Source organism: Aethalodelphis obliquidens, unplaced genomic scaffold, assembly GCF_003676395.1.
Source record: "Aethalodelphis obliquidens isolate GAN/ISIS:26980383/991018 unplaced genomic scaffold, ASM367639v1 scaffold36, whole genome shotgun sequence".
Taxonomy (NCBI): domain Eukaryota; kingdom Metazoa; phylum Chordata; class Mammalia; order Artiodactyla; family Delphinidae; genus Aethalodelphis; species Aethalodelphis obliquidens.
The window spans coordinates 2,030,099-2,102,187 of NW_020837980.1; the positions used below are offsets into that span (position 1 = coordinate 2,030,099).

At 39.6% G+C, this 72,089-nt stretch overlaps 1 protein-coding gene across 2 annotated transcripts; it reads right to left on the reverse strand.

Moving 5' to 3' along the window:
* Positions 1 to 19,322: 19,322 nt before the first annotated feature.
* On the reverse strand, positions 19,323 to 57,895 carry RESF1 (retroelement silencing factor 1). Of its 2 annotated transcripts, XM_027129286.1 has the most exons (5): positions 57,804 to 57,894; positions 56,363 to 56,455; positions 24,195 to 29,175; positions 22,845 to 22,928; positions 19,323 to 20,063 (listed from the first exon to the last, which is right to left on the reverse strand). In XM_027129286.1, the coding sequence occupies exons 3-5, from the start codon at positions 29,116 to 29,118 to the stop codon at positions 19,897 to 19,899; spliced, it is 5,175 nt and encodes a 1,724-aa protein (XP_026985087.1). In that variant the 5' UTR covers positions 29,119 to 29,175; positions 56,363 to 56,455; positions 57,804 to 57,894; the 3' UTR covers positions 19,323 to 19,896. The 2 variants fall into 2 exon arrangements, with proteins under 2 accessions (XP_026985087.1, XP_026985088.1); XM_027129287.1 differs by lacking the exon at positions 22,845 to 22,928 and having other exon boundaries at positions 57,804 to 57,895.
* Between the last annotated feature and the right edge of the window lie 14,194 nt (positions 57,896 to 72,089).

Consider the following 72,089-nt stretch of genomic DNA (forward strand, 5'->3'; position numbering starts at 1 on the left):
GTATCACCTCACACCAGTCAGAATGGCCATCATCAAAAAGTCTACAAACAATAAATGCTGGAGAGGGTGTGAAGAAAAGGGAACATTCCTACACTGCTGGTGGGAACGTAAACTGGTACAACCACTATGGAGAACAGTAAGGCGAGTCCTTGAAAAACTAAAAATAGAAATACCATATGACTCAGCAATCCCACTCCTGGGCATACATCCAGAGAAAACCATAATTCAAGAAGATACACACACCCCTGGGACTTCCCTGGTGGTCCAGTGAACAAGACTCCATGCTCCCAGGGCAGGGGCACAGGTTTGATCTGTGGTTGGGGAACTAGATTCCACATGCACGCCGCAACTAAAAAAAGATCCCATGTGCCACAACTAAAGATCCTGCATGCCACAACTAAGACCCAGTTCAGCCAAAATAAATAAATAAATAAATAAACATTACACAAAAAGATAAATGCACCCCAATGTTCACTGCAGCATTATTTACAATAGCCAAGAAATGGAAGCAACCTAAATGTCCAGTGACAGAGGAACAGAAAAAGAAAATGTGGTACATATACACAATAGAATATTACTCAGCCATAAAAAAGAACTCTTCCCAAAAACTGCAGAGGAAGGAACACTCCCAAACTCGTTCTATGAGGCCACCATCACCCTGGTACCAAAACCAAATAAAGATACTACAAAAATAGAAAATTACAGACCAATATCACTGATGAACATAGATGCAAAAATCCTCAACAAAATACTACCAAACAGAATCCAGCAACACATTAAAAGGATCATACACCATGATCAAGTAGGATTTATCCCAAGGATACAAGGATTCTTCAATATATGCAAATCAATCAATGTGATACACCATATTAACAAACTGAAGAATAAAAACCATATGAACATCTAAACAGAAGCAGAAAAAGCTTTTGACAAAATTCAACACCTATTTACGATAAAAACTCTCCAAAAAGTGGGCATAGAGGGAATATACCTCAGCATAATAAAGGCCATATATGACAAACCCACAACAAACATTATTCTCAATGGTGAAAACTGAAAGCATTTCCTCTAAGATCAGGAACAAAACAAGGATGTCCACTCTTGCCACCATTATTCAACATAGTTTTCAAGGTCTTAGCCACAGCAATCAGAGAAGAAAAAGAAATAAAAGGAATCCAAATAGGAAAAGAAGTAAAACTGTCACTGTTTGCAGATGACATGATACTATACATAGAAAATCCTAAAGATGCTACCAGAAAACTACTAGAACTAATCAATGAATTTGGTAAGGTTGCAGGATACAAAATTAATGCACAGAAATCTCTTGCATTCCTATACACTAACAGCAAAAGATCAGAAAGAGAAATTAAGGAAACAATCCCATTCACCACTGCAACAAAAAGAATAAAATACCTTGGAATAAATCTACCTAAGGAGGTAAAAGACCTGTACTCAGAAAACTATAAGACACTGATGAAAGGTATCAAAGATGACACCAACAGATGGAAAGATATATCATGTTGCTGGATTGGAAGAATCAATGATGTGAAAATGACTATACTACACAAGGCAATCTACAGATTCAATGCAATCCCTATCAAATTACCAATGGCATTTTTCACTGAACTAGAACAAAAAATCTTAAAATTTGTATAAAGACACAAAAGACCCTGAATAGCCAAAGCAATCTTGAGAAAAAAAACAAAACAAAACTGGAGCTGGAGGAATCAGACTCCTTGACTTCAGACTATACTACAAAGCTACAGTAATCAAGATAATATGGTACTGGCACAAAAACAGAAATATAGATCAATGGAACAGGATAGAAAGCCCAGAGATAAACCTATGCACCTATGGTCAACTAATCTATGACAAAGGAGTCAAGAATATACAGTGGAGTAAAGACAGTCTCACCAATAAGTGGTGCTGAGAAAACTGGACAGCTACACAAAAGAGTGAAATCAGAACACTTCCTAACACCATACACAAAACTCCAAATGGATTAAAGACCTAAATGTAAGACCGGACACTATAAAACTCTTAGAGGAAAACAGGAAGAACACTCTTTGACATAAATCACAGCAAGATATTTATTGACCCACCTCCTAGAGTAAATAAAATAAAAACAAAAATAAACAAATGGGACCTAATGAAACTTAAAAGCTTTTGCACAGCAAAGGAAAGCATAAACAAGACAAAAAGACAACCCTCAGAAAGGGAGAAAATATTTGCAAAAGAATCAACAGACAAAGGATTAATCTCCAGAATATACAAACAGCACATGCAGCTCAATATCAAAAAAACAAACAACCCAATCCAAAAATGGGCAGAAGACCTAGACATTTCGCCAAAGAAGACATACAGATGGCCAAGAGGCACATGAAAAGATGCTCAACCACTAATTATTAGAGAAATGCAAATCAAACCCACAATGAGGTATCACCCCACACCAGTTAGAATAGGCATCATCATAAAATCTACAAACAATAAACGCTTGACAGGGTGTGGAGAAAAGGGAACACTCTTGCACTGTTGGTGGGAATGTAAATTCCCCCAAGCCACTATGGAAAACAGTATGGAGGTTCCTTAAAAAACTAAAAATAGAATTACCATATGACCCAGCAATCCCACTACTGGGCATATAGCCAGAGAAAACCATAATTCGAAAGACACATGCACCCCAATGTTCACTGCAGCACTATTTACAATAGCTAGGTCATAGAACCAATCTAAATGACCACTGACAGATGAATGGATAAAGAAGATGTGGTACATATACACAAAGGAATATTACTCAGCTATAAAAAGGAACAAAACTTGGTCATTTACAGAGACATGGGTGGACCTAGAGACTGTCGTACAGAGTGAAGTAAGTCAAAAGAAAAACAAATATCATATATTAACGCATATATATGGAATCTAGAAAAATGGTACAGATGAGCTGGTTTGCAAGGCAGAAATAGAGACAAAGATGTAGAGAACAAACGTATGGACACCAAGGGGGAAAGGGGTGGGGTGGGATGAATTGGGAGATTGGGATTGACATATATACACTAATATGTATAAAATAGATGACTAATGAGAACCTGCTGTATAGCACAGGGAACTCCACTTCGTTGTACAGTAGAAATGAACACAACATTGTAAAACAACTATACCCTAATTAAAAAAAAAAAATGAAATAATGCCACTTGCAGCCACATGGCTGGAACTAGAGATTATCACACTGAATGAAGTAAGTCAGACAAAGAATGACAAATATCATATGATATCACTCATACGTGGAATCTAATTTTAAAAAAATGATAACAATGAACTTATTTATAAAACAGTAACACACTCAGATTTTGAAAACAAACTTATGGTTACTAAAGGGGAAACGTTGGGGGGGGAGGGGATAAAGTAGGAGTTTGGGATTAACATATATACACTACTATATATAAAATGGGTAATCAAAAAGGACCTACTGTATAGCACAGGGAACTCTACTCAACATTCTGAAATAATCTGTATGGGAAAAGAAACTGAAAAAGAATGGATATATGTATATGTATAACTGAATCTCTTTGCTGTACACCTGAAACTAACACAACGTTGTAAATCAACTATACTCCAATAAAATTATTTTTTGAGAAAGTTAAAGTAAAAAAAGGTGTATCGGGCTTCCCTGGTGGCACAGTGGTTGAGAATCTGCCTGCTAATGCAGGGACACGGGTTTGAGCCCTGGTCTGGGAGGATCCCACATGCTGCGGAGCAACTAGGCCCATGAGCCACAAGTACTGAGCCTGCGCGTCTGGAGCCTGTGCTCCGCAACAAGAGAGGCCGCGATAGTGAGAGGCCCGCACACCGTAATGAAGAGTGGCCCCCGCTTGCCACGACTAGAGAAAGCCCTCGCACAGAAACGAAGACCCAACACAGCAAAAATTAATTAATTAATTAATAAACTCCTACCCCCAACATCTAAAAAAACATTAAGTGAATCATTATTCAGACATGCTGATTTCTTAAAAAAAAAAAAAAAAAAAGGTGTATCAAAGCAGATAGGCAATCCCTACAGTTTCTGCTGGTAACTTAGTCTTGGTTTTGGCTGTCCAGATTATGCCTGTTTGTAGCTGCTACACAGGTGAATGAACCAGTCCTCTCTCTCTCTGCTTCATATTTAATTACACTCAAGAATTCATTTTGCTCATAAAAGTGCTGTGGGGTTTTGCACTATTAGTAACTCAAAGGCTATTTAAAAGAGTTATTCTCTTTCTAGTGGTAGGATATAATGAGGTTGGTTGCAATAAGAATTCAGTTTTTACTAGTCACATGCCATACAAGTACCTCTGAATATTTATTTTTGAATAACCTCACTTTTAAACATGTTCTGACGCTTAAACATTTTCTGATTCAACAAGCGCTTCACATAAGTGCTACATGATGGATTCTTATATTTGTGGCTGTATTTCATGTCCTTGTTAATGTGCTAGTTTTTAATTAACATATCAGTTCTTTCATCTGTCTGTAGAGGAAGCAGAGAGGAGAGTGAAGAGCTCTGGAGTCAAGTCAGAGCTGGGCTTGAATCCTGGTTCTATTACTCACTTAACACAAGTTATCTAACCTTTTTAAGCCCAAATGTTCACTCCTCAATAGTCATTTACTTAGTCATAAAATAAATAATTATTAAGAAAATAGGGATTTCCCTGGTGAAGCAGTGGTTAAGAATCTGCCTGCCAATGCAGGGGACACAGGTTCAAGCCCTTGTCCAGGAAGATCCCACATGCCACAGAGCAAGTAAGCCTGTGTGTTACAACTACTGAGCCTGTGCTCTAGAATCCGCGAGCCACAAGTACTGAACCTGCGTGCCACAACTACTGAAGCCTGCGCACCTAGAGCCCGTGCTCTGCAACAAGAGAAGCCACCTCAACGAGAAGGCCGTGTACTGCAACAAAGAGTAGCTTCCACTTGCTGCAACTAGAGAAAGCCCGTGTGCAGCAACGAAGACCCAAGGCATCCAAAAATAAAAATAAATTAAAAAAGAAAATAAGCTAGGAATTGGGTACACAATGATGAAGAAAACAAGTGTTTTCCTGTTTCACACTGGGGATAATGATATCTGCATCTCTAGGTGGTGTGTGTATTAAATAAGATAATATGAGCGATAGATCGGCAGAGCACTTGACAAATCCTCAAAAAGTGAGGACCTCCTATGTACCTACAGACACTTGAGCAACTTTTATGTGCTGGCCTGTGCTGTCCAATTAGTGGCCGCAATTGGCTATTAAGAATCTGAAATGCGGCTTCTTTGGTGGTGCAGTGGTTAAGAATCCGCCTGCCAATGCAGGGGACATGGGTTCTAGTCCTGGCCCAGGAAGACCCTACATGCCGCGGAGCAACTAAGTCTGTGTGCCACAACTACTGAGCCTGTACTCTAGAGCTCGCGTGCCACAACTACTGAAGCCAGCATGCCTAGAGCCTGCGCTCCGCAACAAGAGAAGCCACTGCAATGAGAAGCCCATGCACCACAACGAAGAGTAGCCCCTGCTCTCCACAACCAGAGAAAGCCCATGCACAGCAACAAAGACCCAACACAGCCAAAAAAAAAAAAAGAACCTGAAATGCTAATCTAAAATAGGATGCACTGTACATGTAAAATACACACCAGAATTCAAAATCTCAGTACCAAGAAAAAAAAAAGATGTAAAATATCTCATTAATAATTTTTATATCAATACATGATGACAATATCTCTTTTTTTTTGGCTACGCCATGCAGCATGTGGGATCTTCGTTACCTGACCAGGGATCAAACCCATGCCCTCTGCATTGGAAGTATGGAGTCTTAACCACTGGACCACCAGGGAAGTCCCCTGACAATACATTTTAAATATATTGACTTAGACAAAATATATTATTAAAATTAATTTCACGTTTCTTTTTAATGTGACAACTAGAAAAAAATTTAAAATTTTTAAAATTTATTTATTTATTATTATTATTTTTTTTTTTTGCAGTATGCGGGCCTCTCACTGTTGTGGCCTCTCCCATTGCGGAGCACAGGCTCCAGACGCGCAGGCTCAGCAGCCATGGCTCACTGGCCCAGCCGCTCTGCGGCATGTGGGATCTTCCCGGACCGGGGCATGAACCCGTGTCCCCTGCATCGGCAGGCGGACTCTCAACCACTGCACCACCAGGGAAGCCCTATTTTTATTTTTGGCTGCGTTGGGTCTTCGTTGCTGTGTGCAGGCTTTCTCTAGTTGTGGAGAGCAGGGGCTACTCTTCATTGCGGTGTGTGGGCTTCTCATTGCAGTGGCTTGTCTTGTTGCGGAGCACGGGCTCTCAGGGAAGGGGCTCCAGTCGTTGTGGCATGCAGGCTCAGCAGTGGTGGCTCGTGGGCTCTAGAGTGCAGGCTGAGTAGTTGTGGCGCATGGGCTTTGTTGCTCCATGGCATGTGGGATATTCCCAGACCATGGATTGAACCCGTGTCCCCAGCACTGACAGGCAGATTCTTAACCACTGCACCACCAGGGAAGTCCCAACAACTAGAAAATTTAACATTACATATGTGGCTCACATTTCATTTCTACTGAACAGCACTGTGCTAGACAATAGGCACTATAAGACAAATATAATTCAGGGTCCCTGCACTCAAGGAGCTCCTAATTTCTCCAGGAATTGAGAGTAATTGTAATATAATACAATAAGCACTCCTACAGCAGTAGAAAACTCAGCAAGCTGGTACTGTACAAAGAAAGAAGCAATGGGAGAGAATGGCATGGAAAGCAGTGCAGAAAGAGGTCTAACCCTAAAAGAAAACTGACTTTAGGGAATGGCATTTAATGAGGTTCTTTGCAGCCCCATGGATGATTTGACTGATGCTAGCAGAGTTTCCAAAGCCCCTTCAATACCAGTGGAATTTAGACACAGTGGCTATATGTGAAGTGCACACAGTGTGGTAATAGTACTGCCCAACTGCAGCAATTCCATGCGACTGGATCATTGAAAGGGTTCCTGTGACTTCGCAGGATATACTTAAGTAATTTTAAAATAAAAGTATGTAGTATAGCATAAGAAAAAAAGCATAGACAGCCATAGAGAAATCTGAGGCTTCTGGACACAGCTCCCAGGGCCCTTTCTTAGTCTTTGGACTATGAACCACCAAGACAGGAGTGAGATACTGCAATATCAGGGATGCCGAGGCACAAGTCTACCCAGGGGTCTTTTATACTCTGCACCAGGTAGCTAAAACCCGTCTAGTCAACTGGTTAACCAGGTGTATCACTGTCTATCCTTATCTTGGCCAAGGAGCCTGACTTCCAGGCTTCCCTAGAATAAGCATAGAGCTACTTGAATCAAACAGAAAGTTCACATGTCCATTCAGGCCTTCCATTCCCATATGAAGAAGGAACAATTTAGGATTTAATTTAGGAAAAGACTGTTAGGCAGCTTCCAGGATGGTCCCTAGTGATCCCTACCCCTTCATATTTATACCCTTGGATTACCCCCTCACCTTGAGTGTAGGCTGGACCTTCGTGACTCACTGCTAACAAACAGAATATAGCACAAATGATAGGATGTCACTTCTGAGATCGTCACAAAAAGATTGTGACTTTCATCCTGCCTCTTTCTCACACTCATGTTCTATCACTTTGAGGAAAGTCAGCTGCCTTATGAAGAGACCTGCACCGCAAAGAATTGTAAGAGGCTCCAGGCCAATGCCTGTAAGGAACTGAAGCCCTCAGTCTAACAGTTTGAGAAGCCTGAATCCTGCCAAGAATCACGAGTGAACTTGGAATTGGATCCTTCCAAGTCAAGCCTTCAGATGAGAACACGATCTCAGCCAACACCTTGACTGCAGCCTTATGACAGACCTTGAAGAGGAGCACCCAGTCAAGCCACATCAGACTTCTGACCCACAGGAACTGTGACATAGTAAGTGCTTGTTGTTTCAAGCCCTAAACTATGACAATAACGGATACAGGGATCTAACAATGAGCTTCATTCTGCAACAGGAGAAGCACATGATGATAGTATATTCCAAATATACGAAGTTGGTAGGTGGTACTAAGTCAGAAATGAAGAAAAGGGAGGCAGTAAGCAAAGTTAAGGTCACACTGACACAGGAAGAAGTTACGACAGAAAAAGCACAAGGCCACTAGAAATTTTAAGTGCAAAGCCAAATACAAGTGGAAGCTGAAGGGCAGTCTGTGTGAGTCCTGTGCTGGGATTACTTAGAACACATATGCTGGAAAATTATTCCAGTACTTCTATTCATGGAGAAAGGGCAGGTGTTGATATGCATCATGTAATGGAAATGCTCCTTGGTAACTGTACTGTAATTGTTGATTTTAGTATTTGGGGTCAAATTATAAGTTGTTTGATGATTATATTAATTCTTAGGTAAACTTAAAAGCTGTTTGACCTTAAGTTAATTTTCTGTAGCTCAATGTTCTCATATATATAAAACAAGGACAATGTAACTTCCTGGTTTACTGTGAATATTAACTTATCATTAATGAGAGGAAATGAGTAAGGGTTAATTAATAAAGGGTGTACTTGAATCTGAAGAGAAAAATTAACTATCCACACATTTTGTTTCCTACAAGATCCTTTGAAGCATCTAAAAGGAACTGAACTGAGTTAAGATAATTCTCACCAAGCCTAACTTGATATTTTGCTCAGGCCACGCAACCATGAGTAAGTATAGGATTTACATTTGATATTTTGATGTCCTAAAAATAGAGTTTGGACCCCAAGAAATTATAGTATTACAAGGTAGGAGCCACATTTTGGATATGTAGTTCAAAGCAAGCAGAGCATGCAAATTCCCAGTGACCAATGGAATGTAACATACCTAAAATGCAGCTGTGATGGCAGCAGTTCACTGATCACTGGGTCCCCACAATTCCAACAGCCTGGAATCTCAAGCAAACCATCAACTTGGAGTTGATCAACAGAGAGATCAGAGAATAAAAGACAGCAGGAAAGCAACTAAAAGGGCTTAGAAGAAAAGGAAAGGCTAAATTTCCTTTCCTTCCCTTCTAACTCTTTCCATTCAGGTCAATAGTCCAGGTTTCTGGCTATTTTTTAAAAAAATTCTATTATCTCATAGACAAATCTATTCTAATTAGGCAAAGCAAAAGTTAGGATAAATTATAAAAATCTCATATTAAACCACAGACATTCCTTCCATTAAAATTTATCCTGAAATACCATCTATGGTATTTCACCTGGGAAGATGGTGCCCTGGCTACAAGTTCATGACTCCATTCCTTTCTAGAATCTATACTGGGTGACTCAACCACAAAGAGGTTAGGGTTAACTCATTTAAGATTGTTGCCTTCCATCATGGCCTGCAAGAAAAGGAGATGGCCATTGCAAAAGCTCCATTGAAACTGGCCACATGCTTAACACAATCAATCCTCAGTCCCAAGACACCTGTTCCCACAGGCAAGGCAGACCTCTCCACCCACTCAGTGGCACCCACACCATGGCACAATCCAGAAACAAGATTTCTGCCTCTTCTTCTCCCTTATCCAATCCACCATCAAGTCCTATTGGCTCTCCCTCCAGAACAATGTCACCATTCAGATGGATATTTTCACTCTATATTTCTCCTCTAAAATTAGTCTTATTATCACTTTCTTTCTGTGGTCAGTTCTTTACGTGGATGTCTACTGATTTGTTTGATCTTTCACTCTTGCATCTCACTTTCTATTTTTTATTCCCTTCTTCCTGAAGGACCTCTTCTTTGATCCTTTCTTTCATTGAGGGTTTATTTGTCTTTTTCATATTATGCATAAAGGAATATTCTACACACAATTGCCCAGAGCCTCAAACACTTGAAAGACCGAATTTCTTTTTACTAATTTTAAGTCAAAGCAGTCTTCTTTCATTCTCTGCTGAAATTAACCACTGAAATTAGATGTTATAAAATCTTCATTGGTACCTGTAAGGTGCAAGCCTCAACAAGTAAACACCATGCCTAAAGTGAAAACATTAACTATTAAAAAATTAAACAATAATGATAGCAGCCAATTCAACATTGTTAAATATACATGTGCAACTCTAAATGACTTATCTGATTTAAGTATTTGAAATTTAATGTCGACTTTTTGGTAATGAGGCAAGACTGAACATATCCACCTAATTGTGCTTGTGCCTCAGTGGTTAAGGTGCTTGAATCACCACTTTAACACTGAGATTTTTTTTTTACAATCTTAAAAACTGAGGAAACTCAAAAGATACTTATCAAAATTTATTCCATGAGAAATTGAAACACATTTTTAAAGCATTTTTCATTTAAAATTAAACCCATTATGGGACTTCCCTGGCGGTCCAGTGGTTAAGACTCAATGCTTTTAGTGCAGGGGGAGGGGGTTCCATCCCTGGTCAGAGAATTAAGATCCCACATGCCATGTGGTGTGGCCAAAAAAAAAAAATTTTTTTTAATGAAAAATAATTATCAAAACATTTGATAAAAGTCTACCATTGGTTCTACATTTTTGCAAATTTCTAATATCTAAGTTTATGGTGGACTCCTGAATTCTTTCTGTTACATCTTTATTGGAGTATAATTGCTTTACAATGCTGTGTTAGTTTATGCTGTACAACAATGTGAATCAGCTATATGTATACATATATCCCCATATCCCCTCCCTCTTGAGCCTACCCTCCCTATCCTACCCCTCTAGGTCATCACAAAGCACTGAGCTGAATTCTTACTTGTGCCTTCTGTTGTTGAGCTATGTTGTCTTGAAGTATGTCAAAAAAAAAATCCGATCTCACATACAGATATACTTTTTATGTGAACAAAGACTGTGTTCATAGCCTTTTCAGATAATCATGCATTATTCTTCTTTGATACTGTGCCAAAAGTTGACAAGCAATTGTTTCCTGAAGATTTAGTTGCAATGTAGAAGCTGTCACCACAAAGAAATTTTCAGTTTCATTAAAATCCATTGGTCTTCGTGGCATTTTGAAAGGATCTCTTATCTCTTCGCACTGGTCATCAGAAATATTGGTTCACTAAGGTATACAGATCTTCCAAATATTGACACTTCTTACCACACAACATCAAAAATAATTGTGTTCATTAATATTCTCATTGAGTTGACTAGAGATCCAGGTAATGGGATGCTATCAAGCTCAGCGTCTTGGATACAAAATTTCCAAAATCCTAATTTCTCTTCAAAAGCTCAAATTATCATTGATAACAAGTATTTTTATTCCCCTTGAAATATCAGGATGACATAGTTCAAGACAAACGTGTCCATGATTCCTTCAAGTAAATATGATGTTCCATGGGACTACTTCTCAATGACCATCACACAACCATTGCTTCTGTATCTCTCTTGGTTCAAATCATTTGGGAATGCATACATTTCTTTATGTGTACCTGCTAGTTCATCAGTTAGGATATTTAAAAGATGTATATTCAGGGGTTGAGATTTAACAACATAAACAACTTTCACCACTTTGTCAAAGACATTCTTAAGGGAGACTTTTTTTTTAATTGAAAGATTCCAGCACTAAAGAACACAATGACCATTTTTCTAAAATGGTGGAGTAGAAGGATGTGTCCTTACCCCTTCTTACAAGAATCACAACTGCTGAACAACCATCAATAAAAAAACGCTGGAACCTACCAAAAAAAGATACCCTACATCCAATGACAACGGAGAAGCCACAACGAGAGGGCAGGAGGGGTGCAATCACAATAAAATCAAATCCCATACGCACCAGGTGGGCGACCCACAAACTGGAAAACAATTATACCACAGAAGATCTCCCACTAGAGTGAAAGTTTTGAGCCCCAAGTCAGGCTTCCCAGCCTCAGGGTCCTGCAACAGGAGGAGGGGTACCCAGATAATCTGGCTTTGAAGGCCACTGGGATTTGACTGCAGGACTTCCACAGGATTAGGGGAAACAGAAACTCCACTCTTAAAGGGCACACACAAAGTCTTGCACACATAGGATCCAGGGGAGAAAAAGCAGTGCCAGACTTACCTGCTAGTATTGGAAGGTCTCCTGCAGAGGTGGGGGGTGGCTGTGGTTCACTGAGGGGACAAAGACATTGGCAGCACCAGTTCTGGGAAGTACTAACTGTGTGAGCCCTCCCAGAGGCCACCATTAGTCCCACCAGCCTGTAGGCTTCAATACTGGGTTGCTCAGACCTAATAACCAAATGGGAGGGAACACAGCCCCACCCATCAGCAGACAAGCAGATTAAAGTTCTACTGAGCACTGCCCAGTCCAGAGGGACAAGACCCAGCTCTATCCAACACCAGTCCCTCCCATCAGGAATCTTGCACAAGTCTCTTAGATAGCCTCATTCACCAGAGGGCAGACAGCAGAAGCAAGAACTTCAGTCCTACAGCCTGTGGAACAAAAACCACAATCACAGAAAGTTTGACAAAATGAAATGGTAGAGGTTTACATCCCAAATGAAGGAACGAGATAAAATCCCAGAACTAAGTGAACTGGAGATAGGCAATCTTCTGGAAAAAGAATTCAGAATAATGAGAGTGAAGATGATCCAGGACCACGGAAAAGAATGGAGGTAAAGATCGAGAAGATGCAAGAAATGTTTAACAAAGACCTAGAAGAACTAAAGAACAAACAAACAGAGAGGAACAATACAATAACTAAAATGAAAAATACACTAGAAGGAATCAAAAGCAGAATACCTGAGACAGAAGAATGGATAAGTGACCTGGAAGACAGAATGCGGGAAATCACTGCCATGGAACAGAATAAAAAGAAATGAAAACAGTCTAAGAGCACTATGGGACAACATTAAATGCACCAACAGGGACTTCCCTGGTGGTCCAGTGGGTAAGACTCTGCGCTCACAATGCAGGGCCCCTGGGTTTGATCCATGGTCAGGGAACTAGATCCTGCATGCACGCCATGCAACTAAGATTTTACATGCCGCAACTAAGAAGTCTGCACGCCATAAATATGAAGTCTACATGCCACAACTAAAGATCCCACGTGCTGCAACTAAGACCTGGTGCAACCAAAATAAATGAATAAATATTTTTAAAAAAATGCACCAACATTCTCATTATAGGGGTCCCAGAAGGAGAAGAGAAAAAGAACATGAGAAAATATCTGAAGAGATAATAGCTGAAAATTCCCCTAACATGGGAAAGGAAACAGTCACCCAAGTCCAGAAAGTGCAGAGTCCCAGGCAGGATAAACCCAAGGAGGAACACGCTGAGACACATACTAATCAAATTTACAAAAACTAAAGAAAATGAAAAAGTATTAAAAGCAACAGAAAAATGACAAATAACATACAAGGGAACTCCCATAAGGTTATCAGCTAATTTCTCAGCACAGACTCTGCAGGCCAGAAAGAAGGGATTGGCACAATATATTTTAAGTGATGAAAGGGAAGAACCTACAACCAAGAATACTCTACCCAGCAAGGCTCTCATTCAGATATGATGGAGAAATAAAAAACGTTACAGACAAGCAAAAGCTAAAGAGAATTCAGCACCACAAGAGCAGCTTTGCAACAAATGCTAAAGGAACTCCTCTAGGTGAGAAAGAGAGACCAGCAACTTAAAACAACCTGAACATATAGACTGCTATATCAAAACCACATGGGAGGGGCTTCCCTGGTGGCGCAGTGGTTGAGAGTCCGCCTGCCAATGCAGGGGACATGGGTTCGTGCCCCGGTCCGGGAAGATTCCCACATGCCGTGGAGAGGCTGGGCCCGTGAGCCATGGCCACTGAGCCTGCACGTCCGGAGCCTGTGCTCCGCAACGGGAGAGGCCACAACAGTGAGAGGCCTGCGTACCGCAAAAAAAAAAAAAAAAAAACTACATGGGAATAGCAAACCCAAGAACTACAATACACACACACACACACACACACACACACACACACACACACAAGCAACCCAAAGACAACAATAAAGATGGTCACCAAACCACAGAAGAGAACAAAAGATGAAGGGAAGAAAAAAGACCTACAAAAACAAACCCAAAACAATTAAGAAAATGACTATAGGAACATACATATCAATAATTACCTTAAATGTAAATGGATTAAATGCACCAACCAAAAGACAGACTGGCTGAATGGATACAAAAACAATACCCATATATATATGCTGTCTACAAGAGGCCCACTTCAGACTTACTGACACATACAAACTGAAAGAGAGGGGATGAGAAGGTATTCCATGCAAATGGAAATCAAAAGAAAGTGGGAGTAGCAATACTCATATCAGACAAAATAGATGTTAAAATAAAGACTGTTATAAGAGACAAACAAGGACACTACAAAATGATAAAGGGGTAATCCAAGAAGATGATATGATTGTAAATATGTATGTACCCAATAGGAGCACTTCAATACATAAGGCAAATACTAACAGCCATAAAGGGAGAAATCAACAGTAACACAATAATATTAGTGGACTTTAACATCCCACTTACACCAATGGACGGACAATCCAGACAGAAAATCAATAAGGAAACGCAGGCCTGAAATGACACATTAGATCAGATGGACTTAATTGATATTTATAGAGCATTCCATCCAAAAGCAGCAGAATACACATTCTTCTCAAGTGCACATGGAACATTCTCCAGGATTGACCACATGCTGGGCCACAAAGCAAGCCTTGGTAAATTTAAGAAAATTAAAATCATATCAAGCATCTTTTCTGACCACAACGCTATGAGATTAGAAATAAACTACAGGAAAAAAAACTATAAAAAACACAAACACGTGGAGGCTAAACAATAGGCTACTAAACAACCCATGGATTACTGAAAACAATCAAAAGGAAAATCAAAAAATAGCTACAGACAAATGAAAATGAAAGTACAATGATCCAAAATCTATTGGATGCAGCAAAAGCAGTTCTAAGAGGAAAGTTTATAGCAGTACAACCTTACCTCAGGAAACAAGAAAAATCTCAAATAAACAACCTAACCTTACATCTAAAGCAACAAGAGAAAGAAAAACAAACAAAATCTAGTTACTAGAAGGAAAGAAATCATAAAGATCAGAGAAATAAGTGAAATAGAGACAAAGAAAACAACAGCAAATTTCAATGAAACTCAAAAGCTGGTTCTGGGACAAGACTCCATGCTCACAATGCAGGGGGCCTGGGCCCGATCCCTGGTCAGGGAACTAGATTCCACATGCTGCAACTAAGAGTTCGCATGCCACAACTAATGAGCCTGCACGCAGCAACAAAAATCCTGCACGCGCCAAGATCCTGCATGCCACAAGTATGACCCGATGCAGTCAAATAAATTTTTTTAACTAACTAAATAAAAGCTGGTTCTTTGAAAAGATAAACAAATTGATAAACCTTTAGCCAGACTCAAGAAAAAAAAGGGAGAGGACTCAAATCAAGAAAAAGGAAAAATTACAACTGACACCATAGAAATACAAAGAATCATAAGAGACTAATACAAGCAACTGTATGCCAATAAAATGGACAACCTGGAAGAAATGGCCCAATTCTTTGAAAGGTACAATCTCCCAAGACTGAACCAGGAAGAAATAGAAAATATGAACAGACCAATAACAAGCACTGAAATTGAGACTGTGATTAAAAAGCGCCCAATAAACAAGTCAAGGACCTGATGGTTTCACAGGTGAATTCTATCAAACATTTAGAGAAGAGCTAACACCTATCCTTCCGAAACTGTTCCAAAAAATTGCAGAGGAAGGAACACTCCCAAACTCATTCTATGAGGTCACCATCACCCTGATACCAAAACCAGAAAAAGATAACACAAGAAAAGAAAATTACAGGCCAATTATCACTGATGAACATAGATGCAAAAATCCTCAACAAAATACCAGCAATCCAAATCCAACAGTACATTAAAAATATCATATACCATGATCAAGTGGGATTTATCGCAGGGATGCAAGGATTTTTCAATATCCACAAATCAGTGTGATACACCACATCAACAAATTGAAGAATAAAATCCATACGATCATCTTGATAGATGCAGAAAAAGCTTTTGACAAAATTCAACACCCATTTATGATAAAAACTCTCCAGAAAGTGAGGGAACCTACCTCAACATAGTAAAGTCCATATAAGACAAACCTACAGCTAACACCATACTCAACAGTAAAAAGCTGAAAGCATTTCCTCTAAGATCAGGAACAAGACAAGGATGTCCACTCTTGCCACTTTTATTCAACATAGTTTTGGAAGTCCTAGTGACGGCAATCAGAGAAGAAAAAGAAATAAAAGGAATTCAAATTGTAAAAGAAGTAAAACTGTCACTGTTTGCACGTGACATGACACTATACATAGAGAATCCTAAAGATACTACCAGAAAACTACTGGGCTCATCAATGAATTTGGTAAAGTTGCTGGTTTCAAAATTAATACACAGAAATCTGTTGCATTTCTATACACTAACAACACCCCATTTACCACTGCATCAAACAGAATAAAATACTGATACCTAGGAATAACCCTACCTAAGGAGACAAAAGACTTGTACTCTGAAAACTATAAGACACTGATGAAAGAAATCAAAGATGACACAGATGGAAAGATATATCATGTTGGATTGGAAGAATCAATAATGTGAAAATGACTATACTATACAAGTCAATCTACAGATTCAAGGCAATCCCTATCAAATTACCAATGGCATTTTTCACCAAACTAGAACAAAAAATCTTTTTTAAAAAATATATTTATTAATTTAATATTAATGGCTGAGTTGGGTCTTCCTTGTTGCGCGTGGGCTTTCTCTAGTTGCGGTGAGCAGGGGCTACTCTTCTTTGCAGTGGGCGGGCTTCTCTTGTTGGGGAGTATGGGCTCTAGGCACGCGAGCTTCAGTAGTTGTGGCTCACGGGCTCTAGAGTGCAGGCTCAGTAGTTGTGGTGCATGGGCTTAGTTGCTCCACGGCATCTTCTCGGACCAAGGATCAAACCTATGTCTCCTGCATTGGCAGGCAGATTCTCAAGCACTGCACCACCAGGGAAGCCCAGAACAAAAAATCTTAAAATTTGTATGGAGACACAAAAGACCCCAAATAGGCAAAGCGATCTTGAGATAGAAAAATGGAGCTGGAGGAATCAGGTTCCCTGACTTCACGCTATACTACAAAGCTATAGTCATCAAAACAGTATGGTACTGGCACAAAAACAGAAATATAGATTAATGGGTCCATTGATAGAAAGAGATTAGAAAGTCCAGAAATAAGGCCAGGCACCTACGGTCAATCTATGACAAAGGAAGCAAGATTATGCAATGGTGGAAAGGCAGCCTCTTCAACAAATGGTGCTGGGAAAACAGGGCAACTACATGTAAAAAAATGAAATTAGAACATTCTTTAACACGATACACAAAAATAAACTCAAAATGGATCAAAGACCTAAATGTAAGACCAGACACTATAAAACTCTTAGAGGAAAACATACGCAGAACAATCTGACATAAATCACAGCAATATCTTCTTTGATCCACCTCCTAGAGTAATGAAAATAAAAATAAACAAATGGAACCTAATTAAACTTAAAAGCTTCTGCAGAGCAAAGCAAACCATAAACAGAACGAAAAGACAACCTGCAGAATGGACAAAAATATTTGCAAATGAAGTGACCAACAAGGGAATAGTCTCCAAAATTTACAAGCAGCTCATGCGGCTTAATATCATCAAAACAAACAACCCAATCAAAAAATGGGCAGAAGACCTAAATAGACATTTCTCCAAAGAAGACATACAGATGGCCAAGAGGCACATGAAAAGATGTTCAACATTGCTAATTATTAGAGAAATGCAAATCAAAACTACAATGAGACATCACCTCACACCAGTCAAAATGGCTATCATCAAAAAATCTACAAACAATAAATGCTGGAGAGGGTGTGGAGAGAAGGGAACCCTCTTGCACCGTTGGTGGGAATGTGAATTGGTGAAGCCATTATGGAGAACAGTATGGAGGTTCCTTAAAAATCTAAAAATAGAGCTACCGTATGATCCTGCAGTCCCACTCCAGGGCATGTATCTGGAGAAACACATGGTCAGAATGGGTACATGCACGCCAATGTTCATTGCAGCATTGTTTACAATAGCCAAGATATGGAAGCAACCTGAATGTCCATCGACAGAGGAATGGATAAAGGAAAATGTGGTACACATATACAATGGAATATTACTCAGTAATTAAAAACAATGAAATAATGTCATTTGCAGCAACATGGATGGACCTAGAGATTGTTATGCTGAGTGAAATTAAGTCAGACTGAGTGAAGTAAGAGAAATATCGTATGTTACTGCTCATATGTGGAATTTAAAAAGAACTGATACAAATGAACTTATTTAAAAAACAGAAACAGACTAACAGACTTAGGGAATGAACTTATGGTTACCGGGGGGAAGGGATAGTTAGGGAGTTTGGGATTGGCATGTACACACTGCTATATTTAAAATGGATAACCAAACACAACATTGTAAAGCCACTATACCCCAATAAAAATATGGATAACCAAGGACCTACTGTATAGCACAGGGAACTCTGCTCAATGTTATTTAAAAACCTAAATGGGAAAAAAATTTGAAGTATACATACATGTATAACTGAATCAGTTCGTTGTACAACTGAAACTATCACAACACTGTTAATCAACTATAGTCCAATGTAAAATAAAGTTAAAAAAAAAAAGAACACAATGACCAATATAATGACCACTAATATTCATAGCTTGGAACCATTGCATTGACTCGACCGGTGCTATGGTGCCAGTTCTACCAACCATTGCTTTTCTAACTGATCCTTCTACTGACATTGCTCAGGAAGAGCACAATGGCTTTTCCTATGGAAGCATGCTATTTAATATTTTGAGAGGCCCAGTCTTCTCAAGTCTTCAGAATGTATTTTTAAAACTTGTGATAAAATATACATAAGAGTTTACTATAGTTTTAATATGTGTGAACTATGTAGCATTAAGATTTTATGAAGCATGCTATTTAATATTTTGAGAAGCCCAGTCTTCTCAAGTCTTCAGAATGTATTTTTAAAACTTGTGATAAAATATACATAAGAGTTTACTATAGTTTTAATATGTGTGAACTATGTAGCATTAAGATTTTATGAAAACAACACATTTCTACTTCTAGTAGTCATAAAAGCCCAGAAACATCTGAAGAGTTATATTTTGCCTTCCTTGCAATTTCCTGAACCTAGTAAATTTTTGCTCTTCTAATGAATGAACCTGAAAATATTTACTTGTGACAGCTTAATTAACATTTCTCCTTTTAAAAACACCTTTCTAAAATGTGCTCTGTTGTGAGGGCAGGAAATCAAACACAAATCAAACTGTTTCAGATATACTTTTTAAAAAATAAATGTTTATTTCAAGTATGAAAAGTAATGTTTAGATGTTATCCAAAAATTATGTTCAGTTTAACAAGTATAAAACAAGACTCCGACAAAAAGTTTACAATTCAGTATAAAATACTTAAGAATATACTTTGACATTCACAGTGAGGATTTCTGAAAAATAAATTTTGCTAATAAGTTTTAGAAACAAAAATACAGTCCCAGAGGAAATAAGTCCTTAAGTAATGCACAGGTCTCCCTTAGGATGGATAGTTAGCATTTCAAAACAAGATTTGTATAATAATTCATTTTAAAATAATGGTAAACTTGGTTCAATAATGTCAGAATTCATGGTTTCCCTGACAAATACCATCTATTTCTTATGCCTGCTACCCACAGATAAGGTTCTCAAGCCAATTTAATTAAGTAACTTCAATGATATACATAACCTAAAATGGTAACCAAACTCTGAGAAATTTTATCACGGCAATCTGAGTATTTCCAGAAAAACAATTTGAACAGAAAGTGACAGAAATTTTCTTGTGGCAATTAGAGAACCATCAGAAGAATTAAAGTCTGAAAATTATTCTAAAGGACTGCTACCAAGACTTCTGCTTCTCTTCTCCATGTACATCTTTTTGTAGGTTTGAAACATTGCTTTTGAATCTTTTACTGGGTTTTGTAGTGTCTCAAATCCATCTGCACTGAAACTTCTCTTGGAGAGTCTTGAATTAGCCAAAACATTATCATCTAAGGAAACAAAAATTTTATTTACTTTATTACTCTTAATGTTAGTGACTAGTATACAATCAATATAAATTGAGACGGAAAACATGCGTTGTTCTCTGGGATAAAAAATTAGGGAAAGAGCTAAGTGTGACAATCTATGGCTCTTTACCTACAGAATTATAAAGTTTTAAATACACAGGACATCTTGCCTCTCCTTTGGGGGCTGTTTTCTAACATCACCCCCATCTTTACTGCCCAGGGCTATTCTGCTCTACCTGTACGCTTGCCCAATAAAAACTCATTATTTGCATACTATTATGAACGTGACTTTCTTAACAGCCATCTAAACTAGCAATATAAAAAGCACAAACGCAAGCCAGTTACAAAGAGTAAATGGAAGGTACAGCTTGCATATTCTGGCCTTGTTATGCACTAGGTGTTCTAAGAAATATCTGTATTTTTCTGTTTCTTTAGACTATTTCAGTGCTGTTATTAGCCTCGCTATCCCTTTTTTTGATGGGCCCAGCCAGCTTTTCCTTTTTCTGTGTATTTCTAGATGTGCCTCTATATCTCAGAAGCTGTTCCAATTCTGAATTCCCGTACTTCACATTCCTGCTGTAGCCACTCCTTTCTGAATAAGTTTTCTTGTACCTTTTTCTGCCTGGGTGGGTCAAGCACTCTGTCCTCTTCTTTCTTTATTTTTTTTGCTAACAGAGGCCGGCTACTCTTAACTCTTTATCTGTTTCAAATTCCTCTCCGTGCACATCAGCTTTCTGTTATGAATGCTGATACCTGAGGTGCAGCTCTAAGCTGCTTTCCGCTGGATTCTGTCACCTCCTCTTCTTCTACCTCACCCTGACAGCTTCACGACTTGCTCCATCTACACTCCAACCTTTGCCACCAAATTTAGGTGTTGCTTATCTAAAGTGTGTTTTTTATAGCTCTCTGGGAGTTCCAGTTCTTCAGCCTCTTCCTCTTGGTATGTTCTGTCTTTCATGATTTCCCTGAGTCTCATAAGACTTTTTTTTTTAATTATAATTTTATTTTTATTTATTTTTGGCTGCGTTGGGTCTTTGTCTGCACGCAGGCTCTCTCCAGTTGCAGTGAGCGGGCTCTAGGCACGTGGGCTTCAGTAGTTATGGCTCACAGGCTCTAGAGTGCAGGCTCAGCAGTTGTGGCACACGGGCTTAGTTGCTCCACAGCATGTGGGGTCTTCCCGGATCGGGGCACGAACCCATGTCCCCTGCGTTGGCAGGCAGATTCTGAACCTCTGCGCTACCAGGGAAGCCCTTGTAAGACTCTTGACAGAGCTCTGGACTTGTTTCTTAGCTTTTCTCTCACCCTGCTGCATCTCTCATTGCACCTGGGCCCTGCTTTGTGCCATTTTCATAGTGATCCTGAGTACTGATGTCCCACCTTCAGTGTTTATTGCTCATCCTGTCCGCAGGTTATCTTCACGTCTGTCGTTTAGCTCATGCTGCTCCCTGAGCCTCTGGTCAACCTGTGCATATATCCGTCTTCTGAGTATTTTCAGATTCAGATTCCAGTTATGCCTCCCAACTCTCTCTGAAGCAAAACTTATGGCCCTCCCTTTTTCCAAGGAACTTTCTTGCTGCAATCTCCACACCCATTTCCATCTTTCTCATATTTCACTTCCTGTGTTCCAACTTTAGGGGTGTGTTTTCTACTCTCTCACTAATTAATTTTCCCCTCTTTCCGTTGTCTTCCTGTTCTAATTAAGAGTGCACATTTCTTCTTCCTTTGATTCTTTCATTCAGGTTTCTTTTTCCCTTTATGTATCTTCAATGTATAAGACTCCATTTCTACATGCCTGCTTACATATATTCTTTATAAGCTCTTCTCAACCTTTGTCACACTTCTTCTCTTGCTTCTCTTTATTGCTGCTCATGGCAAAATTCTGCTTCTCCCGATTTTCAAAAGACTCTTATGAACTCTTCGTATTTAATTAACCCAAACTAAATTTCCTGAACCCTAGGTTCCAGTTCTCAATGCAAAACCCTAAAACACAAAATACATTCATTCCACTAATTAAAAATCAGATACTAAAAACTCTGGTTTTCTTGTTGGCCCTCAGCCCAAAACCCTTCCCAGTAAACAAACAAACAAACAAAACCCCAAAAAACCCAAAACCAAACCGAAACAAAAAACTATGAGCATCAGTCTTTCGTCATCAAAATAACTCAAATTCCACACTTAATAAACTTGGAAGACAGGGATGTGGTTCAAGTCCCTATTGAGTTACTGGCTATGTAACTTTAGCCAAATGATCTAACCTCTCATTGATAAATGGGAACATCTTTGTCTCCCTGGTTTTGAGAATTTAATTAACTAACTTGCAAATAATCTAATCTAGGGGTTGGTTAACAGGGTATGCCTGTGGGCCAAGCCCGGCCTCTAGCAAGTTTTGGTAAAGTTTAATTGGAACATAGCCTATGCTCATTCATTATTCTACAGCCATTTCTCACTGCAATGTTAGAGTATTTAGGAGAGACATTATGATTTGCAAAACCTATCTACACAGAAGAAGCATGCCAACCCCTTGTCTTAAGTCACTGTGATGAGAATTCTCTTGTTAAAAGGAAATAGATCACTACTTCTCTGTCCACAGCATGACAGAAAAAATAGGAGAATGTCTTCCTACCACTCATACAGACACTGAACTATCTTCTAAAAGAATATGGATAAAAACCAAACTTCACAATAGTTTCCATAACTGTAATCCAGCTTATATATGATAGAGTGCCAGGTAAGTAAAATAAAAACTTAAATAGACAGTTTTACCTATTTCTTGGTTGGCTTCCGGCATCCTTTTCTCCTCAGTCAAACATTTTAACCAGTCTTCTTTTGTACTTTTTATTCCTGAAACTATTTAAATATTCATTTTCAGATCTCTAGATATTGCTATTCATCTCTTTTAGTACTATAATGAAGGAAAACCATGTAAGCCTAAATTAGATTTTAGAAGGCATCAGATATATTCACACATAACTAAAAAGGGCATGGAAAAATGCTTTCTCCCCTATGACGTGCCTGAATCTCACAATTTAAAAGTTTACCTTCATTATGTAATTATGTTTCTCCCACTTGGGCTAAACACCAACACATCTCAAGATACTTAAGGGCACATGAGACAGAATGTACCTCACACTGCTGCTGCACCCACTTCCAACCAGGCCCTCAGATTCTAAGGATCTAGTTTTAAGAACCAAGTGTAATCACCAGTACTTTACAAAATGAATTTTATACTCTATATACTCATATATCCCTACCAACTTCCAAGAAAAAGTACCTTATTTACATTGTAATTTTATGCACCCAAACAGATACTGTCTGAACACAGTACAGGAGAAACTACGATTTCCATTCAAATCCTTTAGTTTTCCAATCTGGGTTTCTCAACACACCGTTTTACATATACTATCCACAACCCATAAATGTTTCCTTCTACCACAAATAATGAGTCCTCTATTTTCTCCTTCCATCTTGCACTACATTGAGAATTCTATCCTTTGGCTAACCAACAGTCATGATTTCCATTCGGGTTTGTTAACTCAACAATGGACAACACTGCTTCCAAGATCCTCCCATTGCATACTTCATGAGTAGACTAGAAGGTACCACTTTACTGATAACACAATCACCAACTGCTTCAAAGATGACTATAAGGCAAACCACTTCCGTATGTACAAAAAGATTTCATTAACATTACATATCTCCTAACATTTAGACCAAAATTTCAAATTCACAGGGCTTTGAAACTGCAAGTCCCAAAAGAGAATGAACAAAGGCAAGACCTGAAATAATGTACACTTGATGCTTTTCTGACTTAGCACAAAGAGTGCTAAGTCACTTCTTGGCACAAAAGGAAATCTTTGTATTTGGCAAACCTTACAATTTTATATACCTCTTACCTTTAATGTGAATGTAATATAATTTAAAATAAGTGGGACACAAACTTAAAACAAATATTGCCCAATGAACCATCAACTTACTGAGAAAACTAAATACTAAGTAAAGGCAAAATGCATTTAAGTCTCTCCTAGCTACAGGGAAGTCAGGAGAGATGCTCTGTCACTTGCTGAACTACAGTATTACAATGTTGCAGACACCATCAAAAAAATCATACTGGACCTTGCACAGGAGCTTGCTCCTTCCTAGGAGTAGATGGCAGATCATTCTGGTCTTTGACAGGGTTTGTATTCTTAAATAGTCCATCTGGACATAATTTAAACTCCAGCATGCTTAGTTTCTCTGTGGCATCTTTCACAGGTAAAAGGGTCTTAGGTTTATTTTCTGGTCTCTTTTCTTTATTAAGCTTCCTGGGTGAACTGTCTAATTTCGTGAGACAAATGCGCTCACGTTCAGTGCATTTAAATGCAACTCTATTCAGATACAGTTTCCTTTGATCCTTTGCTTGGGAAGCCATTTGGCTGAATTCAACGTCATTATTTACATTACTTAAATTTTTGTCTAATTTGGTTTTATCAATCCACATTTTATCAGGTTGCTTTCCACCAACTGTTCCTTTAATATTCCTTGAAATGTATGTTTTAGACTCCTTGGAATGATGGGCTTTGAGGTTTTTACCATGGCTTGTACCAGTATTTAATGATTCCTTAGAGGTCTGTACACTGCCATTGTGTCTCTCATTTGATCTCCCACAACTTCCCACTCGCGTAGAAAGTTTATTTGACCTCATATACTGAGAATCACATGGTACATTTTTCAGGTAGTTTTTCTTTAATGCTTCTTTATGCTTCTGCCTTGATAAATACTCCTTTGGTGATAGAACTCTATTAATTTTAGAGCTATCCATAGAGCCTGAGGACTTAACATTTGACACTGTCTTTTCTTTAATCCTGGCTCTTTCACCTGTGGTTGAGAAAAGGTTACAGAATTTAAATGCACCACCTCCCACATTCTTATTCTGCTCTTGTTTATCATATTTCTTCTTCTTTATCTCTGAATCAAGTATGCTCCCTTCATCTAACTTCTTTTCCAAAACTTTTTGTTTAGAGCCACCTGCTTTCAATTTTCTCTTTTCCGGTGATACTGACTGTACCAAAGAACCATTCTTCACATGCAAATCTTTATTTTTACTCGTCAAAAAACCCATCTTTGGTTTTAGTGGTCGTAAGTTTTGTGCCATGAGCTTCCTCTGCAGGCTCTCTTGAGAAAATTTTGCAGTTTTGTTAGTGGAGTGAAAAGTTACCTCATGAAATTGCAGTTTTCTTTTTCTTTTGTGACTCTGCAAAGAATCTGGCTTTTTATCACCTTTAGATAAAAAGTGACCAGATAATTCTTGTTCTGTCCTTAATGAGCTGTTATGTTCTGATTTGGATTTATCTTTTATATTCCTGTCTTGCTCTGTTTCAGGAAAATATTTTTTCTCTATTGGACAAGTCAGAGGAATCTTCAGCTGATTATTTGGAGGACTGTTAAATGCAATAGGAACATCTCTGTCAGAGGTTCTCTCTTCTTGTTTATAACCGTTAGTCTCCAAAGGAGAACGTGGATCTTTCCCTTTTTCTTCCTTTGAAGTTGAGTTCTTAGTGGAATTACACTGGCATTGAGGTACTCCTTCATAAACCATAGAGAGCCACCCCAATGCACAGCAACGGACATCATCTTTTTCTGAATCCAGTATTACAGAATCACAGGTTTCTTCAACTGCATGTGCTTGTGGGTCACACTGGTTCCCTTCTTTTGTGACAGGCTTTTCTTTCTGAGGCTCTGTCAGTTTGTCTACCTCGTTGGGTTGATCATCCTGTTCAGGAAATAATTCTTTCATTTGCTCTGAATTTAATATTGTAATTTGTATCTGGTCTGTTGAGTCTTTGCAGTCACAACCAGTTTTATTACAAGTTTGAGCTTTTGAGATTTGGTGTGCCATTTGTTGGACCACAAAACCTTCATGCACGTTCACAGGTTCAATACCATAGGGAAACTCTTTTAAAAGTTCTGACAGCTGATCATGTAGGTATAAGATCGATGTCTTATCTTCGAGATTCTCATTTGTTGTAGGATCCTGGGCTGCTTCCTGAGGGTAACTATCCCGCTGAATAGCAGCTGGTGAACACATATCATTAGCCATGCTTTCATTTTTAGTGATATGCTCCAAACTGCTTTCCTCTGGAATTCCTCTCTTTGCTCCAATGTACTTCAAAGTCGATGGTTCTGGGGGTTGCAGTGACTCTGACTGATCAGTTATTTTATGTGAAACATCTGTGCACTGTACAAAATTATCTTTTTGAAAGTCAACGTCTTTATTCCCAGTGATATTGTCAAATTGTTCATTTTGTCTACTATTCATTACTTGGTGATTGGGTAGAGCTTTCTGTGGCTCAACCTTTTGCAAAGAGGGCAAGCTGAATATCTCTGCTATTTGGGAATTATAAGAGGTATCACCTTCAACAAGAGAACAAATACTGCCAATCTGTAATACATCTCTGCCCACAATATCACTGTCCTTTGATAGATATGAGGTTTGCTGATCACTCACAGGATACTGGATATCTGGTTCTAATTTGTTATGCTTTCCTTGATTGGTATTAGGGGTGACTTCTGAATTAGTATTAGTTGACTCACTTTGCTTATCCTTCTGAATTAGTGGGAAAATCTTGGTGCTTGTGGTACTTGTCACTGGTTCATTAACGTTCAAAGCAGCAGTATTTTCTGAGGATTTGTTTTGTAAGCTACAAACACTGCCTTCTTTAATAACTGGATACATTGTTTCAGGTAAAGCTTCAGGTGTTATACCTTTGACAGACAATGTTTTGACATCTGAAAGAATTAAGGGTGATACTACAGCAATCCCCTTTGTAGTAGTTGCTCCTGAAGACTCATAATTCTGTGCTACCGTTGATAAAACTGTGTCTTGTGAGCTGTTTACAATTTTATTCTGAGAATTTACCACAGCTGAAAATGGACTCTTCTCACAGATGTCCGCAGGCTTTGAAATTCCAACTGCTGCTGTGGGTTTTTTTGACTCATTACACTGTTTTTCTTCCGTAGGTTCTGAAGGTTGCTTTTTCCACAAAGACAGACATGTTGCTAGCAAGTCCATGGAAAAGTGAGAGTCACTTTTAGAAGACATTCCATTGAAGGATTTATGCTCAAAGCAAGAAGAGTTGTTTGATATCTTGGCATTTATATTACAAGTAGTTGGAGTACCTGGAGTTTCCATGGTTTTCAAATTCACTTGGTTACCAGTGTTCTGGATATTTGGATTCATTTCAAAACTATGCAGTTTAGAATCATGAATACGTTCATTAGTATCTTTTAATAATTTCTTCTGAGTTTTATTTCCAGATGCAAGTAAACTGAGAATCAGCCTATTTTTATTTGGATACTTTGAAACATATTCCTCAAAGGATGTAGACTGAGGAAGAGAAGTTGCTTCAGAATTTGTTGGCACATTTTGTGCAACGTTGACTAAATTTCCTGATGAAAACTGGGTGTTATTTAATATAGCCTGGGTAATCTCAACAGTTGACGTCTTTAAAGAACTCACAACTTGCGAACAGCCAGAATTTAGTAAAACAGAACTGACTTGGTTAAAATTTCTGTCCTGAAGGTTGGAATTCAATGTATTGTGTGTTCTATTTGTTTCTTCTGCAGATTCCATTACTGTTGGTGGTTTATCCTCCACAGTATCTGGAGGGCCTAGGGTTACCTGTGGTCCAGACTGGATTTTGGCAGTTTGTTTCAGAGACAACCCACAATTTTGAGCTGATTCACTGTAAGAGGTATTAGTTGTTTTAATACAACCTGCTGCCATCAAAAGATTTTTATTAATTTTAATTTTCCTTGCAAGGTCCGAAAACTTCTTTTTTATTTCTACTAATGTTTTAATATCCCTCACTAACTTTTCTTTTGTGGCACTTGTGTCCAGTACTTGATTTGAAGTTAGATTTTGAGAATCCACTCTTTTCTCTTGATTATTTTGAGTAAGAGCCTGAACACCATCCACGTAAGATCTAACAGGTTCATTAAAAGGCTGATTGATATTTACTCTCAAGTTACAGGAATTTCCCATTGTGCTGAAATTTTCATTAAGGTTTTGCCACTGCTGCTGAAAGCCTCTACAAAAGTCTTTCCTCATTTCAGGTAAGTGCATTTCTTGACTCTGAGGAACTTCCATAGAAGTGTGTTTAACAACATGCTGAGTACTTTGCAGAGGCTGGCTTGCATACCTACAGTCATAAGGAGGAGGAGGTCTTCTGTCAGTTTGAGTAACCGCATATTGATATGACGGTACAGTTGCAATCTGCTTTGACTGTAAAGTCAGGGCAGGATTTGGAGATTGACTATTTTTAACTTGTGATGATACAGATGACATAGGGGTTTGTTTCTGAAGAGTAGGCTCCGGCAAAAAGCTTCGTGATGAGTAACTATATTGCTTTGGAAGGGGCCTGTAATCTGGGTAAGTCAATCCACTGGATGCACACTGCTGTGCCCAATCAACCTGTTGCTCTGATACAGGTAGGTTAAGTCTCGGGTTTCCTTGGTAAGTTATAGGAACTCTTCCAGAATTAGAAGGGATCATTTGTAGTTGCATGGAATAGGTATCTGATGTTAGAAATTGATTCTGTAGTGCACGTACATTGGGCGTATTCGTTCCTAAACCAGTCTGATGAGATATAGTTGCCCCTGTATGAGAAAGCATAGAATTCCTCATTGGTGAGTTCAACCATACATCCTGTGTAACTCCTGAAGACATTTGCAAATCGTGATTTGGTTGTTTGGGTCCTTTAACATTTGCATATGTTATTCTTTCTACTGAAGTTTGTGAGGTCACAATGGTCCCACTATGCATATCAGAAATAGGGATTTGTTGAGGAGTTTTATAATTTCTGATGTTGAGCAGCGGCTGTGAAACTGGATTTAAATTACTGAGAAATAGGCACGGTTCTTGGTTACTTCCAGGATGGTTTAAAGAACTTTGAGATGCTGTGGTAAGTGTGTTTACTAAAGTTTGCTCCAAAAAAGATGCCTGTTTTTTAGGATACTGTGGTGGTAAGGTGACACTCTCTGATTTTGCATTCCAGTTCATTGTTGATTTGATGCAGTAGCAGTGTATTAAAAGCCAGCTGTTTTGAATGTCAGGAATCTGTAGGAAATAAAGATCTTTTATTAAAAATCTGTTTTGCCAGGTCAGAATTTCTAAGATAATTTTCTTAGTTTACCTTATCACCAATGCTGACTATGTCTAGCAAAATTCCTGAAACCTCAGACTAGAGAAAGCTTCATCTTTGATTTGGATAAGAGGAACAGCAGAGGAAGATGTAATAATAAATATGGCAAATGTCAATAAAATTTTCTGGTGTGTTCAACAGAAATTCATTCCATCCAATATAGTTAGTATTTTGTTTGTTACACTTAAGAGACAATTACTTTCTGCATTTACTTATTTTAACTAGCTCTTTATTCTAAGTAACCCATGATCACTGTAAAAAATAAAATTAAAAAAAATCAAGCATATACTAAGAAGCCCTTACTACTGTCCATCTCCAATATCTAACTCCCTAGGGGTACCTACTGTTACCTTTCTTTCAGAAAATTTCTATATATAAAAAAACACCAATACGTAGATAAAACCTCATCTTTTAAGACAAATGGAGTCCTACCAAACATGCTGTCTACACAGCCTCATTTTCATTACTATACCTAGGATATCTTATCATTTCAACTACGCATAATCTATCTCACTGTCTGCATAACATTCCACTTTCTGTGTATATCACCATTTAACCATTTCTCTATTGATGGACATTTGGTTTTCTTAAGTTTTTGCACTTATAAACTATCCTATACTAAGAATTCTTGTATTTATGCTTTTATATTTGTGCTGTTTCTGGAAATTCCTACAAGTGAAATCAATATGTCAAAAGACACTAAAATTATTTTCATAAGCAGTGACAAACTGCCTTCCAAAAAGACTGAAATAATTTATACTCTCACCAACAGTACAGGGACATATCTAAAAACGGACAAATCTGTAACAATAAATGATAGGGCAAACAAACTTGACTTAAACGTATTAATAGTATACCAAACAACTGCAGAATACACATTCTTTCCAATGCACATGGAATTTTTACCGGTACTGACCATATGGCTAGGCCATAAGCAAATCTCATTTTTGAAGGATTACAATAATTCAGATTAATTCACAGTGGAATTAATCTAGAAATTGTAGAAAAAGGACCTAGGAAACTGCCAAATAATTAAGAAATAAAGAATGCAGTGAGCTCTGGTGTCTTTTCCTCTAATTATCCAATAGGATACCAGACCTATTGAATCAGACCCCACCCTTATGACCTCATTTACCTTAATTACCTCTCTAAAGGCCCCATCTCTAAAAATAGTCACACACTGGAGGTCAGAGCTTCAACATATGCATTTGGTGGGGGGGCGGGGGATGACAAGACACACAGTTCATTCAGTCCATAATGGGCTCCCAACCCCATGTTAACATATAACTTGAGGATAATTTATAACATTAAATAGACTTATTTAAAAGAAGACTGGGAAACAATCTCTGTATTTATCATACAAAGTTAAAAATAAGTTAATCCAAGGAAAAGACAGAGTGAAATAAAATGAGAACAGAGATTCAGTAAGTCACAAGTTGGTAACAAATAAAAATCAATAAGCCTCTGACAGCACTGATCATCATAAAAAAAAAAAACCCACTGTATTGGGAAAAGAGGCTATCACTGATCTTACAGACATTAAAACGGTAATGTATATATCTTGAGTATTTCCAAACATTTAAAATTTAGGGGGAATGGAGAAATTCCTTGAAAAAACATACCCTAACATCTATAATTAAATATCTTCACACAGAAAACAGCAGGGCCGTGTGGCTGTACTGGAGTGTTCTACCATTTATGGAAGAGATAATCTAATATAACCTCTTTAAAAGGATAAAAGAGGGAACACTTCATAGCTTATTTACTGAGCCTATCATACCAAAGCTGAAAAGAAAGACAATTAAGAAGCCAATCTCACAGAAACAAACACAAAAGTCCTGAACAAAATGTTAGCAAACCAAATGGGGTGATACATGAAAAGGATAACATCATGATCAAACTGAGTTTATTTCAGGAATACAAGTTTGTCATTGAAAATTAATCAAAGTAATTACATTATAATTATTTTAAAAATCATATGATCATTTCAACAGATCCAAGAACTTTTGATAAAATTCAATTAAAATTCATTAAAAGAACAATTGTATAAAACCAAGAATAGAAAGAAGTTTCCTTAATTTTGATAAATGGTAATTTCAAAAATTCAGACCAACAACAGTAATATTATTAATAATAATAGATAACTTAAATAAAGATGCCACTATCACCCACTTCTATTCATTGTTTTACTGGAGATCCTAGAAAGTATAAGAATTGTGAAGGACAATATAAAGCTGGCTATTAAAAGACGTTATGTAGAAAATCCAAAACAATCTGTACATCTTTTAGATCTATTACATGATGGATCATAGTGTACTCAAACTAGATTGAAGAAGGCACATGTTACCATGTGTTTGATTTGTTGATGTGACTCTTGTGAATTATATATATATGTTTATTTATGTATTTGCTCATAAATACAGTAGAAGCGAGCCTTTTGAGGCCTGGTGTCAAGCATGAAATAAAGCCGTGACTAGAAACTGACTCCATGACTTCAGAGGTTTCATTTTTTGTCATTGCTGTACCTGAGCCAAGACTGATCTGTGCATGCTGGTAGGAAGAGGCAGAAATTTGGGGGATCTCCTGCCAAGGTGACACAGGTGGCATTAGAAACCTCCCCCTCCCAAACTGAACATCTGATCTTGGAGATAATGTGCTCCTGGGACTATAAAATTAGGTGAGCTGGGACTGTTTGCATTTGAGACAAGTGTTGCTGTATCCTCATCTCTTGTCGAGGATCCATTCACCAAGGCATTGGCCACCAGAGGCTTTGCCTGAATGGACGGTCTTCACCTCATCACTTGTGACCCAGCAGTAATCCAGACCTGCTTGAGTGCCTTGCTGAGGAGACTAGTGTCTTGGACCAACTGGACTTTTCTATTATGGATGCATGCATGGACTTGGTTCGTTACAAGCACTTCGTGCTCAAAGTGGTTTTAACTTTCATTCTGCATTTTTAGATACGTTTTTGCTTTCTATTTCTCTGCTTGCTTCTTCTCACTTATGTGAAAGTCAAAGTCATTGGTGAACTCTACGTTTGTCCTGACCTGTCATTTGATTAAGGTAGTAAAGAAACCGCCCTCTCTTTGAGAGTTTAATTTGTCGGGGAGCCAGATCACCCTTGTCCAGCATGACAGCATGCACATTTTGGTTTAAAAACAGGTCCCAAGGAGAAAGATCTGTATATTCCTCACATGCTTTCTCCCAGGAAAGCTCCTTAATAAGACAACTGATCAGGGTGAAGTATAATACAAAGTAAAAAGCAGTACTACCAAGTAGCAGTATTACAAAAGAGTTAATGATAAATTCCCAATAATTTGCCCTATTTCTTATGTGAGCTTGGGGGTGGGAGGCTGCTACAGACTGAATTCTGTTCCCTCAAAATTTATATGTTTAAGTCCAGTTCACTATATTTGGAGATAGGACCTTGAATGAGGCAATTAAGGTTAAATGAGGTCATAAGGGTGGGGCCTTAATCCAACAGGATTAGTGTCCTTATAAGAGAGACAACCAGGTGTATACACACACAGGAAAGACCATCTGAGGAGACACAGAGAAGGTAGCTGTGTGCAAGCCAATGAGAGAGACCTCAGGAGAAACCAAACACATTGATCTCAGACTTCCAGACTCTAGACCTGCAGAAATTTATTGTTTAAGCCACCCAAGCTGTGGTTATTTTGTTAGGGCAGCCCTGCAGACTAACACAGAGATTATGGGTAGGAAGAGAAATAATTACAAATAATTACAAATAATTTGGGGTTGTTGGGTTTTTACCCCCCCTCTCTCCTTTCCTGGCATAGAAAAAAACTGAATCCTGGAAAACCAACCTTGAACTACCTAAATTAAAAGGAGAGAATTAAGGGATCTCCGTGGCAGTCCAGTAGTTAAGATCCCACACTTCCACTGCAGGGGGCGCTGGTTTCATCTCTGGTCGGGGAACTAAGATCCCACATGCCACTTGCTGCAGCCAAAAAAAACCCAGAACAAAACAGAAAAGACCTTTTTCCTGACTGCAGCCTCTACTTTTAGATACAATGTATTCTTAGACCTTCTGAAGATATATTTTAATGGAGATAACCAGAGACAGGATTTCCATGGTCTATCATTTAATTTTTTCTTGGAAAAATTAACTCTTTTGCCCCCAAATTTGCACCCTGCCCTCTTATCTCCCCTCACCTGTGACAGCCATGGCATTTACCTAACAAATTCCAGCTACGGCTGAACTTAAGAACCTCTCTGCACAGAAGTAGCCAAAGTTTTGGGGGAAAAAACACACAAGCCAACAAAATGAGTTTACACATTGCACATATCCACAGTGCATGACAATTCTACTTCATTTTGTTGAAATTTTATTTATATTGAAGTAATTTAATTTTTCCATTCTTCTCCCCTCCCACCACCCCAACCCATACACATGCTCCCCCTACTCAGCTGCTTATATTTCAGAGGGAAAAAAATTGCACTACCTATCATCCTCCTGTCACCAAATCTATAAGACAGAGCCTTGTAAATGAAGTCTGTACTTATAGTATCAAATCTCTACATTTAAAATCCTGCTCCCAGGAATCCCCTGGTGGTCCAGTGGTTAGGACTAAGTGCTTTGACTGCTATGGGTCCGGGTTCGATGCCTGGTCAGGGAACTAAGATTCTGCAAGCCACGCAGCACAGTCAAAAAACAAAAGAGAGAGAGAGAGAGAGAGAGAGAGAGAGAGAATCCTACTCCCTTTCCCTGTATTCCCAGTATCAACCTGTCTCTAACTGGATTAAGTCAGTTACACATACACAGGCACACACACACATGCACATACGCCAGGATTACTGGTACTCAAAAAACACAACAAATAACCTCACTGGGCCCTACATTATTCAGCTCTCTACTCCCCCCCCCCACACCAGTGACAGTCTTTTAACTTGGTTAAAAATCACAAATATAACAAATCAGATGTTAAATGCTTAAGACCTTTAAAGGTAAAAACAAATATGATTTTTTTAAAAGTAATTTGTGGGACTTCCCTGGTGGTCCAGTGGGTAAGACTCCAACAGGCTCCCAATGCAGGGGGCGGGGGGTTCAATCCCTGATTGGGGAACTAGATCCCACATGCATGCCACAGCTAAGAAGTCTACATGCCACAACTAAGACCTGGCACAGCCAAAATTAAATACATATTAAAAAAAAAAATAAAGGTGGGACTTCCCTGGTGGCACAGTAGTTAAGAATCCGCCTACCAATGCAGGGGACAAAGGTTCAATCCCTGGTCTGGGAACATCCCACATGCCATGGAGCAACTAAGCCCACGCGCCACAACTACTGAACCTGTGTTCTAGAGCCCATGAGCCAACACTACTAAAGCCCACGTGCCTAGAGCCACCCTCCACAACAAAAGAAGCCACTGCAATGAGAAGCCCCGTGCACCGCAACAAAGAGTAGGCCCCACTTGCCACAACTAGAGAAAGCCCACACGCAGCAACAAAGACCCAATGCAGCCAAAAATAAATAAAATAAAATAAAGTAATTTGTGATTCCATAAAATAAAAAAATATACTGAAAAATTATTAAAGAAGCTAAAATGCTACATTACAAAATATTCACTTAATGCAAAAGAAAACAGTGAGGGACAAAAAGATATGAGACAGAAAATAAAAAGTACAAACAGGAGATGTAAATCCAACTATATCATAATAACATTAAAAGTGAGTGGATTGGGCTTCCCTGGTGGAGCAGTGGTTGAGAGTCCGCCTGCCGATGCAGGGAACACGGGTTCGTGCCCCGGTCCGGGAAGATCCCACGTGCCGTGGAGCGGCTGGGCCCGTGAGCCGTGGCCACTGAGCCTGCGCGTCCAGAACCTGTGCTCCGTAACGGGAGAGACCGCAACAGTGAGAGGCCCGCGTACCGCAAAAACAAAAACAAAAAAAAAAAAGTGAGTGGATTAAACAATCCAAATGACAATGTCAGACTATATTTTTTAAAAATGGCTAGCTAACTATATGCTGTCTCCAATAGGCATACCTTTGAGTCAAAGATAAAAACAGATTGGAAATAAAAGGATAAAAAAAGAGGGACTTCCCTGGTGTTCCAGCAGTTAAGACTCTGCACTCCTAATGCAGGGGACTCAGGTGTGGTCAGAGAACTAGATCTCACGTGCCACAACTAAAAGATCCCGCATGTTGCAACTAAAGATCCCACATGCCACAACAAAGATCCCTTGAGCTGCAACCAACACCCGGCACAGCCAAATAAATAAATAAATAAATTTTAAAAAAGGATTAAAAAAACGATATTAGGCATACAATAGTCACAATAAAGGGAGAATGACTATACTAATTTTCAGAAAAAATACACTAAAACAATGTTACTAAAGAGGGATTTTTTATAACCATAAAAGGGTCAGTCCACCAAGCAAGATATAACAACTATAAATATATATGCACTTAAGAGAGCATTAAGGGCTTCCTTGGTGGTGCAGTGGTTAAGAATATGCCTGCCAATGCAAGGGACACAGGTTCAAGCCCTGGTCCGGGAAGATCCCACATGCCTCGGAGCGACTGGGCCCGTGCACCACAACTACTGAGCCTGTGACCCACAACTACTGAGCCTGTGTGCTACAACTACTGAAGCCCACACACCTAGAGCTGGTGCTCCACAACAGGAGAGGCCACCACAATGAGAAGGCCGCGCGCAGCCGCGAAGACCCAACGCAGCCAAAAGTAAAATAAATAAATAAAATTAAATTTAAAAAAAGAGAGAGAGCATTAAAATACAAGAAGTAGGGACCTTCCCTGGTGGTGCAGTAGTTAAGAATCCACCTGCCAATGCAGGAACACGGGTTCGAGCCCTGATCTGGGAAGATCCCAAATGCTGCGGAGCAACTAAGCCCATGTGCCACAACTACTAAGCCTGCGCTCCAGAGCTCGTGAGCCACAACTACTGAAGCCCACACACCTAGAATCCATGCTCTGCAACGAGAAGCCACCACAATGAGAAGGCCGCTCACCATAACGAAGAGCAGCCCCCGCTCTCTGCAACCAGAGAAAGCCCATGCAGCAACGAAGACCCAATGCAGCCAAAAATATTTTAAAAATGAATAAATTTATATAAAAAAAATACAAGAAGCAAAACACAAAGTGAAAAATAGGCAATTCACCAAGAGTCAAAGACTTCAATTCCCCACTTTCAATAGTGAACAGAATTGGCGGGGAGGGGGGGGCGGTAAAAAAAAAATCTACAAGGAAATAGGAGTTTTCAACATATTATATACACCCACATTTCTAGTTTCCAGTGCAGATTAAAAAAAAAAAAATCAAACAACTGGAGTACTTTAGGTTGCAGGTTAGTGCACAATTGTCCATTGGCTGCTTTGTAGTTTTAAGGTTCTCTCCTCTCTGGCATTTACTATGGTTTGGATCCAATAGTTCATGTACTCTTGTCAAGTGGCAAAAGGGTCAGCAAGCAGCCCAGTGACAGGTGTATGTGCCAGCAAGCTATGAAAGCACTGGATGGACTCTTATATTCTGTTGTGGGGAATCTTCCTAACTGTGAATAGGTATAGGCAAATTAGCAAACTGTAAATAATGATCCTTGATATAGCCACACAAAATTTGGCTCTACTAACCCACCCATCTGGCTGTAGGCTTTATGGTTTGGAGAACAAGCAATACTAATATGTTGATGCTGATGAACTGTGGTGGCCCTCACTGGGAAGGGAGGCAAGCAGCGCGGGTGTGTTGACATTGATAAAGTGCTATGGTCTACACTGGGGGGATTTAGAAGTCATAATTAATATACTCCTATTCCAAAGAGAGAGTCCATAGAGGCTTCCTGTGTGACATCACAAAAACAGTCTTTTAAAATTTTTAATTAAAAAAAACCCCTAAAGTCTATCTTTAGGTCTGACAGTCTCTGGATTGAAATCTTATATATATTATTACTATTACTTCCTATGAGAAAAGTGGGAAGAAAGCAAGTCACTAAAATCCATGGCATAGGAAGTTGTAAATAGCAAGTTGTAAACTGTGAAATTAAGATGAATTAGTGAAGCTGGAAAAAAAGGGAAGTGAATGGCTGCAGTAGACTATAAATGTAACAATGCATGTGGATTTTCACATAAAATCTTCATAAAGATCTTACTAACGTTAAGAAAAGGCTTGTTTTTTTTTATTTTAAAATATTCTATATCCATACAATGCAAATATGGTTTAACTGGAAAGCCTCCTTTATTTGACGTCAGCCTTATTACAGAAAATTACAAACCAAAAAATAACCTAAAAATCATACCTTTGAAGAATAATCATATTAATATCTATCTTCAACACAAATGCACAAGTACTTACAACCACCAAGAGAAAAAACTCTACTGAAATGGACCTATTATATTATGGTTTGCCATGGCCAGGCTTACTTTAGGCCAAAGTAGTAAGAAACAGAACATGAAAGGGCAAATTAAGCCACATCAAGAATTTTTTTATATGCAAGGGTAACCATTAATTTATCAAAGAAACTGGAACATTATTATAGTGAAAGACAATGTTATTAAAAGCCAAAAGTGATAGGCTTTTAAAAAGACTGTCTTGGGGGCTTCCCTGGTGGCGCAGTGGTTGAGAGTCCGCCTGCTGATGCAGGGGACACGGGTTCGGGCCCCGGTCTGGGAAGATCCCACATGCTGCGGAGCGGCTGGGCCCGTGAGCCATGGCCATGGCCGCTGAGCCTGTGCTCCACAACAGGAGAGGCCGCAACAGTGAGAGGCCTGTGTACTGCAAAAAAAAAAAAAAAGACTGTCTCAGGGCAAAGCAAAAGATGCATATCTAGGGATTTCCCTGGCAGAACAGTGGTTAAGACTCTGGGTGTCCACTGCAGGGGCCACGGGTTCCATCCCTGGTCAGGGAACTAGTATGCAGCGTGGCATGGCCCGGAAATTTAAAAAAAAAAAAAAAAAAAAAAAAAGATGCATATCTAGACAGTTGTCTAGCAGGCTTCGATAAATGTTTGTCAAATGAATAAACGTTATCTATAACTGCTGAACACCAAGTTAAACAGAAGTCCCTATTTAAACCTGCAAATGGGAAAAAGTCTCCACCCCTCCCTTCACATCTGTGTCAACCATAAACATTACATGATTTCATCTGTAAGCATTTCAGTACCTCAAAAATACAAGATTTCTTAAAAAGTATAGTACTCTTCTCATACCTGAAAAAAACATATATCTCTTCTGGTATTTTAAATTGGAACCTTCCCTTATGTCTTTAGTTCCACTTCTAATGTGTTTATTTGGAGAGTCCACTGATGTGAATAAATTGTGAATAAATTTTTCATTGCAAAACTCATCTCCAATGGAAAAAGCTATAGATTCTTCTTTAAAATCAACAAAACCACAAATACCAACACGTAAGTGGTAAAACCCACTTCTGAGGAATTCCTAAAGTATCAAGATTTACTCAACCTATTCCAGCTCTGACTTTTTGTGTCCTTAGTCCTAAGAGAAATAAGGCTTTTATCAGTCCTTGAATTAGGCTTTCAAGAATAGACTACCCTAAATTCTACCTTTATAACACAACTTATAAATAGTAACAGCTAACACTTGAAAATTTATGTCAAGAACTGTTTTGAATAAATACATTTAATGGTCACAACAAATGCACGAAGCCAAGCAGTCCTAAGCAGGAGCGCCGCGGCTGGCAGGGCCACTATCCCAGCTGTTAGGTCGGCTCTCTACACTGCTGCAGATAGAAAGGAGACAAGACTGAATGGATTCCTATGTAGTTTTTTACCCACTCAAACAGCAAAACCAACTTCAGTGTCCCTAGTCCCACTAGGTAATACCAAGGCGGATGAGAACTGTAAACCGCAGTCATTTCATAGCCTGCACTTATACCCCAAGGGAAGGGAGGCTGTCAAGTCTTGAGTGCAAGTGGAACTAGGGAGAAAGAGAAACCACACTGTGGCATTTCTCAGGAGGCTGCCAGGAGGACCTGTGGGGTGTCCTGCCAAGGTGTGGGTCAGACTGAGATTAAGCTAAGCTTTGCCTGTGAGACTTTTAAAGGAAAAGAAAGGTCATCAGAGCCCCATGGTGAAGTTGTTCACCTACATGTCTACTCTCCAATCTTTCAGGTACCTAGCTCCAAATTCGATACAGAAGCACAGGCCAACACAATCAGATACGCTACTTAATTATACTTCCTCTTAGGTAACACTGGGTAAGAGTGACTAGACAGTGACTCTCAGCAGGATGACCAGGCCACAACCAGGTTCCCCATATGTCCCAGATGCCATCAAGGTTCACCAGTCAGAGCAACATGGCTTCCTCCTGGGAGAAGGGAGAAGCGGGAATAAATCGCTCTCATTTTCCTGATTGATTAATCTCGGTACAGCATGAGGTCTTGGCACTCATCATGATGGGCAGCAGGCAATTCAGAGCAATGCGATGATCACTGGGGCTAGAAAGTTTACACTAGTTTGTTGTGTCTTATATAGTAGAGGTCAGACAAATTGCAGACCACCTTTTCTAGGTGTATTATTCCCTAAAGTGGGAACTAAAGATCACAGAGCACACACAAGAAGTCAGTTATCCTTCCTTGGAGTTCTGCCAAGCAACTCATTTGGACCCTCTAGGTTCCCACCTCAAGGAAACATGACCCATTAGAGGGGCAGTGGTCTCAAGTATCTGGAAATCCCTGACAACTGCCTCAAGTAGAGATGATTAATATTTGGTAGGCAAGTATAAGCTACTTAACAATACTCTATTGGGGTACAAACTGCATTAGGAAAAAGGCATCACTTATTACAATAGGAATGAGGCAATTCTGTGCCTCTTGAGGTAGACAAACTCCCTGAGTAGAAGTGAACAGTTCCCCATAAAGTATGCTGAAATGCCTCTGAAGAGAAATCTGATAAAAATCTTCTCCTCCCTGTTAGTTACCACTGTCATAATAGGCGCATTACAGTGTTTGCTCTGGTAGTCCCAGGTTGTTGACAGGATTCCAAGAACTACAACAGAGGCATTTTGTTGTCATGGGGTTAAGATTCAGATTCTATAAAACTGGAGGTTAAGATTAATGATGCAAAGAGACCTCAAGTACCAGAAGAAACATATAGGACAAAATATACCTTCTTGTCAGCAGGGTCAAGTAAAGGATGACAGATCCAGCAAGCAGTTAAATTCAGAGCCATAACTACAGTCTAAAAAATGTACACAAGAGGGTTCTAATCAGGAAACCATGAGAAATCATGACTAATAGGATGAGGTATTCGGGCCTTTGCCCAAGGACACAGCTCCAAGGACATCCACTCCCAAAGTCAGCAGCTGCTGAGTTTCTAAGTGTCCCTAGATTAAGATCTTCCATTGGCCTGTAGTTATACTGAAGATGATGGCAACAGTCTGGAGTAAATTAGATTAATGGTTTCCGAGCGCCCCCTACCCCCATGATCAGTACTGTCTTCCTTCCCCACCAGCATAGGGGAGCCATTCAAGTTCTGCTGGATGAGAAGGAATGCCCACCATTCAGCTGTAAATAATCCCGTGCTCTAAGCCACGCTAGCCACAACACTTTGCCCAATGACATGATCATATAGAAGGAAAATGTAAAAACTGATAGAAATTGTAGCAGTGAATCTTTAGGAGCATAATGAAAGAGTGACCTACTGAAGATGAATTTCTGTCATCCAATAAACATCCTTCAACTACTTCAACTAAAGTAACATGTAGCAAGAAACTGAATGCAGAAGCAGATGTAAGAATCCAACTATTAACCAGACATTAAAGAGATTTGCAAAAATACAAAACAATGCCACTCTTTTCACTAGTGTTTTGTGTTGTTTTGGAAAACATTTATATTAACATGTAAGGATTTACTGCGGTTTTTAAAATTATTATTCATTTATTTATTTTTGGCTGCGTTGGGTCTTTGTTGCTGAGCGCAGGCTTTCTCTAGTTGCGGCGAGTGCGGGGTACTCTTCATTGCAGTGCGCAGGCTTCTCATTGTGGTGGCTTCTCTTGTTGCGGAACACGGGCTCTACGCATGCGGGCTTCAGTAGTTGTGGCACATGGGCTCAGTAGTTGTGGCTCGCGGGCTCTAGAGTGCCCGCTCAGTAGTTGTGGTACATGGGCTTAGTTGCTCCACAGCATGTGGGATCTTCCTGGACCAGGGCTCGAACCCGTGGTTCCTGCATTGGCAGGCGGATTCTTAACCACTGCGCCAACCAGGGAAGTCCTACTGTTATTTTTAAATAAAATAGTTTTTAAAAATTCCTGTTTCAGTCTTTAATGCAGTAAATGTTGATGTAACCTACATAAACAAATGTTCTTTAGGGTCTTTAAGAATTTTTACTGTATATAATTGCTTCCTGAGACCATGTGTTCCTGCAGTCTCCAGCTGCAGAGAAAGCATGTCCATGCAGCTCTCAATGGAGGGAGAATCTGGAAGCACACACCTGACTTCTATGGACTTTGCCTATGCACATCTTCTTCCTGTTGGTCCTATATTGTATCCTTTGTAGTCATAAACTTTAGCCACAAGAATACAAAAAGAGAGAATACTAAACTCAGGAATAAGGACATTACTACCAACCTTACATTTAAAAAGAGACACTATGAACAACTGTATGCCAGTATATTCAGATCATTTGGATGAAAAGGACAAACCCCTGTGATACTGTAATTTATAAAAAGAAATACATTATTAGGTCTTCATCCCCATTTCTGGCACAAAGCTCCTAAAACCCTCGGATTTTCCTTAGTGAGAGTGATAAAGGTGTCTTGTTATGTCACTGAGGTGACTTTCTGACTGCACCTAAGGATGGAGGCTGGGTGCCAGGAGAACCAACCAGATGATTTTGTAACACAGCAGGACCCTATGGGGCCTTCCTGCGACAGGCCTTCCCCCATATCCTCTGCTTTAGCTCCTCTCTGAAGTACCTAGATAATAGTATTTGATGCAAATTTCCTGAGTTGTTGGACAAACTACATGATGATCATGAGCACGTATCCCCAGGCCTTCAGGAACCTAGGGACTGATAAGGTTAACCCCTGTGACCCCACCCTGCTGCCTCACCATCAGCCAATCAGAGAATTGTGCGCAAGCTGATCACATACCCTGAGAGCCCCGCCCCAATCACTTGGCCTTTAAAAATGCTTTGCTGAAACCCTTCAGGGAGCTCAAGACTTTTCAGGGCATGAGCCTCCTCATCTCCTTGCATGGCCTTGCAATAAACCTTTCTCTGCTGCAAACTCTGACAGCTCCAGGAGGGGAGAGGAGCTGGAGGGTGAATCAATCACCAATGGCCAGTGATTTAATCAATCATGACTGTGTAAAGAGGTCTCCATAAAAACCCCAAAGTACAGGGTTGGGGAGCTTCAGGGTTGATGAACACATGATCTGGGGAGAAGTGGCATGGAAGCTCCACATCCCTTTCTCCCATGTACTTCACCCTACACATCTCTTCCATCTGGTTGATGATTCCTATTGTTAAAAAAAAAAAAAAAAAAACAGGCCCTAGGTTGGAGCCACTTGCCCCCAGGACAAAAAACTAAGATTTAATTGCAGTTTCAAAATCTCCCAGGACTTAAATTTCTGGAATTTCCTTGTCAGAACTAGTGAGGTAACCTTGCCTGAAACAATACTTTCTTTTCTTTTGCTAATAACCTCCTTCTCTGGCCCCGGTTTCTATAAAAGGCTTCCATTCTGTACAGCTCCTCGAGCTCCAATTTACTCTCAATTCATGAATTGTTGAAAAAAGCCAATTAGTTCCTCAAATTCACTCAGTTGAGTACTGTGTAACAGTATCCTTTAATATCCTTTGCAATAAACCAGTAATCTAGTAAGTAAAATGTTGCTCTGAGTTCTGTAAGCCTCTCTAGCAAATTAATTGAACAGAGGGGGGGTGTCTTAGAACCTCTTACCAATCAATCAGAAATACAGGCATCAACCTGGGCTTGAGACTGGTGTCTGAAGTTCAAGGAGAGCGTTGGGGACAGACTCTGGGAGGGCTCACACCAAGGAGTACTTCCCAGAACTTCTGCTGCCAGTATCCTTTTCCCCACGATGAAACAGCGCCACCCCCAGCCTCTGCAGGACACCCTCCAATACTAGCAGACATTGAGGAGCTGCCAGGGTTCCTGTTGAATTTCCTGAACACAGTGGACCAGCCAGTGGTCGTGGGGTCCAGAGTGGAGAGGGGATTAAGAGTGCTACTTAAAGGAGCTCCAGAGACGGGCGCGAGCCGCGGCGATCAGCGAGGACCCCAGAAACGGGCATGAGATGCTAAGGCTGCTGCTGCTGCTGCTGCCACCAAGAAGCCTGTGTACGAGCACAGGTCACTATCCCTACCTCCCCTCCCGGGAGCCTGTGCAGCCCACCACTGCCAGGGTCCCAGGATCCAGGAACAACTTCCCTGGGAGAATGCACAGGGCACCTCAGGCTGGAGCAACGTCCCGCTGGCCTCTGCTGCCTCTACAGCCGCAGACTCGCCCCGCATCCTAACCCCTCCCTCCTCCTGGGCTGAGTGCACCAGAGCCCCCGAATCAGCTGCTCCTTCAACCCTGTCCTGTCTGAGCGAAGAACAGACGCCCTCCGGCGAACTACACGCAGAGGCGGGACCAAATCCAAAGCTGAACCCCCGGGAGCTGTGTGAACAAAGAAGAAAAAGGGAAATTTCTCCCAGCAGCCTCAGGAGCAGCGGATTAAATATCCGCAGTCAACTCGATGTACCTGCATCTGTGGAATACCTGAATAGACAACGAATCATCCCAATTTGAGGAGGTGGACTTTGAGAGCAAGATTTATTATTTTTTCCCCTTTTCCTCTTTTTGTGATGTGAGCCGTGTGGATGAAAGGCTCTTGGTGCTGCAGCCAGGAGTCAGTGCTGTGCCTCTGAGGTGGGAGAGCCAACTTCAGGACACTAGTCCACAAGAGACCTCCCAGCTCCACATAATATCGAACAGAAAAAATCTTCCAGATATCTCCATCTCAACACCAGCACCCAGCTTCACTCAATGACCAGCAAGCTACAGTGCTGGACACCCTATGCCAAACAACTAGCAAAACAGGAACACAACCCCACCCATTAGCAGAGAGGCTTCCTAAAATAATAATAAGTCCACAGACACCCCAAAACACACCAACAGACGTGGAATTGCTCACCAGAAAGACAAGATCCAGCCTCATCCACCAGAACACAGGCACTAGTCCCCTCCACCAGGAAGCCTACACAACCCACTGAACAAACCTTAGCCACTGGAGACAGACACAAAAACCAATGGGAACCACGAACCTTCAGCCTGCAGAAAGGAGACCCCAAACACAGTAAGACAAGCAAAATGAGAAGACAGAAAAACACACAACAGATGAAGGAGCAAGGTAAAAACCCACCAGACCTAACAAATGAAGAGGAAATAGGCAGTCTACCTGAAAAAGAATTCTGAATAATGGTAGTAAAGATGATCCAAAATCTTGGAAATAGAATAGACAAAATGCAAGAAACATTTAACAAGGACCTAGAAGAACTAAAGATGAAACAAGCAATGATGAACAACGCAATAAATGAAATTAAAAATACTCTAGATGGGATCAATAGCAGAATAACTGAGGCAGAAGAACGGATAAGTGACCTGGAAGATAAAATAGTGGAAAGAACTACTGCAGAGCAGAATAAAGAAAAAAGAATGAAAAGAACTAAGGACTGTCTCAGAGACCTCTGGGACAACATTAAATGCACCAACATTCGAATTAAAGGGGTTCCAGAAGAAGAAGAGAAAAAGAAAGGGTCTGAGAAGATATTTGAAGAGATTATAGTTGAAAACTTCCCTAATATGGGAAAGGAAAGAGTTAATCAAGTTAATCAAAGGAGAAACACGCCAAGACACATATTAATCAAACTGTCAAAAATTATATACAAAGAAAACATATTAAAAGCAGCAAGGGAAAAACAACAAATAACACACAAGGGAATCCCCATAAGGTTAACAGCTGATCTCTCAGCAGAAACTCTGCAAGCCAGAAGGGACTGGCAGGACATATTTAAAGTGATGAAGGAGAAAAACCTACAACCAAGATTACTCTACCAAGCAAGGATCTCATTTAGATTTGATGGAGAAATTAAAACCTTTACAGACAAGCAAAAGCTGAGAGAGTTCAGCACCACCAAACCAGCTTTACAACAAATGCTAAAGGAACTTCTCTAGGCAAGAAACACAAGAGGAGGAAAAGACCTACAATAAATAACCCAAAACAATTAAGAAAATGGGAATAGGAACATACATATCGATAATTACCTTACATATAAATGGATTAAATGTTCCCACCAAAAGACACAGACTGGCTGAAAGGATACAAAAACAAGACCCATATATATGCTGCCTACAAGAGACCCACTTCAGACCTAGGGACACATAGACTGAAAGTGAGGGGATGGAAAAAGATATTCCATTCAAATGGAAATCAGAAGAAAGCTGGAGTAGCAATTCTCATATCAGACAAAATAGACTTTAAAAAAAAGGCTATTACAAGAGACAAAGAAGGACACTACATAATGATCAAGGGATCGATCCAAGAAGAAGATATAACAATTGTAAATATTTATGCACCCAACATAGGAGCACCTCAATACATAAGGCAAATACTAACAGCCATAAAAGGGGAAATCGACAGTAACACATTCATAGGAGGAGACTTTAACACCCCACTTTCACGAATGGACACATCATCCAAAATGAAAATAAATAAGGAAACACAAGCTTTAAATGATACATTAAACAATATAGACTTAATTGGTATTTATAGGACATTCCATCCAAAAACAGAATACACATTTTTCTCAAGTGCTCATGGAACATTCTCCAGGATAGATCATATCTTGGATCACAAATCAAGCCTTGGTAAGTTTAAGAAAATTGAAATTGTATCAAGTATCTTTTCCGACTACAACACTATGAGACTAGATATCAATTACAGGAAAAGATCTGTAAAAAATACAAACACATGGAGGCTAAACAATACACTACTTAATAACGAAGTGAGCACTGAAGAAATCAAAGAGGAAATCAAAAAATACCTAGAAACAAATGACAATGGAGACACGATGACCCAAAACCTATGGGATGCAGCAAAAGCATTTCTAAGAGGAAAGTTTATAGCAATACAATCCTACCTTAAGAAACAGGAAACATCTCTAATAAACAACCTAACCTTGCACCTAAAGCAATTAGAGAAGAACAAAAAAAACCCAAAGTTAGCAGAAGGAAAGAAATCATAAAAATCAGAGCAGAAATAAATGAAAAAGAAATGAGGGAAACGATAGCAAAGATCAATAAAACTAAAAGCTGGTTCTTTGAGAAGATAAACAAAATGGATAAACCATTAGCCAGACTCATCAAGAAAAAAAGTGAGAAGACTCAAATCAGTAAAATTAGAAATGAAAAAGAAGAAGTAACAAGTGACACTGCAGAAATACAAAAAATCATGAGAGATTACTACAAGCAACTCTATGCCAATAAAATGGACAACCTGGAAGAAATGGACAAATTCTTAGAAATGCACAACCTGCCAAGACTGAATCAGGAAGAAATAGAAAATATGAACAGACCAAGCACAAGCACTGAAATTGAAATCTTCCAACAAACAAAAGCCCAGGACCAGATGGCTTCACAGGCTAATTCTATCAAACTTTTAGAGAAGAGCTAACACCTATCCTTCTCAAACTCTTCCAAAATATAGCAGAGGGAGGAACACTCCCAAACTCATTCTACAAGGCCACCATCACCTTGATACCAAAACCAGACAAGGATGTCACAAAGAAAGAAAACTACAGGCCAATATCACTGATAAACATAGATGCAAAAATCCTCAACAAAATACTACCAAACAGAATCCAACAGCACATTAAAAGGATCATACACCATGATTGAGTGGGGTTTATTCCAGGAATGCAAGGATTCTTCAATATACGCAAATCAATCAAGGTGATACACCATATTAACAAATTGAAGGAGAAAAACCATATGATCATCTCAATAGATGCAGAAAAAGCTTTCAACAAAATTCAACACCCATTTATGATAAAAACCCTGCAGAAAGTAGGCATAGAGGGAACTTTCCTCAACATAATAAAGGCCATATATGACAAACCCACAGCCAATATCGTCCTCAATGCTGAAAAACTGAAACCATTTCCACTAAGATCAGGAACAAGACAAGGTTGCCCACTCTCACCACTCTTATTCAACATAGTTTTGGAAGTTTTAGCCACAGCAATCAGAGAAGAAAAGGAAATAAAAGGAATCCAAATTGGAAAAGAAGAAGTAAAGCTGTCACTGTTTGCAGATGACATGATACTATACATAGAGAATCCTAAAGATGCCACCAGAAAACTACTAGAGCTAATCAATGAATTTGGTAAAGTTGCAGGATACAAAATTAATGCACAGAAATCTCTGGCATTCTTATACACTAATGATGAAAAATCTGAAAGTGAAATCAAGAAAACACTCCCATTTACCATTGCAACAAAAAGAATAAAATATCTAGGAATAAACCTACCTAAGGAGACAAAAGACCTGTATGCAGAAAATTATAAGACAGTGATGAAAGAAATTAAAGATGATACAAATAGATGTAGAGATATACCATGTTCTTGGATTAGAAGAATCAACATTGTGAAAATGACTCTACTACCCAAAGCAATCTACAGATTCAATGCAATCCCTATCAAACTACCACTGGCATTTTTCACAGAACTAGAACAAAAAATTTCACAATTCATATGGAAACACAAAAGACCCTGAATAGCCAAAGCAATCTTGAGAACGAAAAACAGAGCTGGAGGAATCAGGCTCCCTGACTTCAGACTATACTACAAAGCTACAGTAATCAAGACAGTATGGTACTGGCACAAAAACAGAAATACAGATCAATGGAACAGGATAGAAAGCCCAGAGACAAACCCACGAACATATGGTCACCTTATCTTTGATAAAGGAGGCAGGAATGTACAGTGGAGAAAGGACAGCCTCTTCAATAAGTGGTGCTGGGAAAACTGGATAGGTACATGTAAAAGTATGAGATTAGAACATTCCATAACACCATACACAAAAATAAACTCAAAATGGATTAAAGACTAAATGTAAGGCCAGAAACTATCAAACTCTTAGAGAAAAACATAGGCAGAACACTCTATGACATAAATCACAGCAAGATCCTTTTTGACCCACCTCCTAGAGAAATGGAAATAAAAACAAAATAAACAAATGGGACCTAATGAAACTTCAAAGCTTTTGCACAGCAAAGGAAACCATAAACAAGACCAAATGACAACCCTCAGAATGGGAGAAAATATTTGCAAATGAAGCAACTGACAACGGATTAATCTCCAAAATTAAAAGTAGCTCATGCAGCTCAACAAAAAAACAAACAACTCAATCCAAAATTGGGCAGAAGACCTAAATAGACATTTCTCCAAAGAAGATATACAGTTTGTCAACAAACACATGAAAGAATGCTCAACATCATTAATCACTAGAGTAATGCAAATCAAAACTACAATGAGATATCATCTCACACCAGTCAAAATGGCCATCATCAAAAAATCTAGAAACAATAAATGCTGGAGAGGGTGTTGAGAAAAGGGAACACTCTTGCACTGCTGTTGGGAATGTGAATTGGTACAGCCACTATGGAGAACAGTATGGAGGTTCCTTAAAAACTACAAACAGAATTACCATATGACCCAGCAATCCCATTACTGGGCATATACCCTGAGAAAACCATAATTCAAAAAGAGTCATGTACCAAAATGTTCATTGCAGCTCTATTTACAATAGCCAGGAGATGGAAGCAACCTAAGTGTCCATCATCGGATGAATGGAAATAGAAGATGTGGCACATATATACAATGGAATATTACTCAGCCATAAAAAGAAACGAAATTGAGTTATTTGTAGTGAGGTGGATGAACCTACAATCTGTCATACAGAGTGAAGTAAGTCAGAAAGAGAAAGACAAATACCGTATGCTAACACATATATATGGAATCTAAGAAAATAAAAAACGTCATTAAGAACCTAGGGGTAAGATGGGAATAAAGACACAGACCTACTAGAAAATGGACTTGAGGATATGGGGAGGGGTAAGGGTAAGCTGTGACAAAGTGAGAGAGTGGCAGGGACATATATACACTACCAAACGTAAAACAGATAGCTAGTGGGAAGCAGCCGCATAGCACAGGGAGATCAGCTTGGTGCTTTGTGACCACCTAGAGGGGTGGGATAGGGAGGGTGGGAGGGAGGGAGACGCAAGAGGGAAGAGATATGGGAACATATGTATATGTATAACTGATTCACTTTGTTATAAAGCAGAAACTAACACACCATTGTAAAGCAATTTTACTCCAATAAAGATGTAAAGAAAAAAAAATAAAGGAGAGGGTTGGTCCTGGGAACCTCCAATCTGTACCCAGTCAGAAGCACAGGTGACAGTATAGGCTTGTGCATGTGAAGTGGGGGGTGAGGCAACTTGTGGGACTGAGGCTTCAACCTGTGGAATCTGCTGGCATTTCTGGGTAGACAGTGTCAGAACTGAGTTTGTAACAGGTAAGAGCCAAATCTAACTACATGTTGGATCTGGTTCTTTTACTTTATTTAACCTTTGCTTTCCACTGCTTTTTTTCACTAAAAGGATAATGTCTATACATAATGGCCTGTCTCAGGGAACCCTACCCCTGAATGTTAAGTGTCCAGACCCTGTCCACCTGTGGATGGCTGCAAGAAAGAAGAAATTAACACATCCCCTCCCTGAGGCTTGCCATTCCAGGGGATATTTGCAAAACTTATGGCCTTTTTACTTCACTTCCTCATCTCCCCGTCTCTGTTCTATGAACGAAACTGGCATCCAAACCCCAACAAGATGGTTCTTTTGAGACACTAGTCTGCCATCTTTTCCGTCTGCCGGCTTTCGGAATTAAGTCATATTCCTTCCCTCAACACCTCGTCTCCCGATTTACTGGCCTGTCGTGCAGCAAGTAGAGGGAGTTTGGACTTGGTAACAAGTTGAATTGTAGGACACCCAACTGATGTCCCCAGAGAACTGCTTGTTGGTAGTACGGTGGGGATCCCCCCACACAAACACACACACTGGAATTGGGTGCAGAGAATCCCAAAAGACACACTGACCAAAAATGACTCAAGAAGATACAGGAAATCAGAACAGACCCATAAAGAAATTGAATTAGTAACCAAAAAACAACCCAAAAAGAAATGGTTAGGCCCAGATGGCTTTCTGGTGATTCATGCCAAAAATTTAAACATTTAAAACCCACTCTACAAACTCTTCTAAAACATAAAAGAGGGAATACTTCCCAAATCAATTTTGAGGCCAATACTAAAATCAGAAAATAAATAAATACATAAAATCACAATAAAACTACAGACCATGAGCTTCCCTTGTGGCACAGTGGTTGAGAGTCCACCTGCAGATGCAGGGGACATGGGTTCGTGCCCCAGTCCGGGAGGATCCCATATGCCCCATAGCGGCTGGGCCTTTGAGCCATGGCTGCTGAGCCTGCGAGTCCAGAGCCTGTGCTCCACGGTGGGAGAAGCCACAGCAGTGAGAGGCCCGCATACCGCAAAAAAAAAAAGAAAAGAAAAAAAGAACTACCGAACAATCTGTTATGAATATAGATGCAAAAATCTTCAACAAAATACTAGCGAACCAAATATAACAGCATATAAAAGTAAGTATATGCCATGACCAACTGGTACTTTCCCAGAAATGCAAGATTGATTTTTTTTTTATGTTGAACCAATGTCATATAACACATCAATAGAATAAAGGACACAAACAACATGATCATCTCAAGCACATGTAGAAAAAGCATCTACTACGACTGAAATTAAATGCATCCTAAAATCCAACACCCTTTCAGATAAAAACACTAAAACTAGAAACAAAGGGGAACTTCCTCAACTGGGTAAAAGACATCTACAAAAAAGCCACAGCTTTAAAGCCTGTTTTTCCCTTTACAAGATCCGGAACAAGACAAGGATATCTGCTCTTGCCACTTCCATTCAACATTGTAGGAGGGGTTCTAGCCATGGCACTTGGCAAAAAGAAAAAAAATAAAAGACATCCAGATTGGAAATTAAGAAATAAAACTACCTCTACTTACAGATGGCATCATCTTGTATATAGGAAGTTGTAAGGAATCCAACTAATAAAAAACTAGAACTAGTTTGACTAGGTCGCCTAGTACAAGCTCAATATAAAAAAACCAAATTTATTTCTATACAACAATCTAGAAAACAAGTCCATTTACAGTAACAGCAAAAAGAAAGAAATACTTTGGAATAAATTTAACGAAAAGTGAAAATTGTACACTCTGAATATTTCAAAACATTGCCAAAAGAAATTAAAGACCTAAATAAATGGAAACACATCCCACATTCATAGACTGGAAGATTTGATACTCTCAAGGTGGCACTACTCCTCAAATTGGTCTACAGATTCATTACAACCCTTACCAAAGTCCCAGATGTCTTCTTTGCAGAAATTGAGAACCTGACCCTAAAATTGATTTTGAGAAAAAGTATAAAGTTGAAGGACTCACACTTACCAATTTCAAAGCTTTAAACTACAAAGCTAGAGTAAACTGCTACAGGCTCTTTGGTGGGGCCTTATGCCAACGGGTATTTCCCAGAACTGCTACTGCCAACGTCCTTGTCCCCGTGAGCCACAGCAACCCCCCCCAACATCTGCAGGAGAACCTCCACTACCAGCAGATCTTAAAATAGTAATTGCAAATTAATAAGAAGAGCTACCACTGAGCAAGGCCGCACATCACACTGGGAGGCTTTTTAGCTTTTTTGCGCTCTCTCTAATGGTACTGATGATCTTGCAAGGCTTCCTTCCTTGTACCTTGAACCTCTGTGGTTTCCAGTGATGCTGCTGCCCATCTGAAAGGACCTGATGAGAAGGGGAAGAGCCAGCAGTCACACCATGGGGACACTCAGGCAAAATATGGAGATACTCACATGGCAAAAATCTACAGCCTCCTTCCAACAGCTATGTGAGTGAGCCATCTTGGAAGCAAATCCCTGAGCCTCAGTTAGGCCTTCAAAAACTGTATGCAGCTCCTGCCAATATCTTGACAGCAGCCTCATGAAAAGCCCTGAGCCAGAACCACTCAGCTAAGCCATTCCCTGATTCCTGACCCATAGTAGTAACTATATGAGATAATAACTATTTGCTGTTTTAAGCCACTAATATTTGGGGTAATTATGCAACAACTAATTATAATAACTAATACCAATGGCTAAAAAAACCCCCAAAAACTAGAGTAAACAAAGTCATGTGGGACTGAACTAGGATAGACAATGATCAATGGAATAGAATCCAAAAACAAACCCTCATATATATGATCACTAGGAAGAAACTAGAATCCAGAATATATAAAGAACTTTTACACCTCAATAATATAAAAACAACTTGAATTTAAAGTTAACAGAGGTTTTGAATAGACAGGTTTTCCAAAGATATACAAATAGGCAATATGCACAAAAAGATGCTCAACATCATTAATAAAATCACAGGATGCCACTTAATGCTCACTATGATAGCTACAATCAAAAAGACAAGTGTTAATAAGGATGTGGACAAACTGGAACTCCTATGCATTGCTGTTACTACTGAGAATGTATATGGTTCATCAAAAACAGTCTGGCAATTTCTCAAAAGGTCAAAAATAGTTACCATATGATATGACAGAAAAATTCAACTCCTAGATATATACATACACGAATTGAAAATGTATGCCCATACAAACACTTGTACATGAATGCTCACAGCAACATTATTCAGAGTAGCCAAAAAGTGGAAACAATCCAAATGTGTGTTAACTGATGAAAGGAAAACAAAATGTGGCATAACCATACAATGGAATTATTACTTGCTAATAAAAAGGAATGAAATACATACGTGCTTATCATGAATCAATCTTGAAAACATCATGCTAGGTGAGAAAAGAGTCATAAAAGATCACACATGACATCATCTATAAGAAGTGTTCAGAATACACAAATCTAGAGACAAACTAGATTAACGGTTGCCTGGAGATGCGTGGGTTGGGGGAGAATGGAGAGTATAGAGAATATATGGAGAGTATAATGAGTAGAGATTCTTTTGGGGGGCAAGAATATGTTCTAAAAGTGATTGTGGTAATGCTTGCACACTATGTGAATATATGCAAAACCACTGTACACTGTAAGTGAATAAACTGAATTATATGAATATGCTATATGAATTATATCTGTAAACTACAGTTTAAAAAAACAAAACATTTCCCAGTTGTTAGCACAGACATGGGCACATGACACGGTAAGCACTAATATAATTATAGACCTGGCAGAGCAACCAGACAAAAGACATGCTCTGTGCAAGTTGAAGCTGACTGGCTATATACCTGGAGATGTTAGGGCTACCCAATGAAGGGGGAACTGTGCCTGAGAATGAAGTCAATGCCAAAGAAGACAGCAGAACTTCAAGACAGTGTCTCAAGTCTTTAAAACTTGCTTTCAGATTCAAATGTTGGATCCAGCCAAACCTGAAAGTCAAGCCACATGAACTTTTTTTTTTTTAACACCTTTATTGGAGTACAATTGCTTTACAATAGTGTATTAGTTTCTGCTTTATAACAAAGTGAATCAGCTATACGTATACATATATCCCCATATCTCTTCCCTCTTGGTGTCTCCCTCCCATCCTCCCTATCCCACCCCTCTAGGTGGTCACAAAGCACTTCGCTGATCTCCCTGTGCTATGCGGCTGCTTCCCACTAGCTATCTATTTTACATTTGGTAGTGTATATAAAGTCAATTGTTACTCTCTCACTTCGTCCCAGCTTACCCTTCCCCCTCCCTGTGTCATCAAGTCCATTCTCTATGTCTGCGTCTTTATTCCTGTCCTGCCCTTAGGTTCTTCAGAAACATTTTTTTTTTTAGATTCCATATACATGTGTTAGCATACTCTGACTTATTTCACTCTGTATGAGACTCCAGGTCCATCCACCTCACTACAAATAACTCAATTTCATGTCTTTTTATGGCTGAGTAATATTCCATTGTATATATGTGCCACATCTTCTTTATTCATTCCTCTGTCGATGGACACTTAGGTTTCTTCCATGTCCTGGCTATCGTAAATAGCGCTGCAATGAACATTGTTGTACATGACTCTTTTTGAATTATGGTTTTCTCAGGGTAAATGCCCAGTAGTGGGATTGCTGGGTGGGATGGCAGTTCTATTTTTAGTTTTTTAAGGAACCTCCATACTGTTCTCCATAGTGGCTGTATCAATTTACATTCCCACCAACAGTGCAAGAGGGTTCCCTTTTCTCCACACCCTCTCCAGCATTTATTGTTTGTAGACTTTTTGATGGCCATTCTGACTGGTGTGAGGTGATACCTCATTGTAAGTATCACCTACATTTGCATTTCTCTAATGATTAGTGATGTTGAGCATCCTTTCTTGTGTTTGTTGGCAATCTGTATATCTTCTCACATGAACTCTTAAGTTATGTGATCCAATAAATTCTCTTTGGGGGCTTAAAAAAGTTTGCGTATAATTTTTTGTTTCTTGAAACCTAAGCGGACAATATAATTTCTTTAACCACAATTTTAACTACAAGTTAAGATTTTATTTACAAATGAAGTCTTGTAATTTAACACATCTCAAGAAAATCTTAGTGACTGCCATTAAATCTCTGCAATCACTTGAGACATTTACCTCAACAGGCTAGGCTCTAACACTGCCCTTCAATTTACAAGCACACTTAGGATATCAAGCATAGACACACTACATAGCTGTTTGTCAACAAAGCACTTAGAATTCTTCAAAGGTCCACAAGATTACATTTCTTTTTTTAAGATTGTACCTTTAGGGCTTCCCTGGTGGCGCAGTGGTTAAGAATCCTCCTGCCAATGCAGGGGACACGGCTTCGAGCCCTGGTCCAGGAAGATCCCACATGCCGCGGAGCAACTGAGTCGTGCACCACAACTACTGAGCATGCGCTCTAGAGCCCGCGAGCGACAACTACTGAGCCCGCATGCTATAACTACTGAAGTCCACGAGCCTAGAGCCTGTGCTCTGCAACAAGAGAAGCCAGCGCAATGAGAAGCCATAGCCGCAACTAGAGAAAGCCTGCGCAAAGCAACAAAGACCCAACACAGCCAAAAATTAATTAATTAATTAATTAATTAATTAAAAAAATACGGCTGCAGGTAAAAAACAGAGTTGTGTCTGGTACTTCCTTACAAAAACAGAACCTCCAACATCATCTACAGTCAAGGGTTTAATCAACACAAACTCGATAAATTGATTTAGCACTTAAATGAGCAAACTGAATCTCCTGTAAGACACTGTTAATTTTCTTAAGCCATAAAATATATTTCTTCTCATGACAACAGTTAAGATTTATTAAGCACTTACCATTTACCAGGAGCTCTTCCAAGTGTGTTCTATCTACCAAACTCATTAACTTATCACAACAATCCTGCGAGCTAGGTACTATGGTTACCCCCATTTCACAGAAGGTGAGAAAACTGAGGCAGAGAAGTTAAATAATCCTCCCAAGGTTGCAGAGATGGCAAGTGGTAGAGCCAAAATCTGACGCTCAGCAGTCTGACTGCAGGGACCATGGTCTTAATCATTACAGATTTCCTAACACTACTTGGAGTTTACAGGATGGAAGCCCTGAAATGACCTCTTTGGCTTTATAGGTTTATATTTCAGGGTATGGTTCTCCCAGAGTTCTGCTCTGTGCTGCCTTCCTCCAACCCCATGTGCCACATATGATGAATTTAAAAAATAAGAAACAAACCATGTAGAGAATAATGTTAAGTAGACCTCTTCCTCAGTAACTTAGACCACAGTCACCTCACCATCATCTTCTATTCCTTTTCTTGCAAAGATGAACAGCTGAATTCTCCATGCTATGCCAACCATATTTCTCAAGCTTTGACGTCAAATCCACAGCATCCTATAGTTTAATATTTAACCAATGCTGATTCAACTTAATAATTTTGTTCCACAACAGATAAATTAGAGTAGACTACTTAGAGGAGACACGCTTACCTTTAAATATGATATTACTCATTCATTACTGTATATGTTCCCATTTCCTTCCAAACGTGTCAGTATCACTCCACAGTGTTTACTTCTTTGGTCCTAGGAACAGCAAGAAACATTTTATAACTGATAATAATTTAATATAAAACTTAAATATATAATATATAACTTAATACGAAAATTATAGTTGAATTTTATTTATATAAAGTTCACATTAAGTTTGTAATAAAAATACACACTAATCTGTTTACTTGATACGACATTGCTGTGCAAACTGTTCCTTAAGGTTGCACCAAAAGCAAACTAAGTTTACTGAATTCTTATTAAGAAGGCAAAGTAACAGAAACAAACTGGGTCTGCCTTAAAATACCGTTCACTTTTTAAGTGATAATTCACGTGCGCTCCTCCTGGGCCACTATTATTTTATCACGCTAAACAACACTTTAACTTAATTCTTTATTGGATTAGTAAACAAGAAGCCAACTATACAGTAAAAAAAAAATAAGTAAAACCTTAACTCATGCATAATAATACTAAAACTTAACTGTGGTTTACAGCTAACGCATTAATCAGAAAAATCCCCAAACAAGCTCTGCGACCCGCGTATTTAAATGCACCCAAGCTCATCCCCATCACTTGCTGTTCTCTTTATTTTGATTACAGGCACTAGAAGTATTACAAATTGTTTTCAGTGAAACGATTCTCCGGAAGCTTGCTGAACTCAGGATCCTAAGGTCATCTGCTTAGGGAATTCGCGTCCCTCGAGAACATCTAAAATCTGTACGCATTTGTGCATTTAAAAATGCCTCGAGGGACTAACTATTGCAGAGGAACAGAAAACGTCTCCGGCACAAGCGCGTTCGCGGGCCACTTGGAGATGCAAGCGAAGCAATTCTGTTTCGGGAGGTTCTGCATAATGGGGGTGGGGAGGAAGAAAACACTAGAAAAATAAATGCAAAACAAAGATCTTTTTTTCAAGCCAGCGACAGGAAATCAATAACAACATAAGCCACTCTCACATCCAGCCTAACCAATCGCCTTGGAATTTAACAAAATGCGTCCTCGCAGTCTGCACCCGCGACCTCTACGGTGAAGAGTAAGGCGATCCACAGAAAACACACGGCGAGGCGCCGCCCTCTGGGTCAGGCTCTGAGTCCGCGGCTCCTCCGGGCCGGCCCCGCGCCGTGGGAGGGCAACAAGCCGAGCCCAGCAAGCCCGCCCAGCTCTGGGCGGCGGCCAGCAGGGCGCGTTCACCGTGGGCCCGAGGCCCGAGCCCCCGGAGCCCCTGCAGCCGCCACTCTGTCCCCGCCACAGAACAAAAGCGCTCACCGCCGCACGCCCAGCCCCGCCCGCAGACGCCTGGACTCCCGGTGCCCCCAGCCCAGCCAAGACCAGAGAAGATGTGCGAGTGCCGGCCGGGAACCAAGCCCCCCCACCCCCAACTCACCAACGGGCACACACCCCAGCCAGGGCGAGCGGAGGAAAACGCAGCGCCTGGCGGCCCCAGAGTTTAAGTCAACTCGGGTCCGCCTCCAGGGGCGGGTCGAGTTGGAGGCCCGGCTCCCGGAACAGTACAACCCCTCCCCGGGCGCAACGGCAGCTGCGAGACCCGGTCCCCGGCGCCGGGGTCCTAGTGCCGATCGGATGAAGTAGCGTCCGGGGCCAGCCCCGCCCCCCAGTCATCTCCCAAACTTGCAAAGCTAGTTCACGTATCTGAGGAAGAAAACTCCAGCAGTGGCTCTCCGCCTTTAACTTGCATCAGATTCTTTCGAAGGATTTGTTAAAAAGGGACTGAAGAGCACCATCTGCAAAATTGCCAATTCAGTAAGTCTAACTCCGGGCTGAAAATTTCTAACAAGGGGGAGCATCCATTAACGCAGAGAAACCTCCTAAAAGAAAAGGAAATAGACTCTTTTTGCTGGGGGATTTCTACAGGAGAAAGTTGTGAAAATTAATAAAGGGAAACCTCACCAAAATAGAGTTGGGAGGCCAGAAGGGGGAGCTCTCATGCAGTACAGTACCACTCCCAGTCAATTACAGAAGGAATTGTCAATTACAGGCCCCAAAGAGCAAGATGTACATTGCAGTTCATACAAGAAACAGACTACCCCAGCAACTCAGCCAGTGAGAAACTGTCATCACCCTCACTTTTCACCATGCACTTTCCTTCATAAGAACCCCGCCCCCCCAAATTCCTCCATTTTCTCTATAAAGTAACTTTCCTTTGTTTGTTGGACTTGCCTATAGCTTTTGCTATAGTTTGCTTGACCCAAATTGCAATTCGGTCACCAAGTGCAAAGTGATACTGCTTGCCCCATGACAGGCCAATAAATCGAGAGACCAGGTGTTGGGATAAGGAATAGCGACTTTATTCAGAAAGACAGCAGTCGGAGAAGATGGCAGACCAGTGTCCCAAAGAAACATCTTACCGGAGCTAGAATTCAAGCTTCTTTTAATACTAAAGGGGGAGGGGGTGTGGTTGGTTGTTGCAGACTTCTTGGTGCAGGCCAGACCCTGGAGGGGATGTGAGCATCCTTTCTTCTTGTATCTGTCCACAAAGGTCTGACCACCATGTTCCTGTAAACCTCCAACAAGACAAATGTTATTCTTTGTTCTGCAACTGTTTACCTCTATGTAAATGAAAAGTCTTAAACCTTTAAAGGTCAAACCCAGAAGGCAGAGCCTTGAGAATGGCTATCAAGTACATTTCAGACTCTAGGCAACATTTTTTTGGACAAAGGTGTAGAACCAGCATGACTAAGCACAGGCAATGTGGCAACAGAGCGCAAAGGTTAGAGCTAAAGGTATCAGGTTTGTTCTTCTCTGTTACAATTCCTCTGCTATTCCTGAAAAAAACCATTTTTGCTGGTAAAATAACTTTTATTTTTAAAGTCAACAAAGTAAACAAGGGAATCCAATCTGAGTGAATAAGAATGAGAAAGGGCAGAGTTGGTTAGTTCTTGTAATATGTAGGGCGGGGTAGTCCTTTGCCCTCTTGAGGTGGAGATCATGGCTCTGCACTCACTAGACATACAACTTTGGGGAAATCACTTAACCTGTCTCTGCTCAGTTTTCTCATCTGTAAATTGAAAATAACACTAACACTTACCTCATAGGATCGTTGAGATAGTTACATGAACTAATACATAACTAAAAGCAGCTCCCAGAACATGGGGTGGTGTCCTTGGCTCAGATATGGGGTTTTCCAGAGCCTAAGCCACACAGGTCAGCAAACAGAAGTGAATGCAAGAAACAGGGAGTTTTGTTGCAAGAAAGTCTGACATGAACCCCACTCCTATATAGCCTAAGGATGGCTTAATGCCCAGCAAGATTTAATGCCCAGGAAGCTACAACTCATTCTGAAATGAAGCAGCTGATCTCTCTGCTGTGTATCCTTGCCCCTGTTTGTGCTGACTTTCTCCTGTCTCCTTTAGATGAATAAAGCTTGTCTGATTTTCCGAAAGTGTGGTCTTTCCACCACTCCTAAAGTACAACTGACATTTGTCAATATAGCAGGCCTGAAGGGTCACCAGCAAGGGGACTTGCAAGGGGAGGACACACTCTCTAGAACCTGAAAGTTGTTTAATCAGGGGCTGGACTTTAAGTTGCCTTCTCTTTAAGGTATTTATAATTCAGTATGCTAAACAAAGAAATTTGTTATCCAACTGGTCAGGCTGGGGAAAGATTCCCCAAAAGATTAGATTGTTCTATGCTATGTCCCCTATCATAAATTACAGATCCTCTCTCTGTGTTTCACAATATTCAAAAGAAAGTCTCTCTTTAGTAAATTACTTTGGCTATAGATGCTATCTCAATCTTTCAAGAGCATAATACTTAGCCTCAAGGCTTGTTAACTCCTAAACTTATAAAACATGTTTTAGAAAATTGCATGACATCATTAGCATGTCTATAGTAAGAAATTTGTACGAAAGATGCCTAGTATTCATTTAAGAGGTAAATGAGGTCATTGGTTTTCTTTTTCTTTTCTTGGTTGTCCCCTATATTCTGTTTCTCCTTCCTGCTAGGTACAAGGTCACTTAACTGGAGAGTACATTCCCCAAGCCTCCCTTGCAGCTAAGTATTGCCACATTTCAGTTCTTACAATGACATATGAGCAAAAATGTTGTATGCAACTTCTGCCTGAAGGAATGTCTTACCCTGAAATTCCTCTTTCTCTACTTGTTTATATTGGAATATAGAAATGGCAGTAACCTAATTTCAACCTTAGAAAGGAAAACTATTCCTGAAGGCAGGAATTCTTTTTTTTTTCTGGTGCTTTAAATCTCTTTGGCAGTTTGGTGGAGCCCATAGACCTCTTCTTAGAATAATGTTTTGGAATGCTTAAAATAAAATATATAAGATTACAAAGGAAATTAATTCAGTATGAAAGTTATAAAAATATTTTTAAAACAAATGTGTGATATGATAATATGTGTTTCTTTATTAACAAAATAAATAAGATCTAGTAGCAGATCTAATAACAACTGTGATTTTGGAAGTGATGGACATAAATGACATTTCAAGATTATCTGCATAATATAAGAATACCTTACCTGTGATTTTTATGGTGAAAAATTTATTGTTAATACTGCTATATTTCTGTGTCTTTGTTGCCAACATTTATAAATGAAGGAAATGGTACACTTCAAAAAAATGTTAGTGAAAATAGAGTTAATTGTTTTGCCATCCAAATTCATGGTATTCTTGAATTCTATCCATGGATATGGTAGGCATAAGTTTGGCCCCTGTGACCTTCACCTCCGGGTGTTACTCCATGGTTATGTTACTTACATACAAAAGGGACTTTGCAGATATAACTAAGATCACTAATCAGCTGACCTTAAAATAGGCAATTTAGCCTGAATTATCTGGGTCTTGGTGGGCCCAGCATAATCATATGAACCTTAAAACCCAGAAGATGAAGACAGGAGAAGAAGCCAGAGAGATGTGGCACAGGGGATAGTCTGAGAACGAAAGCATGAGAAGGGCTCAACTGTCGCTGGCTTAAATATAGAGAGGGCCACATGGAAAAGCATGAGAAGGAAATAAATTATGCCAACAACCTGAATGAGCTTGAAAATGAAACTCTGTGAGATGATAAGGAGGTGTTGTTCAAGCAGCTCAGTTTGTAGTAATTTGTTGTGTCGGCAACAGAAAACCAGTATAATGGACTCCAAGTTATAACCTCTGCCCAAGGGAATGTTTAAGGAACAAAACAGAAGTAAACCGGGTCCTGAAAGTTCTGTAAAGAAGAGATCCACCAGCAGGGACCACCTAGACTATTACTGAGAGAGAAGTAAAGTTCTATCTTTTATAAGTTGATTAAAGCTCTGGTTATGAAACAGTACTCGTTTATGTGAAGTGTAGAATGAGGAAAGATCCAGACCAAGTCTTGAAAATCTCCAATGTTTAATGGCAAGGGAGGAAGATACGCCTTAAAGAGACATGGGAATAGCCAGAAAGACAGAAGAAAAACTAGGAGAACGATATCACAGAGGCAGAGAAAGAGAGCCATTCACGTGAGTAGAAAACCTTCAGTCCTGTTAAAGATCAGGTAAGAATAAACTGGAAAATACCCTTTGGATTTGACAAGAAGGGGAATGATTGGAGACCGGAACCTGGAAATGCAGGTACAGAAAGGACAATGAAAACAATCCTGAAGAAGAACAGTTAAAAAGGACTTTTACAACCTGATCTAAAGATGTACTATATAATAATCAAGAAGTGTGATATTGGTGTAAGGATAAACCACTAATTCCCCCTAATCCATGTGTACTTTAGTACTTTTCTCCATGCTCATTTAACAAGATATTAATATACGTATAGAGAGATCTTACCATTTTATTAAATAGAATATTGTTCACACTTCTCTGATTCTTACTTTATTCAACAAGCCATAGCAGTCCCTCCAGGTTACAGTAATAGCTCTAAGTCATTTTTAATAATTACCTAAAATTCATCATTACCTAACGAAACTCGCTTCATTTCCAATTTTTGCCGCTTGTGAACAATCGATAAGTATTGGAAGGATTCCCAGGAGGAAAATTGCTAGGCTGAACTGTAATTTCAACATAACAGATATTGCCAGATTACATCCTTTTAAGGCTATAACTATTTTCAGTAATGCCAATAAAGTTATTCTTTCTCTATCATTGACAATGGGCATTAGCTTCTCAATCTAGGTAAAGTGATCTCATTGTTGTGATTATTTGAACAGTCAAAAAGATCTGGTGTGTTGAATTACCAACTAGAAAACAAAATTCAAGGTCAATTTGGAAAACAAAGAACAAAAAGTGAGAAGGCAGCCACAGGGTTCAGCAATCAAAAAGGAAAATAGCTCAGCAATTCAGGTGCTAAAAGCTTTGAGTTTTGGGGACTGATGCTGCTAATCAATCATTCTTTGTTGAAGCTACTATTCTTTTCAGATTCATGGTTAAGGGGGATGAATTCAACTGGCTTTTAAAGACTGCCCAGTTGTGTCAGGTCTGTTCATTCTCAGTAGGACATCCAAGGTGATACTGAAGGTTGTGAGAGACTGAAGGACCTGAGTGGTCCTCTGATGTCCTTGTTTCCACAGCGGTTCCTCCTCACCCCTTCTTGCACATGACCATAGCCGTTACCTATCTCCCCCCATTCCTCTTGACCAAACAATGGCTACCAATCCACAAGAATTATTCCTCTCTTTCCCAAGGAACCCTCTTCGGCCATCTATTCCCCAAATTGGCCACACTTCAATGGACCCCTCCTGCTAAAATGCCATCCTTTCACAGGTTAGACTGCTCATACCCAGCCTTCTCCAATAAATTCCAATCAGGACTGAACCCTCTGCTGCTCAGCCCCCAGCCACATCAAGGAGAATAGAACATGCCCGAGACCCCTTTTCATGTCCCCTCAAGTTGCAAGGACTGGTTGCTTCAGTGAGCCCTGCTCCTGACCTGCTCTCTGTGTTGAAGAGCCACCTAAACGTTTATTCTTTTTATTGTCTGTGGTGCAAGCCTCTTGATTTGTTTTCACTATTCCGGGTTCTCCCAGATGAACTGGGCTCATAGTTCCAAGATGCTTTCCTGGCCCACTTATTCTTGTCTGCTCTTGTCATTTGAAAGTGGGATTAAAGTTGTGGGGGTGAATAGCACTAAATGTTGGAAGCTCTAGCAGGATCTTACCAAGGACACTTTAGGTCTTCAGTGGTTATTCTCGGGAACTTGGGATATGAATAAGATCATTCATTTGCTTGCCACCTTAGACACAAATGGTTGAAAGATTCCAAAAATTCAATCACCTGCATTTTCAAATGGGCATTGTTAGTAAGACAGTAGTAAGGAAGCGAATGGGGTTAAACCTGATTATATCATATCTTGCAGAAGTAGAATACCAGGCAATAAGAGAAATTGTAACATGCACTGGACAAGTTTATTTCAGAACCCCTCTGTGTTGTTTGCTGATGATTGGCGGAAAGGTAAACTATGGTTTCCTAGGTCTTCCTGTGGAATCAAAGAATATGTCTCAGAAATTAATGATTTCAAAAGGAACAAAGAATGTAGGAACAAACGACTATTATCAAGAAAGAGAAGCAACCATAGCAAAGATAATAAATCAGTCATAAAGACTCCCAATTCTGTTTCAAAGGTAAAGATCAGCCTGAAGCACATTCTTGAGCTGTTTTTCAGGATCCAAACCCCCTGGAGCACTCAACCACCAGACTAAGTGGAGCCTAAGAATTGATGATGCTGACCTTTGCTGACCCTCTTGAGTTCACTCAATTAGGTGCCTGGATTTTGTCAACCTAGAGTAACCTCTGCCTCATTTTAATGCTAAAATCTCCGCCCTAAGGGTGGGTATTGCCACCATGTTTTGAACAGCAACGTCTGCCTATGGTCGCACTGGCAAGGGCATCTAGAACTTCACCTCTACTTAGAAGATTGCACTCATCCTTTCCTGAATGTGCATGTGCCCTTAGCTTAAAATTCCCTGATCTTGCTGTTCAGAGAGATAGTGCTTTGAGAGCTATCTATCTCCCTGACTCCTTACTTGTCACACGTAATAAATGCTTCTGCTTTGATCAAAAGTACTTGGCACGTTCGTTGACTATGCACCGCAACCGATTGACCCATTGAGTCCGGCAACGGCATGAAGAGCCCTCTAAAAGAAAACTCTAAAGTTCCTGCCGTTAATGATGCCTCAGGAAAGGCTAATAACAATGTGGAGGATCTAAAATCCAACCTTAAAATCTCTTCTCCCTCTCCTGATCCAACCCTAGATTGACTTTCCTCCTTGACCCCTGTACCTTACCTTCCTCCTCCTCCTTATTCTGTTCATCCTCTTCTTCCTGTACCTTCCCTAGATCCTCTTCCCTTTTCTCCACTGCTCCTTCTTAAACATACCCCTTTCACTAAGCAGTGTCCCTTCATAATGTCTTATAACATAGGTAAAAGTGATGACCAAGCTTGCTGGCCTTATACCTTTAAACTTTGGTCAAGGAGTTCCCTGGCACTCCAGTGGTTGACTCCCTGCTTGCACTGCAGGGGACGCAGTTTGGATCCCTTGCCAGGGAACTAAGATCCCACAGGCCACAAGGTGTGGCCAAAAACAAAATTTTTTTTAAATAAATAAATACATAGACTTTGGTCAAGATCAGGTTTGCATATTGTAGTTAAGAACTTTATAAATCCTCCTAAGGAAAGAGGGAAATTTATTGAAGAATTTACAGTCATCTTAGAAATTTATAGTATGGAATCTCTGATCTCTACCAGTTAGTTCATCTCTTTATGAGACACAGAGACGGGGAAACGCTAATATTGGGTTGGCCAAAAAGTTTGGCCAATATACTGTGTATGTCTTTCGTTATGCTCTCTAGATAGAAAGTCTTGAAGAATTGACTCCCTCCACCTGCTGACAGTATTAGCAAATGAGGGACATAACTTTTCAAAGGATAAACTCCAATTTTCAGACCAAAGTGCATTATTTTGGTCATGACATCGTCATACAAAATGGAAAGTCTCTTTCCCTTGTGAGAGTGGAAGTTCTTCATAACTTTACCTGGCTAATAACCAAAGCATAATTTAGAAGAGTTCTTGACTCATGGGATATTGTAGACATTGGATTCCTAACTTTCTGTACTGGCTTCCCCTTTGTATGATCTTAACTAGTTGACACACCTGAATCCTTGCCCTGAATAGATTCACTACTCTTGGACTCCATAATTATCATAAATATTTCTATTTGTATAAAAAAATCAGGACAAACTCTAGGAGTCTTAACAACAGCATATGGGAATCAGAGACCCATTGATTATATCCCCTCATTTTGACCCCATAGCAAAAGCCCATCTACCTTGTTTGGGTACAATGGCAGCAGCTGGTTACTTAGCCTTAGTAGCTGCATTTAACCTCATGGACCCTGGTGCTGTTCAGACCTTACTTTTGATGAAAATACATAGCATTTTTCTGCCTCTAGTTTGACTTCTGAAAAAATCATCTCCTCTCCCCCTGCACATATTTCATCCATTGCAGGAATACTCTAGACCCCACCACTGTTCTGCCTCATTCAGTGGAAGGCAAACCTCATAACTGTCATAGGCTTATTTGGGAACTTACCTGCCTGACTCTGACTTCTTAGAAACTCCTTTAAATGTCCATAATTAAAGCCATCTGTGGATGGGAACTAGTTGAGTACCAAAGAAGGAGGCAATCAAGCTAGACATGCTGACACAACCCACTCAGATTTGCTTGGATCCAACCCTCTTCCAGAGGCCAAATCTGCACAAGAGTTTGACAGTCCTTTGCTAATGTGATGTGATACATAAATCATTAAAAGTTACATGTTTAGGGAGTTCCCTGGTGGCTTAGTGGTTAGGACCCCGGGCTTGTACTGGTGGGGCCTGTGTTCAATCCCTGGTCAGGGGACATCCCATAAGTCACTCAGCATGACTAAAAAAAAAAAAGAAAGAAAGAAAGAAAAAGAAAACTTACATTTTTTGAAATAAATAATGTTTGTTTTCTTCACTATAAATTCATTAAATAGAACAGAGAAGATAACTGTTTTTGCTATTAGAAGACCCCAAATTTCAAAATAAAAGAATTCTGAATGCTATGGTGTGTTTTTTCCTCCAAGTTTTCAGTTTCAGACTAAAGTAGACAGGATCATAAACAATACAAGTAGTATGATGTCTTTGTAGTATGTCAGCATAGCTAAATACAAACTAACTTTCCCAGAATTTCTTTTCCTGCATGATTCTGAGTTACAGTTGGCCACAGGAGAAGTATGAGCATTTTTTGGAAGGCCTAAGTGAAGCAGCTCTCATTTTTTTCACACTGAAAGTCAGTATAGGGTGTCAGGCATTGTCATAATGAGCACATATTGTCACTGATCTGCTAACACACCTTCTGGGGGTACAGTGGTACCAATCCATAGTTCCCCAGGCACACCCCATATCTCCTCATTCAGCTTTTCCTAGTCCTGGGTCAAATGCATGGGTAGTTCCATGGTGAAGGGCACCAACTTCTCCTGTATTTCACTCAACATCATGGTTTATCCTTGTGGTTTCTAGTTTATCCTTATGGATTCTAGTTCTTGCTCGTCCTTACTTTACATCCAGCCTCCCTTATTACCAGCCTGGATGACTTCAGGCCCTACACAGTAGAGAGCCAATAGCCTTGCATAGACTTCTCAATCAGCTACCATAATTGTCTAAGGTCTAATGCCTATAATAAATTTCTTATTCAATTATTCATGGTGTTTCTGCTTCTCTCATCAAACGCTGCTTGATACAAGAAGTCAGTACACTTATGAAAAAAGCATCTTCTAAGGAGGAACATAAAATTATATTTGCTGTATTCATTGTTTGCTATGTGCCAGACATTTCGCTAAGTGTGCCTTATCTCTTTTGATCTTTACTACAACACTGTTTTCCAGGTGAACAAATTGAGCTCAAAGAGATTAATAAATTTGCCCAAAGCATGCTACTAGAATACGAAAAGCTGGGCAATTGAGAGTTTCTACTCATAACTGCTGGGTCATCCTACCTCCCCGAAGACCATAAACTTTGCACAGCAATAAATTCTTTGTGCAGAATGGTGATTTTTTTTACCCTGTAAGTATTTTGACTATTCATTTTTGTTTTCTGAAACAGAATAAAGGAAACCTCATTTAAAATGGAATTAAGAGGCCAGAATGGGGAGGCCTCATGCACTACCACTTGTCATCAGTTACAACCCAACAGGAAGCATCAATTACAGACCTCAACAGGAAGATTTCTTTTGCCCAGCAACAAGCCCGACCAATAGGAAAAGCTGGGTCACCCTGACTCTCACTTTCCTCCAATGGACTTCTGGTCAAAACCACGCCTCCTGGGACTTCCCTGGTGGTCCAGTGGTAAAGAATCCACTTTACAATGCAGAGGACACAGGTTCAATCCCTGGTCAGGGAACTAAGATCCCACATGCCGTGGGGCAACTAAGCCCACGCACCACAACCACTGAGCTCTTGCACCTCAGCTAGAGCCTGCGAGCTGCAAACTACAGAGCCCATGTGCCCTGGAACCCATGTGCCACAATTAGAGAGAAGCCCGCACACCACAACGAAGAGTCCACACTCCACAACAAAAGATCCCTCAAAGCCTCAGTGAAGATCCTGTGTACCGCAACTCAGACCCGATGCAGCGAAAAATAAGTTAAATAAATAAATAATAAATCTTAAAAAAAAAATGCCTCCCAACTTCCTCTTCTTTCTCTAGAAAGTAACTTTCCCCTCCTTTGCTAATTGGGCTTGTCTAGGTTTTTTGTTACAGCTTTCTTTTCTCTAATTGCAACCCCTCTGCTATTCCTGAATAAACTCATTATACTGGTAAAATAACTGGTTGTTTTATTTTGCAGGACATCAGTTTGAAAGGGATCAGAATATGCCACCTCCAAATATGCCACATTGACAGAAGGATTATTTTGAGCTGAGGCATTAAGAATCACTTCCACACACACCCCCACCCCAAGAGGGAGGGAACTGTCAATTTGCATAAACAAATTCTTGCTGAAATAGCCCTTATGTACCATTAGTTTCACTTCCCTACCATTTTTGTCCCTTGAAGCCCAAAACCCCTTTCTTTTCTTGAAAGGGCATATAAGCTTTTCTTCTTTGAGTTGCACTTCTTTTCTGTGAACTCCTATGCACATTAAAAAAACAAACAAAAAAAGAGTGACTTTTCGACTGTTAATCTGTCTTTTGTTAGTTTAATTAGCACACCTCCAGGCAATAAACCTAAGAGGGTAGGGTTTTTCCTCTCACTGTCTAAGTTAAAATGGATTGTTTTCCAAATAGACCATCTGAAGAAGTTGCTTTGCTTAACAACACAGTACAGAAATGTTGTCTTCCTAGTTAGAACTTGCAAGAGACCTACTGTCTATGTAATTCAATCACAGTTTAAAGTGTTAACTTGACCTCCTTTACAAAACACAACTATCAAATACTCATTATGTGAGGTATAATTCTTAGGTATGGGGAGGAACACAAACTACAAGTTTTTGTAAAAGCCACAAGAGGCCAACCTATTGCATCACACATCTTAAAAGAAGAGTCAGGGCATGCTGAAATATGCTGTGTTTTGTTTGTACCAACATTTTCCTCATTATAAAAAATAATAAATGCTCGTTAGACAATGAGGAAAATCCTGAAAAATAAAATAAAGTATTATTAATAACCTATTACTCAAAGATAATCATTAATATACTGGTTGATGGAATAAAATTCATGTTTTAAGACAGGATAAGAAAATTTAAGCAGAACATATTCCCTACCTGCCTTGGACCCCTGCTAATGTGCAACGTGCATCTGCGTTATACATTAACCAGACCTCCTCAAAGGTGGGAATGTCTACTCAACCATAAAGATCGTTTTTTTTTCCTTCTCTGACTCCAGAAACATATCTCCTTAGAAGATAACATTGTTTTCCTAATGCTGTGAGGAGTCATGGTGACCTATTGTACTCTTGGTACCTGTAGATCTAGACTATGTATCCTTGGTGACCTTTATGTAAAATGTCAGTGTGTCATTTTGATAGCCAATACTTTGTGTCCAAAATGTATATAATTGTGACTTCTACTTCTAACAAGTGGAACCGTCCTCAGAGTTTTCTGAAAGACCGTCTGTCTCCTGGGTTATAATCTTCAGTTTGGCTTGAATAAAATTCTCTATTTCTCCCATAGAGAAATTCATTAATTTTTCTTCAATGAGATGTTTTTGCTCTTATGTTTTCTTTTCTATGCATAGTTTTTGTTTTCTTTAAAAAATAGTTTTAGGGAATTCCCTGGCCGCCCAGTGGTTAGGACTCTGCGCTTTCACTGCCAAGAGCCCAGGTTCAGTTCCTGGTTGGGGAACTAAGATCCCACAAGCCACGTGGTATGGCCACACAAAAAAAATAGTTTTACATGTTATAATATAATCTTCAAAATCATAATTTTAATGATGGAATCTTTTTCCAAGGAATAGAGGTACCATAGTTTGCTAAATCATTTCTCTAGTGGTGAACACAGTTCATGGATCATTTTGCTTTCTTTGCTTTTACTTAGACATAATAACATTTTTTTAAGTCAGAATTTCTTAAAAATGCAAAAGTAATGCAAAAATGTTATGAAAATTCAATTTCCAACTTCTATCCTCAGAAATAATTGCTGTCCAGTTTCTTCTGTCCATATTGTTCCAGGGCCTTTTCTGTGAACATACAATTATATCAAAGGACAAAATTCTTATATAGATTTGTTAGTACACATCTAAGTTTTATTGACTCATTGAAACTGAGCCCCTGTGGGGCTCCTAGGCCTTTCTGTGTCTCCCATTTATTTAAGGCAACAAGATGAGATTCTTCCCCAGCTGGCTATGCCTCTGTGTCCCCCCATTTCTTGATTAAGGAAATAGGCTTCATTCAGCCTTCAATTCCCCTGAGTTCCAAGGGGAAGGTTCAAACAATTGCTAATTAGGGAAGGGAGGAGAGACAAGGGAGGAACAGTCAAGAAACAATAGTGCAGCCTTGGGGCAGAGTCCTGGCTCCTCCTCAAGGCATATACATAGCAATATCTTTGAGCTATTTTGCAGATATTGAAACCCCTACCAGGTGAAAGAAGTTATCTGCATGCTGCCCACAAGCATGTAGAACCCAGACTGGTTGGAACCAGAAGGTTGATACTGACTCCCACTTACCTCACCACCAACAAATCAGAAGAATGTCCATGAGCTGATCACGCCCTCTTTGAACCATTACTATAAAACTTCTCACTACCCCCCCAGGTGGGGACACACAGTTTTGAGGGCATTATCATGCTGTGGCCCACTTTGCCTGGCAAAACAATAAAGCTATTCTTTTCTACTTCATCCAAAACTCTGTCTCTGAGATTTAATTTGGTGCTGGGGTACAGAGACTTGATTTGGCTTCATTATAAAATAACCAGCAGGTAAGAAAACAGTTGATTTGAGAAGCATTTGAAGAATAGATTCTTACTTATAGTCAGAGGGGAAAGAAACACCAAATAAGATTGCTAAATTAGTTATGAGTGGTTAACTTTTTCAGAGCAATAAAGACCTGTCACATTTGGTAATAACATCTCTACCAGGTGGCAAGCATCCTAACAACTTACCAAGTAAACTTCTCATCTTACAGAACAGTAGTCTTTCTGCATCTACGTAAGTTGTTGATGGTTGTCAAATATATGGTATTTCCCAAGAGTGTCACGTTAGAGCAAACAGACTTAGTAAATGTTCTGTCATGCATTAAAAAATCAAGCTATTGGGCTTCCCTGGTGGCGCAGTGGTTGAGAGTCCGCCTGCCGATGCAGGGGACATGGGTTCGTGCCCTGGTCCAGGAAGATCCCACATGCTGCGGAGCGGCTGAGCCCGTGAGACAGGGCCACTGGGCCTGTGCGTGCGGAGCCTGTGCTCCGCAACGGGAGAGGCCACAACAGTGAGAGGCCCGCATATGGCAAAAAAAAAAAAAAAATCAAGCTATTATCACTCAAACTCTAAGTTTGGGAAAATTTTTCTTTAAATGTATATATTTATATATTACATATGTATCTGTATACGTAAATATTACATATATTTATACGTAAATGTATATGTATATAATGTATATTTAAGGTATATATTTATTCATGTACACACACACACACACACACACACACACACACTTGTCACTTCAAAATTATAAAAGTATTTCCCTAAAATATTTTTCTGGTAACCTTACAACTTTGTTTAAATTTTTAAATCTTCCCCACCCTAAGTATTTATTATTTGATGTAATGTAAGCATCTTTTTCATCAAAACAAACATCACTTATCGAATAGTTCATCTTTTCCCACTGATTTGAAATGAAAATTTAGGTTATTTTATATATATATAAAATTTCTGTTTATTTTCATTTATTTATTTATTTTTGAAACATAGATTAGATAAAAATCTATCTATATGTATCTTCTTGAGTCTATTTCTGAGCTTTCTTCTCTTTCAATGACTCATTTCTCTATAACTTCTTTAATATGACAATGTTTAATAGCTTTATATTTTGATATATGGGAGAGCATATCCCTTATGTTTATTCTTCTATTCAAAGTATGTTATTTATGTGAATCTACTCTTCCAGATATTCTTTTTTTTTTTTTTTTGCACTACGTGGGCCTCTCACTGTTGTGGCCTCTCCCACTGCGGAGCACAGGCTCCGGATTCGCAGGCTCAGTGGCCATGGCTCACGGGCCCA

Excerpts from the sequence above, each read along its gene's own strand:
- RESF1 (XM_027129286.1), bottom strand. The coding sequence starts at position 29,118 with ATGAACTGGAATGCAAAATCAGAGAGTGTCACCTTACCACCACAGTAT. Across the intron at positions 22,929-24,194 it reads GGAGCAAGCTCCTGTGCAAG|TTTCAGGAATAAAAAGTACA; the intron begins GTCCAGTATGAT and ends ATATTTAAATAG. Across the intron at positions 20,064-22,844 it reads GGAAGCCAACCAAGAAATAG|ATGATAATGTTTTGGCTAAT; the intron begins GTAAAACTGTCT and ends TTGTTTCCTTAG.